The sequence below is a fragment of the Lithobates pipiens genome, unplaced genomic scaffold, assembly GCF_037356315.1.
Source record: "Lithobates pipiens isolate NorthernLeopardFrog02 unplaced genomic scaffold, aLitPip1_a1.2 Scaffold_3, whole genome shotgun sequence".
Classification (NCBI taxonomy): domain Eukaryota; kingdom Metazoa; phylum Chordata; class Amphibia; order Anura; family Ranidae; genus Lithobates; species Lithobates pipiens.
Window position 1 is genome coordinate 250,460,155 of NW_027507790.1, and position 72,089 is coordinate 250,532,243.

General features: G+C 48.4%; 1 protein-coding gene across 1 annotated transcript; it reads left to right on the forward strand.

The window, feature by feature from the left end:
- Positions 1-3,310: 3,310 nt before the first annotated feature.
- LOC143941085 (acyl-coenzyme A amino acid N-acyltransferase 1-like) lies at positions 3,311-47,867 on the forward strand. Its single transcript, XM_077463025.1, has 3 exons — positions 3,311-3,889; positions 8,064-8,266; positions 47,237-47,867. The coding sequence occupies exons 1-3, from the start codon at positions 3,427-3,429 to the stop codon at positions 47,831-47,833; spliced, it is 1,263 nt and encodes a 420-aa protein (XP_077319151.1). The 5' UTR covers positions 3,311-3,426; the 3' UTR covers positions 47,834-47,867.
- The last annotated feature ends 24,222 nt before the right edge of the window (positions 47,868-72,089 follow it).

The following is a 72,089-nucleotide window of genomic DNA, read 5'->3' on the forward strand; positions in this document are numbered from 1 at the left end:
TACAGGAGATGGTCAGAGACTGTGCCGACAGTGATACAGGAGTTTTATTATGGTAATGACAAGCAAACTCTTACCTGGCTAACACGGTATGAAAAGTTGGAGCCACAGACAGGGTGCTGAAAGACAATTACACCACAAAGATGCAGGTGATGGTCAGAGACTGTGCGGAAAATGATACAGGATATGGTCAGAGACTGTGCAGACAATGGTACAGGAGACGGTCAGAGACTGTGCGGACAATGATACAGGAGACGGTCAGAGACTGTGTGGCCATGATACAGGGATAATCAGAGACTGTGCGACCATGATATAGGAGATGGTCAAAGACTGTGCAGACAATGATACAGGAGATGGTCAGAGACTGTGCGGACAATGATACAGGAAATGGTCAGAGATTGTGTGGACAATGATACAGGAAATGGTCAGAGATTGTGTGGACAATGATACAGGAGACGGTCAGAGACTGCGCAGCCATGATAACAACATAATTAGCATAATTGATAACTGTCTAATGCTTCTTCATCGTCAGCGGGTTTATGGAGAGGGTAACACTGCTGTATTACTTAACTGTAATAGAGAAGGTGGTACTGTCACACCATTCTGGGTGTACTGTCTGGCAGAGGAATATGAATCACAAAAATATCTGCACAGAATTATATATCTTTTGGTAGAGGAAACATTTCACATATGTGTGTGAATAGATATTTGCCTGGCGTTAATTTTGAAAGCAGAATGAGCAAGATAAGTAGCAATATAAATAATTAAAATAAAATTAAAAATAAAATAAGCCCTCCAGTTTGAACAACAGCCAGCCTCATTAAATGGCATTCAACTGGAATGTACATGCCCTCAGCCTGTCATTCAACAAGTAAGGAGAAGGGCACAATGATGATCCCATCCAGTGGTGGCTGGCGCTCAAAATTTTTGGGGGGTGCAAACAAACTGTGCCATCAAACGCAGCCACTGTGCCCATCAAACGCAGCCACTGTGCCCATCAAACGCAGCCACTGTGCCCATCAAACGCAGCCACTGTGCCCATCAAACGCAGCCACTGTGCCCATCAAACGCAGCCACTGTGCCCATCAAACGCAGCCACTGTGCCCATCAAACGCAGCCACTGTGCCCATCAAACGCAGCCACTGTGCCCATCAAACGCAGCCACTGTGCCCATCAAAAGCTACTAAGGTCCAAAGAGAATAAGAGAACCAACCTTCAGTATGGTGGAACTATTTTAATCCTATTGATCCAGGCAAACCAAAACCTCAGTAAAGCAGATGACAAGTTATTTTTACAATATGGGAAAATAAAACTGTACATGATACATGAACTATTATTCATTTGAGAAAAGAAGCATTTTGCCATGAATGAAGAAGCTACTCCAAAAATTGATAATATGACCTAAAGCCCATGCAGAGATAATATAGTCTTTGACTTGGGGGTGCATTGTTGTAGTTATATATATATATATATATATGCACTATAATATATATATATATATTATAGTGCATATATATATATATAAAATATAGTGCATATATATATATAAAATATAGTGCATATATATATATATATATATATATATATATATATATATATATATATATATATATGCACTATATAATATATATATATATATATATGCACTATATAATATATATATATATATATATATATATATATATATTATAGTGCATAATATAATATATATATATATATATATATATATATATATATATATATATGCACTATAATATATATATATAAAATATTGTGCTTTCGGCTAAGTCAATGCTGTATTCTAACTTGACATTACATTGGAGCAAGTACAATTTACATTATATATATATATATATATATATATATATATATTACAGTTATAGACACTACCTACCCCTGCTCCTCGCCTTGCTGACTAAAGGTGGCAGGATTTAGAGAAGCAACACACAATGCTCTCTCTGTGCCCTGCAGTGCAATCTGGGAGTTGTAGTCTCTGCAGAGCACAGGCACCAGACAGCCATGTTGAAGACTGTGTGCCTGTGCTCTGTGGGAGAACTACAATTCCCGCCATGCACTGGGGCCGCCGTTGGTGACTTTAGGGGAAGGGCTAGGACACGGAGGACGGCGCTGCAGCAGTGGAGCCTGCTATTGGACGCAGGCAGACTGACCATGCCCACACCATGTCGAGTGACTGTGGACATTAGTGTTATCCCCCCCCTCATCCACCAACGCGGAGCGCGGCGATGGATCAGCTCACTCTGCACCACAGCTGTGTGCAGCGTGCCCGCCGCCCACTCCACCTGCCGCTTGCAAATCCCAGTCCCAGTGTCCCACACTGAGACACAACAGCAGCACAACACCTGAAAGGCAAATTAGGCAATTGCGCGACGGCGAGGCCCTTTCTGTAGGCGAGGCCTAAGGCAATCGCCTAATTTGCCTAATTAAAGAGCCGCCTCTGATATCAAGTATATATGGTATGCAGACACATGTTTCGGAAGATTGTAACCCTCAGTCCCAAATCTTATTATATTTGGATGGGCATCCCCTATGAATGTATAAGATTTTCTTAAGAAAAGGTATTTATTTTACTCATGCAGGTGCAAAACTCATGAGGTGAAGCCCTCATCTATTGTTTGACTATCACTTTTCTGGCTCTGAAAAGTGAATAATGGCTGTGAATAGTGTTTTATTGATGAATCTATCTAGATTTGAGTCAGGGAATATTCCTAATTGGCATTGCTTAGGGGGTAATGTTAATGGGGAGCCCATGGTGTTATGAAGGAATGTCCAGAAACCCTACATAATTGAACAACTCCAGAGCAAGTGGTACCAGTAGTACAGTTACACATCAGACACAGCGTACTTTGCTCACTTTTATAACGGACCAATCTAAGAGGAGTAAGATAGGAGTGATGTAGTGTATATATAATTGGGTAAGGCGGTATGATAACTTGGGCGACACTTTGTTACAGGTGTCCAGAGCATCACTCCATTCATCATCCTTTGTAACCATGTCATTCTCCCACCTTGTCTTAGTACCGTAAGATATTTGGGATGAGGGAAGGAGCAACATACCATAAAATATAGAGGTCAAATTATGGGGTTCTGTACCTTTAACCACTTCCATTAATGGAAGTGACTATGGGAATTCTTATGAAAACTGCCTTTGCATGGCATGGTGAACCTTTTAAAAACCTGAAGAACATATAATTAGTAGTATGAAGTCCTCCCTGGGTCTTAAAATATTTATTTTTAATATACTTACGACTACTTTTTGAGCCTGGCATCTTTGATATCCCATATGTATTAACACTTTTTTTACTCTATTAAATAGGTAATCGAAGCGTTCTTCCCTGTACCTTTATAATTAAGATTTTTAGTTTTTGGCAATCTGTGTCCATTCTCTTTAAAATCTGCTGCATTTTTACTATGGTGCATCTCACGGTCACACCAGAGTCTGCCTTAGCAGTTGAACCAGTGAAGATCAAAGCTTGGGGCCTTCCTCCACATCAGATTGTTACCATTAGGGCATGGCTGAAAGATGACAGAGGAGAGATGTTTTACTCCAGAGCTTTCTACAAAAGTGACAATGAAGGAAAAGTGGATCTTCAGCAATCCCCAGCCACTGGTGGAGACTATCATGGGGTTCATCCAATGGGACTTTTCTGGTCTCTGAAGCCAGTTACTCCACACTTAAGGTTGATTAAGCGGGATGTGATGGGGAGTCCCTTGGAGATTCACCTGGAACTCTACAGTCAGTTGGAACTTAAAGCGATGCCAGAATGTTCTCCTAATGCTACTGCGTGTCTGAGAAGATGGTATGTAGCTCCTGGGGTCCAAAGATTGCAAGTCCGAGAAGGGCGACTTCGGGGAGCTCTCTTCATTCCTCCAGGTAAGAAACTCTTGCTGTGCTTTCTTTCAAAACAAATCTGCAATTTAATATGAAAAAATCACTTGCTATTTTCTGAACATATAATAAGATTGTGTAGATGAATCATAACAATTGGACTCTATCTACAGTATCTCACAAAAGTGAGTACACCCCTCACATTTTTGTAAATATTTAATTTTATTATATCTTTTTATGTGACAACACTGAAGAAATTACACTTTGCTACAATGTAAAGTAGTGAGTGTACGGCTTGTATAACAGTGTCACTTTGCCTGTCCCCTCAAAATAACTCAATACACAGCCATTTATGTCTAAACCGCTGGCAACAAGAGTACACTCCAAATGCCCAAATTGGGCCCAAAGTGTCAATATTCTGTGTGGCCACTATTATTTTCCAGCACTGCCTTTAGACCCCATTCACACCTGAGCGTTTTGTAGCTTGAAGCCTGAAGCTACAAAACGCTAGAGGGGAAAAAATCTATTATTCTCAATGGAGATGGTTCACATCTCCACTTCATGTCGCCTGAAGCCGAACGCCTGAAGCTCAAACAAGTTCCGGACCCTTTTTTGTCGCTCAAATTGACCAGATTTGGGCGTTTTTCTTCTTTTAACATTGGTGACCTTTTGCCCTGCACAAAAACGCAGCGAATCACAGTAAAAAACACAGCAAAAAAGCCGCAAAATCGCTGTAAAGTTGCGCGATTTTCTGCTTGAAAACGCTACGCTCAGGAGTTCACCAGAGCTTCACAGGTCACCACTGGAGTCCTCTTCCACTCCTCCACTTTGCTGGTGGATGTTAGAGACCTTGCACTCCTCCACCTTCTGTTTGAGGATGCCCCACAGATGCTCAATAGGGTTTAGGTCTGGAGACATGCTTGACCAGTCCATCCCCTTTATCCTTAGCTTCTTTAGCAAGGCAGTGGTCTTGGAGGTGTGTTTGGGGTCATTATCATGTTGGAATACTGCCCTGCAGCCCAGTCTCTGCTTCAGTATGTCACAATACATGTTGGCATTCATGGTTCCCTCAATAAACTGTAACACCCCAGTACAGGCAGCACTCATGCAGCCCAGACTATGACACTCCTACCACCATGACTGTAGGCAAGACACACTTGTCTTTGTAAGTGGAGTTGCCGCCACACACGCTTGACACCATCTGAACCAAATAAGTTTATCTTGGTCTCAACAGACCACAGGACATGGTTCCAGTAATCTATGTCCTTAGGCCGCGTACACACGGGCGGACTGTTCGCCCAACCTTGTCCGCTGAACAGTGTTTGGGCGGACAGTCCGCTCGTGTGTGGGGCTTCAGCGGACAGTTTCAGCGGACAGTTGGACGAACAAGGTCTTACGGAAATTCCGAAAAACTGTCCGCTGAAACAAGGTTTCAGCGGACTGTTCGCTCGTGTGTAGGCTTGTTCGGCCAACTAAGTCTCGCGCATGCTCAGAAAGGATTTCCACGTCGGAAGGTTGCATTGCAGTGTATTGGACGTCGAAATTTTCGATCCGTCGTGCGTGCCGAAACGTCATCGCGCACGGTTTCAGCAAACTGTTCGTCCGTCGTGTGTGACCATGTCCGTCCATGCTAAGTTTGAGCGGACTGTTTGCCGAAACTGTTGGACGGACAAAGTTGGGCGAACAGTCCGCGCGTGTGTACGCGGCCTTAGTCTGCTTGTCTTCAGCAAACTGCTGGCAGGCTTTAAAAGAGGCTTCATTCTGGGACGACAGCCATGCAGACCAATTTGATGCAGCGTATGGTCTGAGCACTGACAGGCTGACCCCCCACCCAGGGCCACTGTTAGAAATCATGGGGCGTACCTGACGGGGCCCCTTGACCCCGCCCACACCCCCACCCTGGCTCCGCCCACAACCCCACCCCTCATTCCACCCCTGCCTCCACGCTGTCAGGGTGGGGGGGGTCTCTGGAGGCAGGAGCTGGAACATGTAACATTTATAGCGCCCCACCATTTATAACTGCATCTGAATGGGAGAGATGTCAGTGTTTCAGTTTGTGTCTTCATACACCACCGACTTGTGTCCATTTACATCAGGCTACCTCTGATCTGTCACATTTAGGTCTGGAAAAATAGAAAAGGATATTCTCTTCCAATTTTTTTTTTTCCCTACCTGAATGGACACGGAGGAAGGTGGATCTACATGCACACAAGTCAGTTCATACCTGTAAACCTACATGGAGCTTTCAATCAGGCTGCATGAAAAAGGACCTAATTGAAAAGCTTGGGTAAAAGGTTATCAAAGGGGAGTGGTTTGGGGGTGGTAGAAATGCAGCTTGGCTGTGTTTTTACTGCCCCTACCCCCCATCACATCTGTAAAAGTAGCATCTCACTATGTGCTGATGATGTATGGCTCTGTCAGTGTAACATGACTGTGTGGTGCTGACTTTGTTATGGCTGTGCTGAGTTATAGTCTGTAACACACAGTACAGCCATATATCAGGAAAGTCAGCACCACACAGTCATGTGCCCTGATCATCATAATGATAATGACCATGAGCACACAGAGTCTGGGGACTGCACATTATACAATAGTGTGACCTGTCAGTGTGTGTGTGTGCAGGGGACTGCTTGCCTGTGTACCACTGCCGTTGTCCAGATTATTCCTGCTGCTCTGTCTGTCTCAGCTGCCTCAGTGATAAGTCCCTCAAGCTGCAGCACTTACTGAATGAAGGGAGCCGTATAACAATAATATCCATCCGCCGGAGAGGCATACAGTGAGCAGGAAGAACTTTAGTTTGTGCAGGTATACTGAGAACAGCATGCAATTGTATCCATGCACCCGAAAATGGAAAAAGTCCCTCTTCTGCTTTCACCTCCTGGGCCCCTCTGGTAACCTGATGGGGCCCAGGAAATCAATATATATTCCTTATATACCTTAGTAATCAAGTGGGTGCGGGTTAATATAGTTATTTAGCTTTTTTTTTTTTTTTTTTTTTTTTTTAGAGGTTAAAAGCTGCTCGGGCCCCCCCTGCTGGCCAGGCCCGGTACAACAGGGCTGGTTGTACTGCCCTATTAGCGGCCCTGCCCCCACCCCTTCAGAAAAAAACCCTAATTGAAAAGGATATCAGTACCCCCCGGTGGGACTTTTAAGGCGAACAAGATTTATTTAATGTAAAAAATGTTTATTCAAAACATATTTTTTATAAAAAATAAGACTACATAGACATAAAAATCCATATACAGTGTCAACACATGGATATATATATATATATATATATATAACTTTGAACAGAATAAATGATATAATCATATACATAAACTCCAAAAGCCTGACATGTTTCAGGAAGAAATTCCCTTCAGAGGCATATTTGTAGGAGAACAGATATAAATACAATCAATTTGATTCTGTACAAAAATGCTTTTGTGAGATACTGTATATCGGCAAAAAATATTTCCCATGCAGCCTGGTGTGTCACAGTGAGTGATGCTATTTGCAGGGTTGTGGGCAAACGAGCAGGAAACCCAAGAAACAGCCGCTCCTTCAGGGGTACAATTCATCTTCTTCTGTGCAGCTGAGGCTACAGAGAAAGGAATTGAAGAATCTGTGTCCTCAGTCCCTTTCTCTCTCTCAAACAAGAGATGTTGTAGAGAATTTTATTTATTTTTTTTAATTAAAAATAAGTGCAGTTTGTGCTGCTTCAGACACGTATCATTCTATAAGGATATGGGGATGCAGCAGCTGTATGAACACAGCTGCAGGTCCTAATTTGATAGGTGTGTGGGCGAGTGGCCCCGAATGCACACTATCTGTTTTTGGGGCTGCACACTTGCATCCACCCGCCTGTCAAATTAGGACCTGAGGCTATGTTCATACAGCTGCTGCATCCCCATAGCGTAACATGGGCTGCCTGCACACAGCAACAGCCACATAAAAAAAAAAAAACATTTCAGTGAAAATATTGTTTTGATATTTTCAGGAAGGGGGACCCTCTTAGGTAGGTTGTATGCCTGTGATTTCTAAAGGCAACCCCGATAGAAATACAAATGCTTTGGCACATAAAACCGCTACCATAGATGTATTGCAACTATGTACAATATATAGCTGTTTTCCTGTAGTTCAGATTGGCCTTAACCATAACTCCCTATAATGTATACTGCTTATCCTGTGAGTAATATATTGTAAGCCTATAGAAGTAAACTGTCTGCTCTCCATCCAGGTGAGGGCCCATTCCAAGGAGTCATTGATCTATTCGGGGGTACTGGTGGCCTCATAGAGTATCGAAGCAGCCTTCTGGCTAGTTGTGGCTTTGCCACACTTGCTTTGGCTTATTTTGGTTATGAGGATTTGCCAAAGACCTTCGACTATCTGGATCTAAAATACTTTGAAGAAGCTGCTCAGTTTCTAAGCAGTCATCCAAAAGTAAGTCTAAATATTACTAGTAGATTACATTTTTGCTCTAAATGAATGTCCATATCCAGCCTCATGAAAAAAATAGAGAGGTTAAGAAATGCGAAACTCCTGATAATTCCACTGACAATCTATAAGTAACAAACGAGCAGTTGTTACATGACTAGTGTATAACATATATGCATTTGCTACCAACCTATACTCCACTTACCTCCCCATTATATAATAAATAAGACCATACCACTTTTGGAGTAAAATAGGCCGTAGCAGCCATTTATTAAAAAAACTGTATAAAAGATCCAAAATTATATAACTCTTTAACCACTTGCTTACTGGGCACTTAAACCCCCCTCAGTCCCAGACCAATTTTCAGCTTTCAGCGCTGATGCACTTTGAGTGACAATTACGCGGTCATACAACACTGTACCCAAATGAAATTTTTATCATTTTTTTACCACAAATAGAGCTTTCTTTTGGTGGTATTTAGTTACAGCTCGGAGTTTTATTTTTTGCTAAACAAACAAAAAAAGATGCAAAAAAAAAAAAAAAAAAATCATGTTTTAATAGTTTGTTATAAAATTTTGCAAACGGGTCATTTTTCTCCTTCATTGAAGTGCGCTGATTAGGCGGCACTGATAGGCTGCATTGGTGGGCACTGATGGGCTGCATTGGTGGGCACTGATGGGCTGCATTGGTGGGCACTGATAGGCTGCACTGGTGGGCACTGATAGGCATAGTTAAGGCGGCACTAATAGGCACAGATAAGGCGGCACCGATGGGCACAGATAAGGCGGCACTGATGGGCAAAGATGGGCACAGATAAGATGGCACGGATGGGTGGCACGGATAAGTGGCACGGATGGGTGGCACGGATGGGCACTGATAGGTACCACAGATAGATGGGACTGATGGGCACTGATAGGTGGCACTGATAGGTGGCTCTGATAGGTGGCACTGCTGGGCACTGATGGGCGGCACTGCTGGGCACTGATGGGCGGCACTGCTGGGCACTGATGGGCGGCACTGGGGTGCAGCACCTGAGGCAGATTTTGGGTGGCACTGTGGGTGGCACTGCTGGGTGGCACTGTGGGTGGCACTGTGGGCACTGCTGGGTGGCACTGTGGGCACTGCTGGGTGGCACTGTGGGCACTATGGGCACTGCTGGGTGGCACTGACAGGGGGGCACTTACTTTATTTCAGGATGGCACTGCGGGTGGCAGGTGGGCACTGGCAGGGGGCAGGTGTCCTTTTAAATTGCTGGCCGTGATCGGGACTGATGTCCCGAACACGGCCGCCGGCGATCGGCTTTTTTTTTTTCTCCTCGCGCTGTCAGCGCGAGGAGGAATACTAGCCGATTACCGGCTCCGTTTTATCACATGATCAGCTGTCATTGGCTGACAGCTGATCACGTGATAAGGGGTCGGGATCGACCCCTTACACGGATCGGTGATCAGGCGAGTCTCACGGACTCGCCGATCACAGAGCGCGCCGCGCGCGCCCCTCAGGGGGCGCGCAGGCCGCTCGTAACCGGGACTACGTCAATAGACGTAGTCCCGAAAATGTGGGTCCGCGCTATTGCCGTCATTTTGCAATAGCGCGGATCCCAAGTGGTTAAATAACATAAACCATAATAAAAACAGTAACAAAACAATAACATCAGTTAATGACAAAAACATCAGCTCCCCCTAGTGTTGGTCTTTACAGGTACACCAATAACACTCAGGTTATATCCAAAAATTTACACTGCGGTCCTTCTGACGTGGGTTATTGGGCCTCAAGCCAACAGGCTGACTCAGAGACACCCACCTACCGCAATTCCCCCATAACCAATTACCAGATAACCTCAGTTAACTGGAGTACCACCCACAGGACCCGTACCACCGACAGATCCTGACTCTTCATTCAGAACTCTTTCTCACCCACAAAGACCAAACACCAGCCACTGCCACGACAGTCCATGTTCTAGTCCTGAAAGAGAAAAAAACAAACACACAACACAGAAAAACACCCCTCGACAAATACAACCCCAAGCTTAGGGAGGGAGGGTGGGAAACTTTCCTCCTGAATGCTGCCTCATGGAGGGGGCAGGATCAGCTTCCCTGCACTGAATAGAAATTGACTTCCTTTTTTTCCCACAAATAGAGCTTTCTTTTGATGGTATTTGATCACCTCTGCGTTTTTTTTTTTTTGCGCTATAAACAAAAAAGAGCAACAATTTTGAATAAATTTTTTTTTGTTATAATAAATATTCCCTAAAAATGTATAACATTTTTTTTTCCTCAGTTTAGCCCAATACGTATTCGTCTACATATTTTTGGTTAAAAAAATTGCAATAAGCATTTATTTATTGGTTTGCGCAAAAGTTATAGCATTTACAAAATAGGGGATAGTCTTTTACTAGTAATGGCGGCGATCTGCGATTTTTATCGTGACTGCGACATTATGGCAGACACATCGGACATGTTTTACACATTTTTGGGACCATTGTCATTTATACAGCAATCAATGCTATACAAATGCACTGATTCCTGTGTAAATGATACTGGTAGTGAAGGGGTTAACCACTAGGGGGCAGGGTAAGGGTTAAGTGTGCCCTGGGGAGTGTTTCTAACGGTGGAGGGCGTGGCTGTGTGTGACACATCACTGATCTCTGCTCCCGATGAATGGGAGCAGAGATCAGTGAAACTGTCACTAGGCAGCACGGGTAGATGCTTATTTACATTAGCATCTCCCCGTTCTTCCTCTCCATGAGGCGATCGCGGGTATCCCTGCTGTGATCGAGTCCACGGGACCAGCAACCCGACTCACGGAGGTCCTGGGCCGGCACACACGCAAAGGCACGGTGGCAAATTTAAAGGGACGTATAAGGACGCCCATTTGCCTGTTCGTGCCATTCTGTCGATGTACTTCGGCGTGCGCCGGTCGGGAAGTGGTTAACTGTCTCCAACTGAAATCCAGAGACTTCATAGCTACAATGGTGATAAGTGAAGCCGGATTGTCCCAAATTTAAGTCCGAAATCCTTATAATGCAGCAAATGCCCTCTGATCCAAAAACCAAGGTATGTTGTTTTGTTTTTTTTAAGTTTGCTACCTACCACCAAGAAACCACATTGCTTTTTGTTTTATTGTGCAGATTATTGAAATTATGCACTGAAAGCTTCTTGGATACAACAAACCACTTTACATTTATGAAGGATGAGCAATGCAGGTCTTACAGCATTAGAAACCTAAACGGGAACAAGGAGCATACAACTACAGTACATCAGTGTTGCCAACCTACCAGACTAAAATTCACTGACACGAAACTCAAAATTTACTGGCACAGCCAAGTTTTTACTGGCATTTTATAAAAGTTACAAAATTATGGTTTTCAGTGCAATTGTCAGTACTTGAGCTACAAACAATTACAATAAGTAGTTAGCAATGTAGTTTAAGATGGATATTTAAGGTAAAGAAAAAAAAATTCTTATGTAATTTTTGATATAGTAAGGGTGGGTTGTTATAACCCATCAGATTTTGTCACGCATGTCCAACTGGAGAGATTTCCCCTTAATTTCTGTTCCATAGCCACCACAGAAAGTGAGCAGAAATCCCAGGTAGCCACCAGGATCACCAGAATTAATGTCCCCAATTCTATAGACCTCCCGTCTCCATCCCTCCTTACCCTGCCGTCTCCATCCCTCCTTACCCTGCCGTCTCCATCCCTCCTTCCCCTCCCGTCTCCATCCCTCCTTCCCTTCCCCTCCCGTCTCCTACCCTCCTTCCCTTCCCCTCCCGTCTCCTACCCTCCTTCCCTTCCCCTCCCGTCTCCTACCCTCTACCCTTCCCATCTCCATCATACTATTCATCTAACAATCCATGTGAAACTCCTGATAATTCCACTGACAATCTATATGCAACAAACGAGCAGTTGTTACAATACACATGTAAAAAACAAGCAATAATTGCAATACATGGCAACAAATGTGGTTTAAGATGGATATTAAAGTGGTTGTAAACCCTTACAAACCACTTTGACCTACAGGTAAGCCTAGATTTAGGCCGCGTACACACGCGGGGACTGTTCGCTCAACTTTGTCCGCTGAACAGTGTTTCGGCGGACAGTCCGCTCGTGTGTGGGCTTCAGCGGACAGTTTCAGCGGACAGTCTGACGAACAAAGTTTTTCGGAAATTTCGTAAAACTGTCCGCTGAAACTTGGTTTGAGCGGACAGTCCGCCCGTGTGTAGGCTTGTTCGTCAAACTAAGTTCCGCGCATGCTCAGAAAGGATTTACACGGCGAAGTTTGCATTGCAGTGTATAGGACGTCGTATTTCTAGTCCCGTCGTACGTGCCGTTCACGTCATCGCGCAAGTTTCAGCGGACTGTTCGTTCGTCGTGTGTGGCCAAGTCCGTCCATGCTAATTTTGAGCGGACTGTCCGCTCAAACTGTTTGACGAACAAAGTTGGGCGAACAGTCCCCGCGTGTGTACGCGGCCTAAGGCTTACCTGTAGGTCCAAGAAATATCTCCTAAACCTGTACGGTTTAGGAGATATTTACCTGAACACAGCCACCGCTGTCTACGGCGCATGCGCCGTAGACAGCGGCGTGCAGGCGCACTGGGCAAGCCGCAGATCGTGGTGGTATGCCGCGAGTGTCGGCTTCCATGCGCATGCGGGAGTGACTTCATCGCTGCTCCGGCGAATCACAGCGCCGGAGCAGCGAGACACGAGCACTGAGAGACACACAGCACTGACAACAGCACTGAGAGACAGCACTGAGAGAGACACAGCACTGACACCAGCACTGAGAGAGACACAGCACTGACACCAGCACTGAGAGAGACACAGCACTGACACCAGCACTGAGAGAGACACAGCACTGACACCAGCACTGAGAGAGACACAGCACTGACACCAGCACTGAGAGAGACACAGCACTGACACCAGCACTAGCAGAGTATACACTGACACCAGCACTAGCAGAGTATACACTGACACCAGCACTAGCAGAGTATACACTGACACCAGCACTAGCAGAGTATACACTGACACCAGCACTAGCAGAGTATACACTGACACCAGCACTAGCAGAGTATACACTGACACCAGCACTGAAAGAGACAGAAAACTGACACCAGCACTGAGAGAGACAGAACACTGACATCAGCACTGAGAGAGACAGAACACTGACATCAGCACTGAGACAGCACTGACATCAGCACTGAGAGAGACAGAACACTGACATCAGCACTGAGAGAGACAGAACACTGACATCAGCACTGAGACAGCACTGACATCAGCACTGAGAGAGACAGCACTGACATCAGCACTGAGAGAGACAGCACTGACATCAGCACTGAGAGAGACAGCACTGACATCAGCACTGAGAGAGACAGAACACTGACACCAGTACTGAGAGCGACAGAGCACTGACACCAGCACTGAGAGAGAGTCAGTGCTCTGTCTCTCTCAGTGCTGGTGTCAGTGTACACTCTGCTAGTACTGGTGTCAGTGTTCTGTCTCTCTCATCATCCCTGTTGGGAAGCAGTAGGTCCCCTCGGACTCCTCATAGTGGAAGAGCTCCTGGTGGGAGATAGCCACAGAGAAGCCGATCATGAGCAGTGCCAGCGCAGAATGAAGAGCGCCTTGCCCACCATGGTTGTGGATCACACTGGACTGAGCTGGGACCTCCCGACCACCGCAGTGGAGCCCTGGATGGCTGGAGATGAGGGTGGGGTGGGAGGACCCGGGTTGTCAATCACAGGCAGGCACATTGGGACACTGGCAGAGGACTGAGCAGACCTGACTGTAAACCCCAGTCACATGTACCCCCCCCCCCCCCAAACACATACGCACCTCCCATTGCATGCTCACCCCCCTGTCTCATGTACCCCCCCCAGTGGGATGCACACCCCCCAGTCACATTCACACACCCCTCAGTCACATGTTCACCCCCCCTAGTGACATGCACACCCCCCCCCATTCACATGCACACCCTCCCCCATTCACATGCACACACCCTCCCCCATTCACATGCACACACCCTCCCCCATTCACATGCACACCCTCCCATTCACATGCACACACCCTCCCATTCACATGCACACACCCTCCCCCATTCACATGCACACCCTCCCATTCACATGCACACACCCTCCCAGTCACATGCACACACCCTCCCAGTCACATGCACACACCCTCCCAGTCACATGCACACACCCTCCCAGTCACATGCACACACCCTCCCAGTCACATGTTCACCCCCCTAGTGACATGCACACACCCCCCTAGTCACATGTTCACCCCCATAGTGACATGCACACCCCCCAGTCACATGGTCACCCCCCTAGTGACATGCACACACCCCCCCAGTCACATGCGCACACCCCCCCAGTCACATGCGCACACCCCCCCAGTCACATGCGCACACCCCCCCAGTCACATGCGCACACCCCCCCAGTCACATGCGCACACCCCGCCAGTCACATGCGCACACCCCGCCAGTCACATGCGCACACCCCGCCAGTCACATGCGCACACCCCGCCAGTCACATGCGCACACCCCGCCAGTCACATGCGCACACCCCGCCAGTCACATGCGCACACCCCGCCAGTCACATGCGCACACCCCGCCAGTCACATGCGCACACCCTGCCAGTCACATGCGCACACCCCCCTAGTCACATGCACACACCCTGCCAGTCACATGCACACACCCCCCTAGTGACATGCACACACCCCCCTAGTGACATGCACACACCCCCCTAGTGACATGCACACACCCCCCTAGTGACATGCACACACCCCCCTAGTGACATGCACACACCCCCCTAGTGACATGCACACACCCGCCCAGTCACATGCACACACCCCCTAGTGACATGCACACACCCCAGTCACATGGTCACCCCCCTAGTGACATGCACACCCCCCAGTCACATGGTCACCCCCCTAGTGACATGCACACCTCCAGTCACATGGTCACCCCCCTAGTGACATGCACACCCCCAGTCACATGCACACACCCCCAATCACATGGTCACCCCCCTAGTGACATGCACACACACCCAATCACATGGTCACCCCCCTAGTGACATGCACACACACCCAATCACATGGTCACCCCCCTAGTGACATGCACACACCCCCAATCACATTGTCACCCGTCACATGCACACCCCCCCAGTCATATGTACCTCACACATAGATGCTCTGTCCCCTCACAGCTCAGTCAGCACATCCTCAGCTCACTGAGCTCAGTAGTCGGCTGCACACAGACAGGCTACAGCGAGAGAACTGGAATTGGCTCCGCCTCCACCACAGAAGCTCCGCCCTGGAAGGAGGGTGGACTCGCAATCCTGCTGAGGTGCTAGCTGTGCCCAGCCTTTGCACAAGGTATGAGCTCAAGGGATGGACAGCATTTGCTGGCGGGGCTGTGAGGGGTGGGGCAGTTGTCAGTCTCTGCCGGCTGTTCCAATGGAGACTGGGCAGTCATCTCATGGGGCGTGGTGTAACAGAGCAGAGAGGAGGAGGACTGTTTGTAAACTGAACGAGGTGGGCACAAAGCTCCTCTGCGCTGACTGTACTAGAATGGATGCAGGATGATAGTAGAGGAAGCTCTTTAGGCAAACTAGGCGGTGGCGAGGACCCTGAGAGGGCGAGGCCTTAGGCCATCGCCTAATTTGCCTAATTAGAGAGCCGCCTCTGTGTCTGTGGGTTAGGGATGCAAATTACCTGTCTTGCCTTGGGTGCTGACAACCCACGCTACGAAAATAATTTTATGGTTAGGGGTCCCCACAACTTGGGAAATTTTATCAAGGGGTCACGGCACTAGAGAGGTTGAGAACCACTGCTCTATCCTAAAGTAATGCCACCTCTACCTTCCATGACAGTCCTGTAAGGTGCCCTGTAGGTTACAGAGTTGAAAATAAGACTACTTGAGATACGCCCAGGAGGAGAACTGATTGTACAGGAAATTATCAACACACAAGATTTTTGGCAGGATCAGCCAGTATTTTATTTGCATACATCAAACAGGTAAAACAAAAACATTTTCAAAGCCTCGTGCACATTGGACGTTAAGATAACGTTATAAAAATGGCAGTAGCTTTGCAGCTTTTTTTTAACGTTTTTGCAATAGCATTTTCTAGCATTTTTCCTTGTTAGCGCTTTTTAGCATTTTTTTTTTCTTTTGAAGAAAAATATTTTTTTTTCTTCATGGATCAAAAACGTTAAACGCTGGTGAGCAAAGTTTTTGAGCGTTTATCGACGTTTATCAGGGTTTAACCACTTAAGGACCGCCGTATTGCCATTATACGTCATCACAATGGCACAGGCAGGCACAAGCACGTAGATGTACGTGCCTGCCTTCCAGCGGGTGGGGGGTCCGATCGGACCCCCTCCCGATGGATACAGCGGTCCGGTTCGCTCCAGAAGCGATCCGTGATGAGGGGATGGCCGTTGGTTTCTGGCCACCCCCTCTGGATCGCTCCTGGCCAATGACGAACTTCCTCCCACTGTGTATTGTTTACACAGGAAGGAGGAAGTGATGTCATTCTCCTCGGGGCGGTCTTTTTGACCGGACTACGAGGAGAAGACTAAAAGTGTGCACCAACACTACACTGACATGTAGGTACAGACAGGCACACAACCCCCCCCCCCCCCCCGATGCCCCCCCTCCCCCCCCAGTCACAGTGTCACTGATTGCATTGATCATTTCTTTACTGATCAATGCATTCAGTGTCAGTAACAGTTAAAACTGTCAGGGCAGTTAGTGTTAGGTCCAGGGTAGCCCCCTATCACCCCCCAATAAAGATTTAACACCCTGATTGCCCCTAGAGTTAACCCTTTCACCCCCTTTTGCCAGTGTCACTAAGCGATCATTTTTCTGATCGCTGCATCAGTGTCGCTAGTGTCGCTAGGTAGCTAGTTAATTTTTTTAGGTTCACCGCCAGGTTTTTATATCGCTAGGTACCCCGATATACTACCCAATAATGGTTTTAACCCCCTGATTGCCCCTAGTTAACCCTTTCACCCCCTTTTGCCAGTGTCACTAAGTGATCATTTTTCTGATCGCTGCATTAGTGTCGCTACTGTCGCTAGGTAGCTAGTTATTTTTTTAGGTTCACCGCCAGGTTTTTATAGCGCTAGGTACCCCGATATACTACCCAATAATGGTTTTAACCCCCTGATTGCCCCTAGTTAACCCTTTCACCTCCTTTTGCCACTGTCACCAAGCGATCATTTTTCTGATCGCTGCATCAGTGTCGCTAGTGTCGCTAGGTAGCTAGTTATTTTTTTAGGTTCACCGCCAGGTTTTTATAGCACTGGGTACCCCAATATACTACCCAATAAAGTTTTAACCCCCTGATTGCCCCTAGTTAACCCTTTCACCCCCTTTTGCCAGTGTCACTAAGCGATCGTTTTTCTGATCGCTGCATTAGTGTCACTAGTGTCGTTAAGTAGCTAGTTATTTTTTTAGGTTCACCGCCAGGTTTTTATAGCGTTAGACACCCCCATATACTACCCAATAATGGTTTTAACCCCCTGATTGCCCCTAGTTAACCCTTTCACCAGCGATCACAGTATAAGTGTCACTGGTGACGCTGGTTAGCCAGTTAGTTATTTAGGTTCCCCATCAGGTTTTTATATAGCGCCAGGGACCCCCATATACTACCTAATAAAAATTTGAACCCCCTGATTGCCCCTAGTTAACCCTTTCACCACTGATCACCGTATAAGTTTTACGGGTGACTCTGGTTAGTTTGCTTTTTATAGCATCAGGGCACCCACCATTTATTACCCAATAAAGGTTTAACCCCCTGATCATCCGGCGGGTGATATCAATTAGGTTTTAGGGTCAGGGTCTGCGTCGCCCCAGGCAGCGCTAGGTTAGTGCCAGTACCGCTAACACCCACACGCAAAGCATAAACCTCCTGTAGTGGTATAGAATCTGAACAGATCAATATCTGATCTGATCAGATCTATACTAGCGTCCCCAGCAGTTCAGGGTTCCAAAAAAAACGCATTGTTAGCGGGATCAGCCCAGATACCTGCTGGCACCTGCGTTTTGCCCCTCTGCCCAGCCCACCCAAGTGCAGTATCGATCGATCACTGTCACTTACAAAACACTAAACACATAACTGCAGCGATCGCAGAGTCAGGCCTGATCCCTGCGATCGCTAACAGTTTTTTTGGTAGCATTTTATATTTAAATCCGGAAGGCAGTGCTTGGTTTTCGGAGTCCCGTACGTGGCTAGGCTCCCAAAAAGTCCCCCACATGTGGTATCCCCGTACTCGGGAGAAGCAGCAGAATTTATTTTGGGGTGTAATTTGACTTATGCCCATAGCATGTGTGAGCAATTTTTATTTTTTTTTTGTCATTATTCAATCCCTTGGGACAAAAAAAAAAAATATTCAATGGATTCAATATGGCCCTCAGCAAATAGCTTGGGGTGTCTACTTTCCAAAATGGGGTCATTTGGGGGGGTTTTGTGCCATCTTGGCATTTTATGGCCTTCAAAACTGTGATAGGTAGTGAGGAGTAAAATAAAAAATGGATGCCCTTAGAAATCCTGAAGGCGGTGCTTGGATTTCGGGGTCCCGTACGCGGCTAGGCTCCCAAAAAGTCCCACACATGTGGTATCCCTGTACTCAGGAGAAGCAGCAGAATGTATTTTGGGGTGTCATTTCACATATGCCCATAGCATGTGTGAGCAATATATCATTTAGTGACAACTTTGTGCAAAAAAAAAAAAAGTTTGTAATATTCCCGCAACTTGTGGCAAAATATAAAATATTCCATGGACTCAACATGCCTCTCAGTAAATAGCTTGGGGTGTCTACTTTCCAAAATGGGGTCATTTTGGGGGGTTTTGTGCTATTTTGGCATTTTATGGCCTTCGAAACTGTGATAGGTAGTGAGGAGTGAAATAAAAAATTTGCACCCTTAGAAATCCTGAAGGTGGTGATTGGATTTCGGGGTGCCGTGCACGACTAGACTCCCAAAAAGTCCCACACATGTGGTATCCCCATACTCAGGAGAAGTAGTGAAATATATTTTGGGGTGCAATTCCACATATAACCATGGCATGTGTGAGCAATATATCATTTAGTGACAACTTTTTGTAAAAATTTTTATTTTTATTTTTTTTTGTCATTATTCAATCCCTTAGGACAAAAAAAATATTTAATGAGCTCAACATACCCATCAGCAATTTCCTTGGGGTGTCTACTTTCCAAAATGGGGTCATTTGGGGGGGGTTTGTACTGCCCTGCCATTTTAGCACCTCAAGAAATGAGATAGGCAGTCATAAATTAAAAGCTGTGTAAATTCCAGAAAATGTACTCTAGTTTGTAGACGCTATAACTTTTGCGCAAACCAAAAAATATACGCTTATTGACATTTTTTTTACTAAAGACATGTGGCTGAATAAATTTTGCCCTCAATGTATGACTAAAATTTAGTTTATTCGATTTTTCTTATAACAAAAAGAAGAAAATATCTTTTTTTTTCCAAATTTTCGCTCTTTTTCCAATTATATCGCAAAAAATAAAAATCACAGAGGCAATCAAATACCATCAAAAGAAAGCTCTATTTGTGGGAAGAAAAGGACGCAAATTTTGTTTGGGTGCAATATTGCATGACCGCGCAATTACCAGTTAAAGCAGCGCGAAATTGGAAAAAGACCTCTGGTCCTTAAGGTGTTTATTGGTCCGGGGCTGTAGTGGTTAAGCATTTTTACAGCTGAAAAATGTCTCTCAGAACCCACTAGTTTTTTTTTTTTTTTACTGCTCAAAAACACATAGGATAACCTGATGGAGAGTTTAATCACTGTAGAAAAAAACGTCTACTGCCAAAAACAGCTAAAAAAAGTCCAATGTGCATGAAGCCTCAGTGTTAAACAGGCCAAAACTGGAGCAAATAAGAGAAGTTCATTGTTAGGCCTCATGCCCATGGATGTTTTTACAGGCACTTTTTTTAGCGCTTTTTGCAGCTTAAAAACGCCTCTCCATGTTAGTCTATGGTCTCACGCCCACCATGGCGTTTTTAAGCTCCAAAAAAGCCTCATGACCAGTGCGTTCTGAGACTCCAGCGCTAGAGCTGTAAAAAACGCCAGACGCCGGTAAAAGGTGTTAAACACGATTTAACGGGGCTTATCGCTGTATACACAGCGTTAAGCACCATCCCGCGTTTCTCTGTATTCAAAGTCAATGGTTCCCTATGGGAGCCGATTGATTTGAATAGAAGTTTCACCAGAAGTCGAATCAAGATGATGCGACTTGTGTTTTGAGAATCTTGAAGGGGAACCCCAACAAAATTTTGCGCTAGCTGCCCCCCCCCCCCCTCCAAGATCCAGATTACACACTAGATGTATGATTATCTGGTTTGCTAACCTACAGGCCTATATGACTCGAGAGGCGTAAGCCTTCCTCTGAGTCCATGTCATTTGGTAAGCCTCCTCTCCCCTTCTTTATCATGGTGGTGGTGGTATTATTCTACACATCAGAAGTTGAATTTCACCTTTTTTACGTCACCTCAAGTTTGGAATTGTGATTGATAATACACATTTCAAGGACTGTTAGACGTTCACTTGATGGACTATATATGTTAAATTAATTTTATTTACGTTAACCTTTTGTGTGCATGAGGACTTTAATATTCTTTTAAATATCCTTTAAAAATTCCTTTAAATATCGTACCTGGGGGTGTCTATAGTATGCCTGTAAAGTGGTGCATGTTGGGGGCGTGTCCAAGATGGCGACCTGAGAGGTTGTGGTTGCCAGAGCTCTGCTGACCTTTCTTATCCGGCCACAAATTTCTGCACTTTGAACCCACCTGGTACCTGCATCCCTGAGCTCCGGATGTCAGGCAGGACGAAACGCAAGGGGAAAAAGCATTCCTACCCAGACCCAGCCCCGGCTCTGGCCCTGCAGGCGGCGGCTCCCCTCGTGCAGGCGCGCAATATGGCGTCCCAAACAGAGATGGAGGACCGGGAGGTGGACGCCGAGATTGGATTCCGGGAGGTCATGGCGGCTATTGCCTCTTGTCAGGCAGCGCTGACTAACAAAATTGAGGCTGTGCAACTGGATGTTGGCCTGGTCCGTCAGGACCTGGACAAGCTGAGGTCGCGGGTGGCGGAGACGGAGCAGCGAGTGAGCAGAGTGGAGGACCTTGCCTCGGAGCACGTGGAGTCCATACGCACCCTCCACACGCGAGTGCGGGCCCTGGAGTATAAAGCTGAGGACGCAGAGAACAGGAACCGGCGGAACAATCTCCGTATCGTCGGCCTGCCTGAGGGAGTTGAGGGAAGGAACCCCACCGTATTCGTGGAGGAGTTGCTGCGAGGCCTTCTTCCTGAGGCGCATTTCTAGTCCTACTTCACAGTTGAGAGGGCGCATCGGGTTCCCCCCACCCGGGTCCTCCGGGTGCGCGGCCGCGCACACTCATCTTCCGGCTCCTGCATTTTCGGGATCGAGACGAAGCACTCAGGGCGGCCCGTCGGACGGGAGATCTCAAATACCAGAATGCTACCTTAATGCTGTTCCCGGATTACTCCCTGGAGACACAGAAGCTGCGAAGGTCGTTCGATCATGTGAAGGCTGGTCTGCGCGCTCTAAATATTAAATACAGCGTTCTCTTCCCGGCCCGGCTGCGGGTGCAAGATGGAGAGGCCACCAGATTTTTTACTGACCCGCGTGAGGCTGCAGCCTGGCTGGACTCCCTCCCTCCGCGTCGGTGAGCTTCGGTGGTAGAGGTATACGTTTGATGTCATCCCTGTCCTTGTTTACCTGTACTCTTCTCTCCCCGGCCTCTCTTACTTACCTCATGTGTGAGACTCTCCTGTTAGTCGAGAGTTCCGAAGGGATTTATTATTCTTCGTATTCGTGACTTGCCCACTGTACGCATGGATATCTGCTTCAACGAACGTTTTGGAAGCGAACGCCTATACCTATATCGTCCGTTGCTGGCTCGGACGGTTGATGTTCATACCCACTGCAGTTGCCGCGGGCCCCCTATCGGATCGTAGCCTGTGATGGTTTGCCTCCGCGGGATTTGTTGGAGCCTGTCTGCACGGTCTGGACTTAGTGGCGGTGCTTCGGGGACATGGACCCCTGGACGATATGCGTTGCTATGGCGGGGAGTAATCCATGAGAAGTACTTTCTTTATTGTCCTGGACTTGTGGCCGCTCGGAGCCCGGGGGTATAATGTTTTTATTGCATGTTTTGCTATTAAACTGTTTACTTTCTCCCCCGTAGGTATCCCGCTCGGGGAGGTTATTTCGGGACTATCTGTTGCAACGAAAGTTTGGAACCCCACCGGGTGGTGGGAGATTTGCTATACTTGGTCAGCATCTCTATGGCCCACTGGTGCCTTTGCGCAGAACCTCACGCTATGTTTCTGTGCCCTCCATAGCAGATGCTCTGGTTACTGGTTTGGGGGATTAAGGTGCCCCCGGGTTTGGGGGGGGGTGCGGGGAGGGGGGGACTGTTTATATCTGCCGTTGCAGATGGGGTTGTGTTTTTTCTTTTTTCTTTCTTTCTTTTTGTTGTTTTCCTTAATGTTGGAGTGTCTTTGTGGCTCAAGGGGACATGCTCACTTTTCTATATAGCCTGGTATGGATATGTTCAACTTGCACTGTTCTTTGGGGGGCTGCTGGGGGGGGTTTGGGGTGGGGGGGATCCTGTGGATTGTGACACTTTATATGCTTTCCTGGCCTGATGGGTGAGATCTCGCTTATCTCTTGGAATGTCCGAGGCCTCAACTCGGCGACCAAACGTTCTTTAGTGTTCAAATTTTTGCAGAGATTTAACCCCCACATTTGTGTACTTCAAGAAACACACCTGCTTGGCTCGCGGATACTTGGGGTCCGCAGGGCCTGGGTGGGCACTCATTACCACGCAACATATTCCAACTACGCCAGAGGTGTCAGTGTCCTGATCCACAGGTCCCTCCCGGTTCAGGTCAAGGAGGTGCGGACGGACCCTGGGGGCCGGTTTGTGCTTCTACATTTGTCTGTATATGATAAAGATATGGTGTTGGTGGGCCTCTACCTCCCCCCCCCCGGCAAATGGGCAGTTGTTATATGATATTATGCATTTGGCCTTGGGGTTTCACACCTCGGAGATTCTCTTGGTTGGGGATTTTAACTTGGTGCCTCAGCAGGACCTGGACAGACTGCGCTCTACCTCCCGGGCTAGTGGGGAACTTCAGAGTTGGGCTGACACCTTCTCTCTCACTGACCTCTGGCGCCACTTTCATCCCAGTGACCGTGAATTCACTTGCCACTCTGCTACTCACCGGGCAATGTCTCGCATAGACCTGGCTTATGCCTCTCCTGGGGCCCTGAGATGGACCAGGTCTGTGCGACACCTGCCTAGGGGGATCTCTGATCATGCCCCACTCATGCTTACCTTGTCATTGTCCCGCCCGCCTAATTCGAGGGTGTGGCGTCTGTCCGGGTTCTGGGCCACTGATGAGCGGTTGCGGGAGAGTACCGAAGAGGCTGTCAGTAATTTCTGGCAGCACAATGCTGACTTTGAGAAAGGTTCTATTGTGTGGGACTCATTTAAAGCTGTGCTCCGGGGACATTACATCTCCAATATTGCCTCATTGCGCAAGGAAGCGTCTAGATCCCTTACAGACCTGGAGGGGCGGTGTGGGAGGCGGAGTATGTTCGCACGGGAGGGGAGGAGGCCTATAGGAAGTGGCAGGAGGCAGTCCGGGATGTTTCCCTACTGGCTGTTTCTCAGACCCAGGATTCGCTGCTACACTCTAAGCAGAGGATCTTTGAACATGGCAATAAAAACGGTAGGCTGTTGGCATGGCTGGCGAGGGTTCGCTCGGCTTCCACACACATTGCCAGTATTCGAGATGCTCAGGGATGGGAGCTCACTTCCCCTGAAGACATCAATAATAGGTTTTACAAATTTTTTAAAGGGGTGTATGAGTCTAGGCGAGGTTATTCGGATGCCGCACTGACGGGCTATCTGGCGGGCATCCCCTTTCCGGTGTTGTCTGCAGAGCAGAGGACGATGCTGGACGGGGCGATTACGCTGGAGGAGATCCAGTTGGCGATTGGAGGCCTTCAAGCGGGCAAGGCTCCGGGCGCTGATGGTCTGCCGGCGGAGTTTTACTCCCAACATAGCGATATGCTGGCTCCTAAATTTAAGTGCCTCCTTGATGGGCTTGGAGATGAGGACTCCCTCCCGAACTCTATGGGGGAGATGCTATCATTGTCCTCATTCCAAAACCGGGCAAGGACCCTCGGGATTGTGGGGCTTACCGTCCAATTTCTCTCTTGAATGTGGATGCCAAGCTGTTAGCGAAGATTCTGGCCACTAGATTGAATTCGGTGATTTCGACCCTTAACCTCTCTATAGTTCATGAGACACCGGTGTCCCGTGCAATTGCCTCTCTCGATGCCGAGAAGGCATTTGACTCGGTGGAGTGGGGTTTCCTCTGGGGGGTGCTCGGTTGCTTCGGGTTCGGCCCTGTATTTACGAGATGGCTCAGATTGCTTTACAGGGCTCCCAGGGCCAGGGTGCGCACTAACGCTTGGCTATCGGAACCCCTCTCTCTTCAGAGGGGTACCCGGCAGGGGTGCCCTCTATCGCCGGGGTTGTTTGCCCTGGCCCTGGAACCCCTGGCAATCCTCATTAGAGAGTCGTCGGTCATTAGGGGTTTTCGGAAGGGGGACCTGGAAGAACGGATTTCCCTGTACGCCGACGATGCCCTTCTCTATTTAAACGATACGGGTCCGTTGCTATCGGAGGCTCTCGAGATTTTTAACAAATTTGGTTCCTTTTCGGGAATTTGTATAAATTGGTCCAAATCAATCTTGTTCCCTGTGGATGACCGGGCGTCCGCGCCGGCCGGTGGTATCCCATTGCAGAGGGCTACCGAGTTCAGGTATCTTGGGGTGACGGTGACTAGGGATCCTGCCCGGTATTGTGCTCTAAATGTGCTCCCTCTTCTCCGCACCCTGCGGGAGAGGTGCCAATCCTGGTCCGGACTCCCATTGAATCTCATAGGGCGCATAAATATTTTGAAAATGGTACTCCTCCCTAAATTTAATTATATTTTTCGTAATTGTCCTAGCTGGATTCCGGGGTCTTTTTTCAGGGAGGCGGATAAGCTCATTGGGTCTTTTATATGGAACGGATCGTCCCCCAGACTGGCTAGGTCTGTTTTACAGTCTCCAACGAGTGTGGGTGGCCTCTCTCTCCCTAACTTAAGGGCCTACTACTGGTCGGCGATACTGGTTACGGTTTCGTGGTGGTTTGCGGCGTCGAGGTCGAACGGGGCTGTGAGACTGGAGGCGGCTGTTGTGGGCTCGCTTACGGACTTGCAGGGGCTGGTTTACAGGGGGTGGCGGTAAACACGGCGCTCCCCGGCCCGACGAGGACGACGCTCAGGGTCTGGCGAGTAGTGGGGCGAAGGTTTGCGAGACCGAACTGCTGGTCTCTGGCCCAGCCACTGTGGGACAACCCAACCCTGCCGCACTTTAGGTCAATCCCGGATCCGCAGGTCTGGGTGCGATTCGGAATCACTACGCTGGGGGATATCCTGTCGTCGGGAGGGTTGTTTCCTTTTGCTCGTCTGGCAGAATCGCACACTATGCCTGGTTGGATGTATTTCAGATACCTCCAGCTGCGTCATGCGGTTAGAGCTCAATTTTCTGTATCCCCGACCCTACAATCCACTCCACTTGAGGAATTATTCACGGGGGAGGGCCCTAAAAAACCTCTCTCGGATCTGTACCGGGTGGTCTTCCCGGCTGAACCGGCGAGGCTGAATCTGCTTTGGACTAAGTGGCAAGCTGATATCCCTGCTCTGGAGAGGGAGGACTGGGAGGAATGCCTGGAGAGGGGTACTAAACTGGCCATATCAGCGAGTGATAAACTCATCCAGACGAAATTTCTCCATCGGGTGTATCTCACTCCAGTACGTTTGTCAAGGATATATCCCACTAGAGACCCCTATTGCCCCAGGTGTCGAACTGAGGTTGGAACGTACCTACATATGTTCTGGGAGTGTCGGCGGCTGGAGGACTTCTGGTTGGGCGTTTTTGATCACTTGAATATCTGGCTGGGGTTAGGGGTCCCTCGGACCCCTGCACTAGCCTTATTGGGCATTCATCCAGATGAACTCACGCCATACTACTCTAAGCTATTGACCTCCTATCTCCTCTTCTATGTGAAGAAGGCGATTTTGTGTAAGTGGCTCTCGGAGCGCCCCCCAAGTGTAGCCCGATGGGAACGTACAGTTGATGCTGCCCTCCCATTATACAAGCTAACGTACCTTAATCGGGGTTGTCCGTGGAAGTTTGACAAGATCTGGCTCCCGTGGACCTCCGGGACAGCCACATGAGGATGGAGTTGGGATCTTGGATTGCCTGCCCTTTAGTTTCCTGGGGTCTGCTTCCCCCCCCCCCTCTCCCCTCCTCCCCCTCGGTGGGTCCCCCCCCTTCCCCCCCCCGCCCCCTCGGGTTCCCCCTCCGTTGCTCCTTCCCCCCCCCTCCCCTCCCCATCTCCCCTCCACTGATGACTACTGGGTCGACCTAAACTTATATATTTGGGTATATCTCCTGTATTGCGTTTGTTGACGGATGATCTGTTCTAGGCCTCATTGTAGGGGTATTCGAATATCCTTCTTCTATTGTATGACACTCTGAACTACCATACTAATCTGTAACTGCTTGTCTGTACGATTGAGTTGTTCCTTTGCCTTATGTTGTTTTATATTCTGTTGTGATATCTTTGAAATAAAGCACTCCTGTTTTAAAAAAAAAAAAAAAAAGTGGTGCATGTTTCCCGTTCTTAGAACAGTCCCTGCACAAAATTAAATTTCTAAAGGAATCAAAGTAATTTAAAACTGCTAGCGGCTGTAATGTAAGTGCTTGCATAGCCCCTTGAACACCTACAGAGCACCGCTGGTTCCAAGGACAAATCTATAGAGGAAGAGACCGTGGAGGAAGAAAAAGAGGAGGGGGTGGAGGAGAGATGTGTGTCCGAATCACCACTAGTAGCATTTTAGAGGCGTGGTGGCAGAACAAGCTCCAACAATACTGCACCCTATTATGCATCCTTCCCAGCTGCCAGCATGGTCACCCAGTGCACCGTGAAAGATAGGTAATGTCCCTATCCTTGCCTGCTGGACCATGAGTCAGTGGTAATATGCACTTTACCGCTAACTGCCCAGTTCAGTGAGGCCGAGACATTGCCTTCCACATGCCGGTAGATAGCCAGAATGGCCTTCCGTGAAAAAAGTGGCGTTTGGGAACCTGCCACTGAGGTACTGCACATTCCACAAATTCACAAAAGGGGGCAGAGTCTACCAGCTGAAAAGGCAGCAGTTAGAGTGCTAGCAATTTAGCCAAGCTAGCATTCAGCCGCTGGGCATGTGGATGGCTAGGACCGAATTTCTTTCGCCGGTTTAGCAACTGGGGTAGGGAAATTTGCCTGCTACAATCTGACGTAGGTGTAGCAATAGCAGATTGCCTGCAAGTACTTGGCACACCTAATTCTACACCTTCATTCCTCTCAGTGCAAATTTCTGAGAGAGCTGAAGGTATAGTGGGGATGGAGATCTCAGCTGATGAGGAGCAAGAAGAGGTCCGCCTTGTTCTTTGGTGTGGGTCTTTTAAGTACGCTTACCAATGGACTGTATGGGAGTTTGACATGTCTGGACAAGCATGTGGTGCCCAAGCAGCTGCAGTACTCAATACTCAGTACTCAACAGCATACAGTACTCAATATATACTGCAGCTAACTGAATGAACTACCTGCCTGTAGTATATTAGGAACAGAACAGGAATGGTCTGCAGTGAGATCTAGCTGCACAGGATACAGTACTGAATATACTGCAGCTAACTGAATGAACTGCCTGCCTGTAGTATATTAGGAACAGGACAACAGGAACGGTCTGCAGCGAGATCTAGCTGTACAGAATACAGTACTGAATATACTGCAGCTAACTGAACTGCCTGCCTGTAGTATATTAGGAACAGGACAACAGGAACGATCTTCAGCGAGATCTAGCTGTACAGCATACAGTACTGAATATACTGCAGCTAACTGAATGAACTGCCTGCCTGTATTAGGAACAGAACAACAGGAACGGTCTGCAGCGAGATCTAGCTAAACTGGATAAAGTATGCTGAATATGCTGCAGCTAACTGAATGAACTGCCTGCCTATAGTATATTAGGAACAGAACAGCAGGAACGGTCTGCAGCGAGATCTAGGTGCACAGGATACAGTACTGAATATACATAGCTCCCAACTGTCCCTGATTACGAGGAACTGTCCCTGATTTGGAGCAATGTCCCTCTGTCCCCATTCCTCCTCATTTGTCCCTCATTTTGGTCTGATCCATATAGTGGTATATAAAATGCACTTTTTATTTTTATAAAAGTGTTTCCCAGTGCTAAACCTTTCATCTGATTTCTAAATTGCTGCATTTGTACATTTTAAAAGCTAATATAAAGGAATAGTAGTGGTAAAAAAAAGTCCTTGTGGATTTAATTAACCTTTTTTTGTTCTCCTTTAAGGGGGTGTGGCATGGGGCGTGTCCTATGCCTACATACATTGGCTAATAGGTATCCCTCATTCCCATCCTAAAATATTGGGAGGTGTGAATATACTGCAGCTAACTGAATGAACTGCCTGCCTGTAGTATATTAGGAACAGAACAGGAGCTGTCTGCAGCGAGATCTAGCTAAACTGGATCAACTGCCTGCCTGAAGTAGATTACAAATAGTACAGCATGAACGGTCTACAGTGAGATCTAGCTAAACTGGATCAAATGCCTGCCTGAAGTAGATTAGAAATAGTACAGCAGGAACGGCCTGCAGTGAGATCTAGCTAAACTGGATCAACTGCCTGCCTGAAGTATATTAGAAACAGTATAGCATGAACAGTCTGCAGTGAGATCTAGCTAAACTGGATCAAATGCCTGCCTGAAGTAGATTAGAAATAGTACAGCAGCAATGGTCTGCAGTGAGATCTACCTAATAAACTGAATAAGCTCCCTGCTCAAAGTAAATTAAATGACACACACACTCTCTCTCTATCTATCTCTCTATAATGCCAGCAACACACTACACAGGGCCAACGTGCAGACGGCCTTATGGGCGTCCGCAGAACTTTTTCCAAGGGGGGGCACCATTTTAAGGCCACTCATGCTCCGCCCCTTTTCGACAATCTCATGAAAATCTTTCCACTGGTAATACATATGTGTTATATAACAGATAATTCCTCTTCACTTTGTATTGGAAGTTACTCTGGCGGCTGTGTTCCATGCCCATATAGCCTAGAGAATGTACATCTTTTTACATTGCAATACATCTGTTGTGGCCATATTTTGATCTCATACTGTAACTGTATAGGCTGTTTTCATAAAGATAAAAATATGGCAACAACAGATGTATTGCAATGTAAAAAGATGTTGTCATGGTTATGCAGTGATCTTCCTGTTTGCTTACCTCCCCTCATGTGTTCAGACTAAGAGGCCAGCCACTTCCACCTGGTTTTTATAACCTCTTCTCTAAGCATGGCTCCACCCCAGGCCCTATCAGGGAACCTTATATTAACCTGTGCACTGCAAGCCAACAGTGCTGATCAACCATTGTGTATTCAGCTTCCTGTTACCTGCCATGTGCTCTTCTGTTGTTCCGTTACTGACTTTGGCGTGTCTTTGACTATCCCTGTTTGCCTGTGATCCTGACCTTTTGGCGTGTCCCTGACTATTCCTGCCTGCTTGTGGCCCCGACCTTGGCTTTGTCCCTCACCATCCCTATCCTCCTGTTGCCTACTGTGGGTGTGAGCTGGGGGACCCTGGGGGTCGTGACCTGGAGCCAGTTGCAGCCAAGTCCATCCTCACCACTCGAGGCTCTGGTGAACACCTGCTGGCTCTTAGACTCCACGCCCCAGGGAATCTTACAATCTAACCCCGGTGGGACCTGTCTCCCGTCCGCAGCAGTCAGCCGTAGGGTCCACAACCTTGCGGTGCACTCCTGATCCCTACGGTGTGCACCTGTCACCTCGCCTCAAGGTGACCCGACAGTTTGATCAGCCATGGACCCGGCTGACATGCCGCTTCCTGCAGATGATCCATTGCAGAGCTTGGTTCGCAGACTTGAGCCCCAAGAATCACATCAGACCCAGGTGATGTGATTCCTTCAGGATTTGGCATCCCGTGTTGAACAGGTTCAGGCCTCATTAGGACCCCCGGTTCAACAACCTCAACCGCTATCTGCCGCTGCACCTATCGCATCAGTCGCAGCCACACATTCATTACAACTACCAGCTCCGGCCTGTTTCTCTGGGGACTCTAAGGCTTGCAGGGGGTTCCTTAGCCAGTGCACAATTCATTTTGAACTTCAGCCCCAAAACTTCCTGTCCGATCGGGCAAAAGTTGCATATATCATATCCCTCCTGTCCGGCGAGGCGTTAGCTTGGGCTGCCCCTCTGTGGAAACTGAATGATCCAGTGGTTTTTAGCCTCTCTGATTTCTTGAAACTTTTTCGGAATATCTTTGAGGAACCGGGTCGTGTCTCCTCAGCGGCTAGCGCTCTTTTACGTCTCTGTCAAGAGTCCGTGTCTGTGGGACAGTATGCTCTTCAGTTCCGTATCCTCACAGCTGAATTGAGCTGGAATAATGAGGCCCTAGTTGCAACCTTTTTACTTGGCCTCTCTGATAGAGTGAAGGATGAATTAGCAGGAAGATCCCTTCCTGCTGATCTGGACAGTGTCATCACCTTGTGTAACCAGATCGATATTCGCTTTCAGGAGAGGGCCCTGGAAAAAAAGACGCCAGCACTCCCCGTTCTTTAGGCAGCCTGAGCCCCCCAGTCCCTTCTCTTCGATCCAAGGAGTACCCCCTGCCTACCGAGGAACCTATGCAGTTGGGCTGGACTAAGTTATCTCCCGAAGAACATGCTAGGTGCAGAACTCTGGGCCTATGTCTCTATTGTGGGGCCAAAGGTCATTTCCGTGAGACTTGTTCTCTTCGTCCGGAAAAACGCTCAGGGCTAATACATCTGGAAGGTGGAGTATTAGACCCTGAAATATCACCTTCACCTTCTCGTCTTCTCCTTTCTGTGTTGCTTCATGTCGGTGCTTCCTCTCGTTCGGTCTCAGCACATCTGGATTCCGGAGCCGCTGCCAATTTCATGGATTGGGAAACTGCATCCTCCATGAGACTTGCCCTTTTGCCCCTTACAACAGCATTGGTGGTCTTGGCGATTGATGGCACGGTTCTCCCAGGGGGCCCTATCCGCTTTCAGACTCTTCCTGTTAAGATGTCAGTAGGGACACTCCACCAGGAGTTGATATCCTTCCTCGTCTTACCTAAGGCTTCATCTCCTATCATATTAGGTCTTCCTTGGTTACGGCTCCATTCTCCACACGTTGACTGGTCTGCTGGACAGATCCTGGCTTAGGGTTCCTCCTGTTCCTCTTCCTGCCTACTCAAGGGTACCCCAAAGGAGAAACTTCCTGTTACCACCATCCCAGTATCTTCTGCTCTTCCCGCTGTATATAGCGATCTCTGGGATGCGTCCTGCAATAGTCGGACTGATGCACTCTTTAGGTCATGTGGTACTCTGGATGAGGGGCCCACCTATTAACCTGAGTCGATCATTCACTCCAGTTCGCATAACCATTTACCTTTGCCTGTCACTAATCTCCCTTGGACGCACAGCCAGGCTAACTTGTCTGCAAGTTCCACAGTTGCTATGCCCTGTGATGCGATTGAGATGGTTGCTACACCTGACAATACTATTCAGTCGACCTCTGCACCAGTTATGCCAGTCCAGCCCATGCCCAATGAGCTTCCTGCTTCTTGTTCTTGTTCAGCACCTTCGGTCACCTGGCCTCACCCTACTGCTACTATGTCCGTTCAAACCCGTTTAAGAGGCTCAATACATCCTTTGGATAGAATACCTCATTCGGCCAGGAGGGGTTTTCAATCTTTTTTTCAGGGCTCACTGCATTCTGTTGGTGTTGCAGCTATCCAGCTTGACTCTTGAGACATGTCACCTTCTAACCAACCTGACCTCAAGGATCCACTGACCTCTGCCCAGTCTGGTGGTCCTGTTATGGATGCCCAGCTCATCTTTAAGGGTGTGGGGGACCCTGCTCAGACTCCTGATCTTCTCATGCCCTTACCCATTCCTAAAAAGCCTTTAGCCCTCAAGTCCTCTCGTCCTCTCCCTACCTCGGTTTCGGTCTCTGAGGATAATCTAAAATACGAGGTTAGTCAAGTTTTGGATTCCTGGCTCCGTAAAGGCATTCTTTAGTACCTCGTACTTTGGAAAGGGTTGGGCCCTGAGGAGAGGTCTTGGATCACTGCATCTGAGGTCTTTGCTCCTCGTCTGTTGAGGAGGTTCCATCTGGAGTTTCCCTTTAAGCCTGGACCCAGGCGGGGGAGGGGGAGGCCTCGTAAGAGGGAGGGTACTGTCACTGTAACCTGTGCACTGTAAGCCAACAGTGCTGATCAACCATTGTGTATTCCTTTGTGTGTTTAGCTTCCTGTTACCTGCCGTGTGCTCTTCTGTTGTTCCGTTACTGACTTTGGCGTGTCTTTGACTATCCCTGTTTGCCTGTGATCCTGACCGTTTGGCTTGTCCCTGACTATTCCTGCCTGCTTGTGGCCCCGACCTTGGCTTTGTCCCTCACCATCCCTATCCTCCTGTTGCCTACTGTGGGTGTGAGCTGGGGGACCCTGGGGGTCGCGACCTGGAGCCAGTTGCAGCCAAGTCCATCCTCACCACTCAAGGCTCTGGTGAACACCTGCTGGCTCTTAGACTCCACGCCCCAGGGAATCTTACGCTCTAACCCCGGTGGGACCTGTCTCCCGTCCGCAGCAGTCAGCCGTAGGGTCCACAACCTTGCGGTGCACTCCTGATCCCTACGGTGTGCATCTGTCACCTCGCCTCAAGGTGACCTGACAGATGTACATTCTCTAGGCTATATGGGCATGGTACGCAGCCACCTGAATAACCTCGCCGACGCCCATGCTTTAAAAAACCAGCCCTGGAAAAAAATTCATACCAGCCTCACAGCATTATTATACCAGCCCAACAGCATAACGTCATTATTTTCTTGTTCATGAAAGGGAAAACCATACATTTTAAAGCATATTTGATGAAGAGAGTATTAGATATAGATATTAAATCACATATGGCTTTATACATATATATATATATATATATATATATATATATATATATATATATATATATATATATATATATATATATATATATATATATATTGTACAGGACGCCATGGCTGGGTCCTGGAAGGACGCTATATTTCCCCTCTGTTTGGGTTGTGGTCTCTTTAAGGGAATAAAATTGATTAACCCACCTGTTAAGGAAGTGTCTTTAAAAAACAAGACAGGAAGTGGTAGGTGGGTGTGGAGGAGTGGAGAACACATGGTGGATGGTGTTTATTTTGGACTGCAGCAACTGAAGTGGACAGCAGTGTCCTGTTTGGAAGGCTTCTGGCAGGGGAAGCTACCTGCCATCAAGATCAAGCTCTGTTTTGATAAAGACAGCTATTCTGGACTTTGCAAGTCGGTGAGACTATAGACCTTTTTCCTTTTGTTTTTGGCTGCTGTAAAGCTATTTAAGTTTAATAAACCCTTTGCTGTGTGAAAAGTCTGTGTCCTGCGATCTACCTGGTCCCCCCGAACATTACAAGTGGTGCTCGAATGCGGGCAGGACAAAGTAACAGGCGTTTTTCTTGCTATTTTTTATTTTTTTTTGCATTGGATTTAAACTGACATTTAAAGGGACAGTACAGTGAATTTATGTCCTGGGTTAAAGCTGCACAACTGTTGAAAGCTGAAACAATGAAGGAGCTAATTAAACAGCTGTCCTTGGCTAATATACAAGCGCAGACTCGCCATGAGGAAGCTAATCAGCGCTTAGCAACCCAGCTGGAGGTACAAAAAACGCAGCACAACGAGGCGCTGGCTTTGCAGCAAGAAAATACTCGCCTGTTGGTGGCCCAGTTAGCAGCCCAGCAAGCGACCCAACAAGGGGTTATGCAGGCTCAGATGGCTGCCTTAAAAGAAGCAGTGCAACAGCTTTCTCAGGGCCGTGAACAAGTGGCCGTTGCCCCTGGCAACCAGGTGACCGTAAGGGCAAGCCATTTTCTGCAGAAATTGTCCCTGAGCGATGATGTAGAGGCGTTTCTGGCTACGTTTGAGAGGACGGCAGAGAGAGAAGAGTGGCCCCAGGACCAGTGGGCCAGCTTTATTGCTCCTTTCCTCACCGGAGATCCTCAAAAAGCCTATTTTGACCTTCCACCAGAAGACGCTAAAGATTATCAAAAATTAAAGGCAGAAATACTGGCTCGGTTGGGGGTGACTACGGCTGTCCGAGCCCAACGAGTGCACCAATGGAAGTATCTTTCGAACCGGCCACCGCGATCTCAAATGCATGACCTGGTGCAACTAGTAAAAAAATGGCTGCAGCCCGAAGTGTTGTCTGGCCCCCAAATTGTGGAGCGGGTCGTGCTGGACCGATACTTAAGGTCACTGCCAGACGACCTTCAACGGTGGGTCAACCATGGAGACCCCAAAACCGTGAACCGCCTTGTCGAGATGGTGGAATGATATACAGTGGTGGAGGATCTGCTTGGCCCCACCAAGCGTCAAGGACCCAGTCTGCCACGGCCTTTCCGACCAACTGCCGCCCTTCGAAAGGATGTCCCCAGGAGCCCTGGAACCAACACCCCGGAAGGTCAAGAGTCACACCCGTTACCCCCTCAGCGACCTGTTCCTGATCGAAGAGGAGAGGATGTACAATGTTGGCAATGTCATGCCTGGGGCCATACCCGGGCCCACTGCCCATTGCAGGAAGAACCCATGGAATGCGGGGTTCTTCGGAGGGGGTCTTTTTATGCCCATAAAGCGTGTACAACACATCTTGACTAGGGATGAGCTTCGTGTTCGAGTCGAACGTACGTTCGACTAGAACATTGGCTGTTCGGCCGTTCGGCGAATTCCGAACGTTTGGGCCGTTCGCGTCAAAATTCGAGTGGCGCGCGCGCGGACCACAATGCACTGCGGTGGCGCAGTGCATTGCTGCCCCATGATTGGCCAAGCATGCACTGTGACCCCGCATGCTTGGCCAATCGCAGCGCCGGCAGCGAGGAGAGCCATGATTGGCCACAGGCATCCTGCCTGTGGCCAATCATAGCTCATGCTGTGTAGTGCACGCCCCACACTATATAAGGCCGCCTTTGAGGCGGCTTCGTGTAGTTTGTTACTTAGCATCTGAAGCAGTGGGTGTTCTGTGTACCTTCAACACAGTACACACCAATCGTTTTTGGCTGATTTCCTATCTTGCTGCTGTGTAGCGGTTGTTGTCTGTGCCCTGACTGCAGTATACACCACTATATTCACCTCACCTATATAGCTAGTGATCTAGCTTTAACCACTTAACAACTGCCCATTGCCGATTAACGGCTTCAGGGGGGTTGTTTAACTCTGAGAGGCCGTTAATTAATGGCCTCCCAGAATTCTGCTCTCGCGTGCCCCGAGGTGTGCGCACTCGAGAGCATCCGTGACCGCCGGGTCGCATCACGGATCACGGTAAACGGCCGCTCATAGCGGCCGTTTACCACGTGATTGCTCCGTCAAATGACGGAGTGATCACTTGGAAACAAACCGGCATCATGTTATGACGCCTGTTCCTCCCTCCCCTCTCTGTACCGATCGGTACAGTGGAGGGGAAAGAGATCGGTGTCAGCAGCGATGTGGGCTGCATCTGCAGTGCCCACATCGCTGCTCACCGAATTTAACCCCTCAATTCCCTGCCAATACTCTGCAATACCAGTGCATACTCTGCAGTACCCTGCCATTACTCTGCAGTACCCTGCCATTACTCTGCAGTACCCCGCCATTACTCTGCAGTGCAGTACCCTGCCATTACTCTGCAGTAACCCCCATTACTCTGCAGTAACCCCCAATACTCTGCAGTACCCCCCAATACTCTGCAGTACCCGCCATTATTCTGCAGTACCCCCAATACTCTGCAGTACCCTGCCATTACTCTGTAGTACCCCCAATACTCTGCAGTACCCTGCTATTACTCTGTAGTACCCCGCCAATACCCCGCCAATACTCTGTAATACCCTGCCATAAATTGCCATACCCAGCCATACTCAGAGATACCCAGCCATACTCGGTGATACCCTGAAATACCCAGCCATAGACGCCCCCCACCCCTCACCGCCCTCCGGTGCTTCTACCAACTCGCCAGTACGATCAAAGCCAGAATCTTTTTTTTATTTTTTATTTCAGGCTTCCCAGCCTAGAGGTGAGATGTGGGGTCATATTGACCCCCCAGATTTCACTGTAAAGAGGACCTGTCACCCCATATTCCTATTACAAGGGATGTTTACATTTCTTGTAATAGGAATAAAAGTGATCAAAAATATATTTTTGGGGAAAAAAATGTCAAACTAACATAAAGTAAAATGAACAATAAAAAAATAAAATAAAAATTAAAGCGCCCATGTCCCCATGTGCTCGCATGTGCCACACATGTGAGGTATCGCCGAGAATGTTAGAGCGAGAGCAATAATTCTAGTCCTAGACCTCCTCTGCAACTCAAAACATGTAACCAGTAAAAAAAAAATTAAAGCGTCGCCTATGGGGATTTTTTAAGTAGCGACGTTTGGCGCCATTCCACGGGCATGTGCAATTTTGAAGAGTGACATGTTTGATATCTATTTACTCAGCATAACTTCATCTTTCACTTTATGCAAACATTGGGCTAACAAGTGGTTAATAATAGAGCTTGCAGTCAGTAGTGTTAGGAGATAGTGCATGCTGTCTGCGTGCTCTGTACCCAGTACATACCGCTATAATATAGGGCAGGCCCCTACTTTCAAACATCCAACTTACAAACATCTCCTACTTGCAAACGCAAGGAGACAGCAGCAAGTGAGATGAAAAAAGATGGATGACAAAACAAATTATACAGGGGTGATAACCCTTCCCTATGTTTTCCAAAAAGCTTAAAGATAGTTTTTTTGACTGGAGCTACACTTTAAAAATGTACCGGTTGAAAATGACAAACAGATTCAACTTAACACAACAAACCTACACAGTCCCTGTCTTGTTTGCACCGCCTGTATACTGCTGTTCTGAGTATATAGGGCCTGGGGGCCACACGCATTTCCTTTTTTTAATATGGGTACGGGGTTCCCCTTAATATGCGTACAAGACCCAAATAGGCTGGTAATGGGCAGGGAGGGCTACCCATGCCATGTTTCTCAATGATTTTCAACCATATTGCAGGAACCAGATAGAACATTAAAACCGCAAGCAGTTTTAAATGGTGTTATTTCCGTTTAATGTCATTTTGTGCAGGGACTGTTCTAAACACGGGAAACACGTGGCACTTCACAGGCATACTACAGACACCCCCCAGGCACCATATTTAAAGGAATATTTCACTTTTTTTTTTTCACTTTAATCGTCATTAAAATCAGTGCTCCCGCCAAAACGGCAGTTTTTAAAACTTTTTTTTGCAGTGACCCATGTCCCCTGAGGCAGGAGGCAGGTCCCCAAACCCTTTTTAGGACACTATCTTGCATATTAGCCGTTTAAAATTAGCACTTTCCAATTCGAACGTTCGAGTCCCATAGACTTCAATGGGGTTCTAACGTTCGTACCGAACGCGGGGGTCGTTCGCAAGTTCTGGTGCGAACCGAACCGGGGGGTGTTCGGCTCATCCCTAATCTTGACCTTGGAGAGGGGAATTTTGAGTGTGAAGTCCAAGTGAACCAGCACCCTGCATGGGCTTTGCTGGACTCTGGAAGCATGGTAACCCTGGTTCACCCTAGAGTAATTGGGAAGATCGGTCCGGTAAGAAAAATTTTACGGGTTGTGTGCATTCATGGGGACACTAGAGAGTACCCTCTCATCTCGGTGTCCATCTCCACAGCATGTGGCACTGGTACTCAAGAGGTGGGGGTGGTAAAGAACTTGGTACATGATGTTATCATAGGACGAGACTGTCCGTTATTTGCAAAACTTTGGAGACAAGGAGAACTATCTGAAAGGTCCAGAGACTGGGAAGAAACTAGTCCCTCTGTTCCTGTTGTTGAAGGTAATAACCCTGAGATGCCACATATTCGTAATATGGACCCAGTTGATAAAAACGCCAAGACTTTGGTTAATAATGATGAAAATAGTGCTGATACTGTTAAGGATGTCAATATGTGGGGTTCTCAGACCTACCTGAACACTGAGGGGGGGGGGGGAACCTTCCCTGCTTCAGGTAATGCTGGGGGAAGAGGATGAGGAAATGGCCTCTACCCCTGACTTGCCAGATTTGGGTGTTCCCCAGGGGGCATTTGGTACTGCCCAGATGCAGGACCCCACTTTGGCCAGGGCACGGGAACAGGTTGTAGTAATAAATGGGGAGCCCCAAGAGCCAGGTGCTAATGAGCGGTGGCCACATTTTCCAATATGTAATGAATTGCTTTATCGGGTTACTAAAGTGAGAGAAAATGTGGTAGAACAATTATTGGTACCCCAACAGTATAGACGCAAGGTCCTGGACCTAGCCCATGATGATGTTTTAGGGGGACACCTGGGAGTTGAAAAGACGGAGGCACGGATCGCCGACCGGTTTTACTGGCCAGGCTTGAAAGCAGAGGTAAGGAGATACTGTACCTCTTGTCCCACCTGTCAGTTGACCGCTCCGGCGACCCATTTCCGGAGCCCGTTGGTCCCTCTGCCCATAATTGAGGTCCCATTCGAGAGGATAGCCATGGATATAGTGGGTCCCTTGGTAAAGTCGGCTCGAGGTCATTCTTGCATACTGGTGATCCTCGACTATGCCACTCGATATCCTGAGGCGCTACCCCTGTGGAATACCTCCTCTAAGGCTATTGCACGGGAGTTATTCCAGTTGTTTACACGGACAGGTTTTCCCAAGGAAATACTCACAGACCAAGGCACCCCGTTTATGTCGAAGGTTATGGCTGATGTATGCAAACTGTTCCGGATTAAACAGCTGCGCACATCGGTCTACCATCCCCAAACAGATGGATTGGTAGAACGTTTTAATAAGACCCTTAAGTCTATGCTCAAAAGAGTGGTACAAAGGGATAGGAAAGACTGGGACTGCCTGTTACCAGCTCTCCTGTTTGCTATCCGAGAAGTGCCCCAGGCCTCCACTGGGTTTTCGCCCTTTGAATTGGTATATGGGCGGAGACCTCGTGGATTACTGGACTTTGTTAAAGAAGAATGGGAAAGTGAACCAAGTCAGCATAAAAGTGTTCTTGAATATGTCTCTCAAATGCAGGAGAGGATTCGAACTGTGATGCCGCTAGTTAAGGAACATTTACAAAAAGCCCAGGAGGCTCAACGACGGGTCTATAATAGGGCAGCCAAAATTAGGAACTTCCAAGTGGGGGATCGAGTAGCAGTGTTGTTTCCCACTGTGGAAAGTAAATTCTTGGCCAGATGGCAAGGCCCTTTCGAGGTTGTAGAAAAAGTGGGAGAGGTAAATTATAGAGTCCACCAGCCAGGCAAGAGGAAACCCTTCCAGATATATCATGTAAACTTGTTAAAGCCCTGGACAGACAGGGAACCAGTGACCTCCCTGGCTAGTACAAAACTTGAGCCTCGGGTTGGGGTGGAGAGTGTCCAAGTAGCAAATACCCTGTCTAAAACCCAAAGTCAGCAGGCAAAGGAGTTCTTGCAGAGAAATAAAGAAAATTTTTCAGACTTGCCAGGGCTCACTAGTGTCGTAGAGCATGATATTGTCACAGAACCAGGAGTCAAAGTTTTTGTCCGGCCCTACCGCATCCTAGAGGCTCAAAGGAAGGTCGTTTCAGAGGAAGTAAAAAAGATGTTAGACCTAGGGATTATTGAGGAATCGCAGAGTGAGTGGTCGAGCCCGATTGTGTTGGTACCGAAGCCCAACGGGACTCTGCGATTCTGCAATGATTTCCGGAAACTTAATGAAGTTTCCCGGTTTGATGCCTACCCCATGCCCCGGGTAGATGAGCTTATCGAGAGACTAGGTCCAGCCAGGTATATCACTACGTTAGACCTTACCAAGGGGTATTGGCAAATACCGTTAACTAAGGCTGCTAGAGAGAAAACTGCTTTTTCTACCCCAGAGGGGAGTTTTCAGTACAAAAGGATGCCTTTTGGATTGCAAACTGCTCCAGCCACGTTCCAGAGAGCAATGGATAGGATTTTACAACCTCACCGGAAGTATGCCTCAGTATACTTGGACGATATAGTCATTTTTAGCAAAGACTGGGAATCACATTTGCCCAAAGTGCAGGCAGTGCTGGACTCTCTTTGGAAGGAGGGGTTTACAATAAACCCTGAAAAATGTGCTTTGGGAATGGAGGAGGTAAAATACCTGGGTTATATCGTGGGTAGAGGGGTAGTGAAACCGCAGGTCAACAGGATAGAGGCGATACAGAATTGGCCCCACCCCCTCACAAAAAAGTAGGTACGTGCATTCCTGGGCATGGTTGGATACTACAGGAGGTTTGTACCCAACTTTGCCACGTTGGCGGCTCCGTTGACCGATCTGACTAAGGGTCGGAAATCGGTCATGGTGGAGTGGAATGCAGACGCTGAGAAGGCTTTTTTGGAGCTCAAGTCGGCGCTGTGCCAACACCCTGTCCTGGTAGCACCTAATTTTTCAAAAGTTTGTTGTCCAGACTGATGCTTCCGATGTAGGATTGGGAGCGGTGTTGTCACAGGTTATTCATGGCGAGGAACACCCGATAGTCTTCCTCAGCACGAAATTAACACCAGCGGAGAAAAACTATGCCATAATTGAACGAGAGTGTCTGGCCATTAAGTGGGCTCTGGAATCCCTCAGATATTACCTTTTGGGGAGGAAGTTTAGGTTGATTTCTGACCATGCCCCTTTAACATGGCTGAGACAGGGAAAAGGGACTAATGCCAGGGTTACCCGGTGGTTCCTGGCACTCCAGGAATTTAAATTTGTAGTGGAGCATAGGCCCGGGAGACTGCATCAAAATGCAGATGCCCTCTCCCGAGTCCATTGTTTGAGCTCCACTGTTGCCTCCACCTCCTTGGGGTTGGGGCACAGGGGGGGGATATGTACAGGACGCCGTGGCTGGCTCCTGGAAGGACGCTATATTTCCCCTCTGTTTGGGTTGTGGTCTCTTTAAGGGAATAAAATTGATTAACCCACCTGTTAAGGAAGTGTCTTTAAAAAACAAGACAGGAAGTGGTAGATGGGTGTGGAGGAGTGGAGAAGACATTGGTGGATGGTGTTTATTTTGGACTGCAGCAACTGAAGTGGACAGCAGTGTCCTGTTTGGAAGGCTCCTGGCAGGGGAAGCTACCTGCCATCAAGATCAAGCTCTGTTCTGATAAAGACAGCTATTCTGGACTTTGCAAGTCGGTGAGACTATAGACCTTTTTCCTTTTGTTTTTGGCTGCTGTAAAGCTATTTAAAGCGGTTCTTCACCCTAAAGGGGAAGTTCCGCTAGTATTATCCCTCCCCCCTCCGGTGCCACAATCGGCACCTTTCGGGGGGGAGGGGGGTGCAGTTACCTGGATAATCCAGGTAACTGCACCCACTTCCGGCCAGACCGTCGCATGGCTCCGCCCACCGCCGCATGGCTCCGCCCCCCGTTGTGTTCTGGGAAACACACAGTTCCCAGAGACACAGCGGGGAACCAGCGCAGCGCGACTCGCGCATGCGCAGTAGGGAACCGGGCAGTGAAGCCCTCTTGCTTCACTTCCCGATTCCCTGACAGAGGATGGCGGCGGTGGCTGCAGCGAGACGAGCGATCGCTCGTCATCTGCCGCCGACATCGCTGGAACCTGGGACAGGTAAGTGTGATATTATTAAAAGTCAGCAGCTGCAATATTAGTAGCTGCTGGCTTTTAATATTTTTTTTTTTTGTGCAGCTCCTCTTTAAGTTTAATAAACCCTTTGCTGTGTGAAAAGCCTGTGTCCTGCGATCTACCTGGTCCCCCCGAACATTACAAAATATATATATATATATATATATATAATATATATATATATATATTCAAATTCCAGTTAATAGTGGTAAGTGATCAATCAAGGGGGACCCTAGAAACTCAGAACATGGGGGGGGGGCACCTTCTGCAGAAAGAATATTTGATGGTAAGGGGGGTGGGTTACTAATATAAGGAGGAAACCCTTTATATCAGTGCCACTCTCATTATCGTATTCACTCCCCCCTTACATCAGTCACTCCCCGCCCCTGACTGGCCTGGCAGTGCTTTCACTGACCTCCTCTCAGGTGCACTGTGCAGGGCTCAGTCAGTCGGCTTCAGCTTGTTGGCTCTGGTTTTATCCTATAGTCTCCTGTCCACAGTCCACACAAGTCTGACTTCTCCCATGACCCCCATCCCGGCGGTGCTCCCACTCTTGACTCCTCTCCAGACTCCCTCAGAGACTGCAGACATGCTACAGGAGATGGTCAGAGACTGCAGACTTGATGCAAGAGTTCAATACAGCCTCACCAGTGCCCATCAAATTCAGCCTCACTGTGCCCACCAATGCAGCCTCACTGTGCCCACCAATGCAGCCTCACTGTGCCCACCAATGCAGCCTCACTGTGCCCACCAATGCAGCCTCGCTGTGTCCATCAAATGCAGCCTCGCTGTGTCCATCAAATGCAGCCTCGCTGTGTCCATCAAATGCAGCCTCGCTGTGTCCATCAAATGCAGCCTCGCTGTGTCCATCAAATGCAGCCTCGCTGTGTCCATCAAATGCAGTTTTACTGTGCCTATGAATGCAGTCTCACTGTGCCCATGAATGCAGCCCCTCCTGTGCCCCATGTCCCAGTCTGCAGTCCCTGTCTGTGGGAAGGTGTGGTGTTGATGCTCGGTACGGTATCTTGCATGCCAGCAGGATATCCATGACGGCCAGCAGCAGGCAGGGTCTGTTCTCGTTTTGGATGGGGACGGTGCTCCTTCCAGAGGATCTGTCTGCTGTAAGATGGAGTGGTCCCTGGCCACCTGCACCTTCAGCTGTCCTCATTTTCCGGCCCCAGTCAGCCTGCCCTCTGGTCCTGGGGAAGTGGAGAGCACTGGGTGGGAGTTGGAGAGAAGGGGGAGCAAAGAGTACTGGCAGGGTTGGAGAACACATGGGTGGGGGCAAAGAGCGAGGGGGAGTGGAGATAACAAGGGTGGGGAGCGGAGAGCGCTGGGGGGGGGGACTTGAGAGCACTGGGGGGGCCAATAAGAACAGAGGTAGAGAGCACGGTAGTCTGAGAGCTGTGGGGTGGTGAAGAGCACTGGGGGGGCAGAAAAACAGGGGTGGAGAGCATGGGGGCTGGAGAGTACTGGGGGGTACAAAGAGCAGGGGGGAGTGGAGAGCAATGGGGGGGAGCTTGAGAGCACCAGTGGGGCCCAGAAAGAACAGGGGTGGAAAGCACGGGGGACTGGAGAGCACTATGGGGGGTGGAGAGCACATGGGTGGGGGCAAAATGCAGGGGGAGTGGAGAGCACTGGGATCATGCTAACTGATGTTACCTGTGGTTTCTTGCTGTTCTTGTTGTCTAGGCATGCACAGGCACAGCAGGTAGCAGAATATACAGTAACTGGGCTGGGCGGCTCACAGAACGCCAGTGTCAGGCCAGCATATCACTCGGCTCGTCGGCAGCTTGAGTGGGCAGATCCACAACAACACGATGTGAGTGAGAGTGACACACTTACACTACACAGGCAGCCAATCAATGAAGAGGAGGAGTGGAAAGGCTGCCCTGCGGAGCGGTGTACACTGAACAGTGAAAACAGCAGGGAGCAGCCAGCAGAGAAACAGTGACAGATGTAGGAAAAAAGTCAGTGGCGGCCATGATTGCAGTTGCGGCCGCGGTGGACATTAAACACAACACACAGCCAGGTGACACAGCCAAGTAGCCAACAACACCTAATGATTCCGGGGGGGGGGGGCAACTGCCCCACCTTGCCCGTATTTGCGGACGCCCATGGGCCTTATATAGTTTGGGGCATGTACTTAACCCCCTGAGCCATAATTGGCCAGAGGCACTCTTTGGCCAATTATAGGTCTGTTTTCTTATGGTGCTGTGATTGGCCAAAGCATGTGGGTCATAGTGCATGCTTGGCCAATCAGCCAGCAAACCACTGCAATGATGCCATGACTTGCCGCTCGAATTTCGCGCGAACGGCCCATAATGTTCGATCATCGACAAACGACCGAACAGCCGATGTTCGAGTCAAACTTGCGTTCGAGTCAAACTTGAAGCTCATCCCTAGTGATTGTATTCTCATAACCACAGCTGTATTTGAACAGTGGTTGCATGGGTTTGGATGCAACTGCTGTTTGGCTGGCAAGTTTCCGCACAGCTCCTATGACTTTTCAATTGAAGAACATCAAGTAGGAGGTGACCAAGAGAGGGCCACCAGCATGGCACATTTCAGCTGGTTCCTCAAAATTCATTCAGTGTGACAGTATACAGCTTAGGAGAGTGGATGCTGAAGACGATTGAGTTGGTAACATGTGATGTATAGTCATGTCGCATACCTGGTAGGTACTGAATTAATGAGAGAGCTCCCTTGCACCTCTTGTGATGTTTCTCACCTCCAGCAGTCCGGGCCATCTTAATAACATCATGGGCCCCTGGGCATGGTAATGCACTAGGGCCTCTACCAGGGAGATAGTGACCTGTGGCGCGCTATGCGTGTGGTGGCAAGGAGTGGATGTGGATAAATGATGCTACATATTGGGCATGGCTTTTGCGTCAGATTAGAAACAAAAAATACACACAACCAGGGAATTATCCCAAATTAAATTCACCCCTATACACACTGTCCCACCTTCTCTACACACTGCCCCTCCCCCTATATACACTGACCCTCTGTATACACTGACTTTTTCCCTGTACACACTGCTCCCACTCCTTTTTGAAATTACCCCCCTCCCTGTACACACTGCCCCCTGTCATAAATGCCTCTCCCAGCCTGTCAGTGGCCTGTATTTATGTATGACTGTATGCAATATGGGGGGCAGGAGGGCACAATACAGGGGGGTTGGAGGACACAGCAATGGGGAAGTCAGCAGGGTACAGTATAGGGTGTAGTAATGTATAGTGTCAGGTTTAGGTAGTATAGGGTGGAATGGTGGAAGGTTCGGATAGTATAGTGTGGTATAGTGGCAGGTTTGGGTAGTATAGGGTGGTATAGTGGCAGGCTTGGGTAGTATAGGTGGTATAGTGGCAGGTTTGGGTAATATAGGGTATGCTTCAATGATGAATGAACATAGAAGCGATTGGTACTGATCATTTAATGTGTTCATTCAGGAAGGGGCTGGTAAACTGCCCCCTGCCCACTCTCCATCCCGAGCACTGCAATAATCTCCAGCTGCGCGGGGGGGGGGGGGGAGCCAGCCAGCTGCGCTGGGAGTTGGAAGGGGGGGGCAAACAGCAGAGGATCGGTGCTGCTGGAGACTCAAGTACAGGAAGGGGGGGTTGAACAGCAGTGGGGGGCTTTTATTTACTGAGTTTGATGCTCCCGTGGCTCCCCTGCAGCAGCTGTAGGTGGTGTGAGAGAGGTGGAGAAGTCATTAGCAGAAGATCCACAAGGGGATCGGTGCCAGGGAGGGGATATGGGGGGGGCGGCAGTGAAGAGCGGCGGAGGTGGGGGGGGGGGGGGGGGTGAGATATTGGAGAGGGCCAGGAGAGCTGCAAGGAGAGGCAGAGTGGAGGGATGGTGTATCAGCTGGGAGTTGGAGCAGATATGGTTGCTGCTATGGACAGGGTCATCGCAGAACAGCATACTAAAAAGCGTGACTATCCTGGCAAATCAGGGACAGTTGGCAAGTATGGGGAAACTTATGTGTAGCGCTTAGACACTTAGGGTCATGAAAGATACATGCCAAACGAAGTAAGAACAAAACATTTAATTGTGCACAATATTCAATAAAAAGTCCAGTGAACAGTGATAAAGTTAATTCGTTTCTCTATAAGGACTTTGATGCGAATGGGACTGTATCAATAATGTCTCAAAGACGATATATGCAAAGGGATGTGTTACTTGGATCCCGGGGTACTTTAGGCACACAATAGGGTACTCTTACCAACAGTGGTGGACGCACATACCATGCGGCAGTGAGTTAAATGCACTTATGGTTCTCCCGTTGGATATGGAAGTGCGGTCCTGATCCAAAGGGTATGTGCGTCCACCATTGTTGGTAGGAGTACCCTATTGTGTGCCTATAGTACCCTGGGATCCAAGCAACACATCCGTTTGCATATATTGTCTTTGAGACATTATTGATACATTCCCATTCACATCCGAGTCCTTAAAGAGAGACTTTCACAAATTAAGTTTATCACTGTTCACTGGACAGTGAACAATTGTGCACAATTACATGTTTTGTTCTTACTTCATTTGGCATGCGTCTTTCATGACCCTAAGTGTCTAAGCGCTACAAATATGTTTCCCCAAATTTATTTGACTTTGAGTGTTAGCAGCTACAGAAAGTAATTTTTTCTATTTCTTATTCGTTTTGGTTTAGCGCAGTATTATTCCCTCTTTTTTTTGCACATCTAGTTGGCAAGTATGCAAGTCCAGTGTTCCACCGCAGCAGATGGACTTGTAGTTCTTAGTGAGATACAAGTATGGTAATCAGCGCGCACACAGTCCTTTGAAACTCCCTGCAGCTCTCCAACTGAAAGCCCATACCTTGGAATGGCAGGGAGGTAGGGAACCTAGAGGAAGAGTTTGCAGGAACCTGACATTGCATCCACGATCCTCTGATTTATTCAATCTACTGCAAAAATTTTGCTTTTATCTTCATTACAGAAAATGGGGTCACCCCCCCTCCATCTGAATCAGAAGAATATCTGGATAGAATCAGAAGTCTTTTGGCAGATAGGACAGCTCATATATGTATAGTTCATGTGCATTTAGCTGTTGGTTAAGCTTTAACAGACATTAACCTTTGTTACTAAATGTCATTCAGGTGTGCGGAAGTGGAGTTGGAGTCGTAGGTTTGAGCAAAGGAGCTGAGATTGCTCTAGCCATGGCATCTTATATACCACAGATTGCTGCTACAGTCTGCATCAATGGAACCGTAGCAATTTGCGGCAGCACCTTCAGTTACGGGGACCTTGTGCTGCCTGGAACTCCATACCAAAGAGAGAGGACACTTATAACACCCTCTGAAGCTCATATTATATCTCCCACATTCGAAGACCCGACAAAACCAGAAAACCAAGCCAGTGTACTTCCAGTGGAAAAGGCCAAAGGTCCCATCCTCTTCCTGGTGGGAGAAAATGATCAGACCTGTGAAAGCTTACATTTTGCTAGATTTTCATCAGCCAGAGCAAAAAAGTGGGGCAAGATGGACGTGTACATAGAGAGTTATCCCGGAGCCGGACACCTCCTAGAACCTCCGTGTTTTGCTTTCTGTCCTGTTTCAAAAGTAGCTACATTACCAAATCTGATGGTGTGGGGAGGAGAGCTTGTCCCACACTGCCAGGCTCAGGATATCAGCTGGTCAATAATGCAGGACTTCTTACGTAAAAATATTCCATGTTCTAAGAAGAGTAAATTGTAAAAAATGGTAATGAAAATAAAAAAATAAAGAAATACTTTGCATGTTTTTATACTTTCCTCAACAGTTATTGATTGGCAGCTGTGGGGCATTAGACCAACTGAAATATAATGCTGGTCATTGCTGCATTATATCTTAATGAACAAATGGTATTGGTGATTAGGGATGAGCTTCGTGTTCGAGTCGAACATACGTTCGACTCGAACATCGGCTGTTCGCTCGTTCGGCGAATTCCGAACATTATGGGCCGTTCGCGCCAAATTCATGTGGCGCTCACGGCCCACAATGCACTGCGTCATCGCAGTGCATTGCGGGCTCATGATTGGCCAAGCATGCACTGTGATCCCGCATGCTTGGCCAATCACAGCGCCAGCAGCGAGGAGAGTCATGATTGGCCACAGGCAGGATGCCTGTGGCCAATCATAGCTCAGGCTGTGTAGTACACGCCCCACACTATATAAGGCCCGCCAGCGCGGCGGCCTTGTGTAGTGTGTTGGCGTCTGAAGCAGTTAGTGGGTGTTCTGTGTACCTTCAACACAGTATACACCGATCGTTATCAGCCGATTTTCGATCTTGCTCTTCTGTAGTGGTTGTTGTCTGCGTGCCCTGACTGCAGTATACACCGCTATATTCACCTCACCTATATAGCTAGTGATCTATCTTTTATAATAGAGATTGCAGTCAGTAGTGTTAGGAGCTTGTGCGTGCTGTCTGCGTGCTCTGTACCCAGTACACACCGCTATATCCACCTACATAGCTCTTCTCTATTTGAGCCATCTGCAGGAGTTATTGGAAGTTGTGTGTGCCGCCAGCACAGCACAGTATACATCTGTATATACCCCTTTATCTCTGGTGTTCTATAATAAAGGCATCTGCAGGAGTTAGTGGGTGTTGTGTGCCTCCAGCACAATATACACCTGTATCTACCCTTTATTGCAGTTCTCTAATAGAGCCATCTGCAGGGCTTAGTGGGTGTTGTGTGACTCCATTACAGTATACCCCTTTATCTCTGGTGTTCTATAATAAAGGCATCTGCAGGAGTTAGTGGGTGTTGTGTGCCTCCAGCACAATATACACCTGTATCTACCCTTTATTGCTGTTCTCTAATAGAGCCATCTGCAGGGCTTAGTGGGTGTTGTGTGACTCCATTACAATATACCCCTTTATCTCTGGTGTTCTATAATAAAGGTATCTGCAGGAGTTAGTGGGTGTTGTGTGCCTCCAGCACAATATACACTACCCAACTCCCTTCAGGCCATTACCATGTCTGGAAGGCCAGCAAGGAGAGGCAGACAGGCGCGAGCCGATAAAAGAGGGCAAGCAGACTCTGTGTCTAGAGACAACAGTGCTGGTCGTGGATGCGGTGCATTGTCATCAGCACGTGGCCATGGGACACGCTTGTCCTTCTTTTCGGCAGCTGGACATGTTGAACCGCAACATGCCAACGACTTGGTATAGTGGATGACCAAGCCCTCTTCATCCTCCTCATCCTCTCTCACCTAGTCTCAGGGTACTAGCAAAGCAGCTGCCAACGCATCGTCTTCCCTCGTCTCAATGTCATCATCAGTGACTCCTTCCCTAGACCCACCACGTCCTCCTGAGGAGTCTCCTGAACTCTTTGAGCACAGTGTTGGGTACATGCTCCAGGAGGATGCCCAGTGTTTTGTATGCTCTGATGATGACACTCAGCTAGAGGAAGGCAGTAGCGTGAATGCAGAGAGGGGATGCTCAAGAAGGACAGCAATCTGGCAGTCATGTTCCACAAGCTGCAGCATATTGCCAGGTTTGCTACAGCGATGAAGAGGGAGGGGATGATGAGGGCACTGACTCCACGTGGGTGCCTGGTAGGAGAGAGGAGGAGGAGGAGGAGGCACATGTCCAACGAGGCAGGATGCCCTCCGGGGGCCAGCTTAGGTGCAGAACACCGACTGAATCACACCGCAGAGCTCCGCCTGTGCAGGGTGCTGCCTCTGAACGTTATTCTAAAAGTTCTTTGGTGTGGGCCTTTTTTGAGACGAGTGCATCAGATTGCACCGCTGCTATTTGCAACATATGTCTCAAGCGTATCTCGCGTGGCCAAAACATCAGCCGCTTGGGCACCACATGCTTGACCAGACATATGTTGACCTGCCATGCAGCTCGTTGGCAAGCGTACCTCAAAGACCCACACCAAAGAACAAAGTGGACCTCTCCTTGCTCCTCATCAGCTGGCATCTCCAACCCCACTAGACCTTCAGTCCTCTCTGAAACCTGCTCTGAGAGAAATGAAGGTGTAGAATTAGGTGTGTCACAGCCAAGTGCTTCCAGGCACTCTGCTAGCAGTACACCCACGTCCGATTATAGCAGGCCAATGTCCCTGCCCCAGCTGCTGGACCGGCGAAAGAAGTTCACTCCCAGCCATCCACATGCCCAGCGGTTGAATGCTAGCTTGGCTAAATTGCTAGCACTTCAACTGCTGCCTTTTCAGTTGGTAGACTCGGCCCCCTTCCGTGAGTTTGTACAATGTGTGGTTCCTCAGTGGCAAGTCCCCAAACGCCACTTTTTCTCACGGAAGGCGATTCCGGCTCTCTACCAGCATGTGGAAGGCAATGTCCTTGCCTCGCTGGACAGGGCGGTCAGCGGTAAGGTGCATATTACCGCTGACTCATAGTCCAGCAGGCATGGACAGGGACGTTACCTGTTTTTCACGGCCCATTGGGTCACTCTTCTGGCAGCTGGGAAGGATGCAGGACAAGGTGCAGTAGTGTTGGAGGTTGTTCCGCCACCACGCCTCCAAAATGCTACTATTGGTTGTGACACACCTCTCTCCACCCCCTCCTCTTCTTCCTCCATGGCCTCTTCCAGTGCTCTGTCCTCAGAACCAGCGGTGCTCCGTAGGCGTTCCAGGGGCTACGCAAGTACGCAGGCAAAACGATGCCATGCCGTGCTTGCACTGGTTTGTTTGGGGGACAGGAGCCACACTGGGGCGGATGTTTTGTCAGCTCTGCAGGGGCAGGCCGAGAGGTGGTTGACGCCATGCCAGCTTAAGCCAGGAATGGTGGTTTACGACAATGGCACCAACCTCCTCTCCGCCCTCCGACAGGGACAACTGACCCATGTGCCCTGTGTAGCTCACGTCCTTAACCTAGTGGTGCAGCGGTTCTTGGGCAGGTACCTGGGCTTACAGGATGTCCTGAAGCAGGCCAGGAAAGTCTGTGTGCATTTCCACCGATCATTTAATGCCTGTGCTCGGCTGGCTGAGCTCCAAAAGGAGTTGAACCTGCCCAAGAACCGCCTTATATGTGACATGCCCACCAGGTGGAACTCAACGTTGGCCATGCTGCAGTGGCTGCACACACAGCAGAGGGCCATCAATGAGTACCTGTGCGACTACGGCACCAGGACAGGGTCAGGGGAGCTCGGTTTTTTCTCACCACGCCAGTGGGGCATGATCAGGGATGCATGCACTGTCCTGTCACCGTTTGAGGAGGCCACAAGGATGGTGAGCAGTGACAGTGCATGCATCAGTGACACTGTACCTCTTGTCCACCTCCATTATTCCACACAGCATACGCTGCGTGGAATAATGGACAGGGCACTTGAGGCAGAACAGAGGCAGGAAGAGGAGGACTTCCTTGCCTCTCAAGGCCCCCTTTATCCAGACAGTGTTCCTGCTGTGCCACCCATCACACTGGAAGAGGATGAGGAGGAGGAAGAGGAGGAGGAGGATGATTGTGTCAGCATGGAGGTGGAGGCTGGCACTCAGCATCAGCAGTCTTGTAGGGATGATTTACCGTCCCAAGAAACACGTGGACTTGTACGTGGCTGGGAGGAGGTAGCTGCGGATCATGTCCTTAGTGACCCAGAGGACTCCGGACCGAATGCCTCAGCTAACCTACGCTGCATGGCCTCCCTGATCCTGCAAAGCCTGCGGAAGGATCCTCGTATTCTTCGGATCAAGGAGAGGGACCATTACTGGCTGGCCACTCTCCTTGATCCGTGGTACAAGGGTAAGGTTGCCGACCTTATCTTGCCATTGCAGAGGGAGCAGAGGATGAGACATCTCCAGGAGGCCTTGCAGAAAGGTCTGTGCAACCCGTTCCCAGAGACTGGGAGGTTACAAACTCCTGGTCCTGGACAACGTGTTGCTGAGGCATCGGTCAGAAGGAGCGGTGGAGAAGGTGGCCGTCTGATGCTTTCAGACAATTTTTTAGTCTGCATCCCCAAGGTATGATCGGTTCCAGCAACCATCGCCAGCGTCTTTTACATGGTGCAGGAATACCTAGGGGCAAGGTCAGACTTGGACACCTTTCCCACCGAAAATCCTCTGGCTTACTGGGTCTTGAGGATGGATCACTGGCCAGAGCTTGCACAGTATGTAATTGAGCTACTGGCCGGTCCTGCATCCAGCGTTCTTTCGGAACGCACCTTCAGTGCTGCTGGTGGCTTTGTTACCGATCAGAGGGTGCGTCTGTCCACCGAATCAGTTTATCGACTGACCTTCATCAAGATGAATCAGTCTTGGATCACCCACAGCTTCCAAGCACCTGAAGCTGATGTAACCGAATCATTTTTTTTGAAATATCACATCCCTTCAAGACTGTCTATGCTGATGCTGAGTGACTGTCCTGTTATGTTGATTGTCTATCCTCTTCCTTCTCCGCTGATATGTTGGAAGAACATTTCTGGTTCGGGTGATGCCATCAGCCCAATTTTTCTGCCCCTGTTTAACAGGGGCGTTTAATTACAATTTTTGATGCAATGCTTTGCAGCAGGGCTAATTCCTGCAATAAAACTAGAGTATATGGGAGAGGTTGCAGTGTCGTGGCACCAGTGCCTAAGGCCCAATTTTTCTGCCCCTGTTTAACAGAGACATGTAATTACAATTCTTGATATAATATTTCACAGGAGGGCCCGTTCCTGTGCCCACCCAGAGTAACTGTGAGGACTTATAGTGTTGTGGCACCAGCACCACAACCACCAAAGTTCAGTTTTTCTACCACTGTTCAACAATGGCATGTAATTACAATTCTTGATATAATCGTTCACAGCAGGGCGCTCCAGCGCCCACCAAGAGTCACTTTCAGGGCTTACAATGTTGTGGCAAAACCAACACCTTGTTCTGCCATTTCTGCAGAGCATATAGGGCAGGTCCCTACTTTCAAACATCCAACTTACAAACATCTCCTACTTGCAAACTGAAGGAGACAACAGCAAGTGAGATGAAAAAAGATGGACGACAAAACAAATTATACAGGGGTGATAACCCTTCCCTATGTTTTCCAAAAAGCTTAAAAATAGTTTTTTTGACTGGAGCTACACTTTAAAAATGTACCAGTTGAAAATTACAAACAGATTCAACTTAACACAACAAACCTACACAGTCCCTGTCTTGTTTGCACCGCCTGTATACTGCTGTTCTGAGTATATAGGGCCTGGGGGCCACACGCATTTCCTTTTTTTAATATGGGTACTGGGTTCCCCTTAATATGCGTACAAGACCCAAAGGGGCTGGTAATGGGCAGGGAGGGCTACCCATGCCATTTTTCTCAATGATTTTCAACCATATTGCAGGAACCAGATATAACATTAAAACCGCAAGCAGTTTTAAATGTTATTTCCGTTTAATGTCATTTTGTGCAGGGACTGTTCTAAACACGGGAAACATGTGGCACTTCACAGGCATACTACAGACAACCCCCAGGCACCATATTTAAAGGAATATTTCACTTTTTTTTCACTTTAATCGTCATTAAAATCAGTGCTCCCGCCAAAACGGCCATTTTTAAAAACATTTTAGGCATTGACCCATGTCCCCTGGGGCAGGAGCCAGGTCCCCAAACCCTTTTTAGGACAGTATCTTGCATATTAGCCATTAAAATTAGCACTTTTAATTTCGAATGTTCGAGTCCCATAGACTTCAATGGGGTTCTAAAGTTCGTACGAATTTGGGGTCCGTTCGAAAGTTCTGGTGCGAACCGAACCGGGGGGTGTTCGGCTCATCCCTATTGGTGATGTTTTCAGTGTCCGTACTCCCAACAGGAAGTTTGGGGAAATGGCACTTTTGAACAAAGAGCAAGCAGCTTAAAGGCATTGAAAAGATGAGAAACTGATGTATTTTTAACACAGAAAAAAGCAATTAGCCCTCATACACACTTGAAAGCTAAAAACTACTGTAAAAACGTCAGATAAAAAATTCTAATGTTTTAGCATTTTTTGTCAGCATTTAGGCTAGTGTGTAAGCTATGTTTAGTAGCTGCAGCGTTAAGGAGCAGGGCTGCCGGTGTCCTTAACCAGTGAATAGCTGGTTGTTAAGGAGTAAACCAGGAAGCCGGCCACTGTGTCGTCCTGAACCATACCAGGTCACATGCCCGCAACATGGGGGGGCTCTGCCCAGTGGCGTAACTAGAACCTTCAGGGCCCCGATGCAGGAAACCATGGCGGGCCCCCCCCCCCCCCCCGACCTCCGGACAGGGCTCTTTTCTCTGAGCCCGATGGTGGAACACCAGGGCCCAGTCCCAAGTGGGTGGCCGCATATAAAGGAACCGATTTAAAAAACATCAATTACAGCCGCTGTGCCCATCAAATGTCACTACTGTGCCCATCAAACTCTGCCGCTGTGCCCATCAAATGCCGCCACTGTGCCCATCAAATGCTGCCACTGTAAATCCCCACCGCCCGCTCGCTGTCTGCCCGCCACTTACCCTGTCTTGGTGGGGCAGCGGGTAACGGCCATGAGCGGGGTCCTCCATGCATCTCCTGCCATCCTCATCTCCCGTCCTCTCCTCCTGATGGGCGTCCAATAGCTGTGTCTATCGTTTCAGCCAATCGGGTGATGGGTAACAGACCCGCACACCTGATTGGTGGAGAGGCGGTTCAGTGTTAGGAAAGTGAATATTAATTCACTTTTCTAACACACCTGGGTGGACTGTGAGCGTCAAGCATGGTGCTCGCAGTTCACCTATTTTGAAGCCTATTAGAGCCCATGGCTTTAATCAGGTGCTGCAAAAACACCCCCCCGCCGCTCTAATTCAGGCACCCAGCACCCGAAAAGGGGCCAGACACCTAAGGGGGTGACAGCGGTGGCCATGGATAGATTCATGCTATGCATGAATCTATCCATTGGTCATAGAGGGGGTGGAACCTGTGCACCCTTTTGGATGCACCGCCACTGATAAACACATGCACACGCACATACAAGCATGCTCACACTCACACACGCACATACAAGCATGCTCAGACACACACGCACACACATACAAGCATGCTCACACACACACACGCACATACAAGCATGCTCACACTCACACACGCACATACAAGCATGCTCAGACACACACGCACACACATACAAGCATGCTCACACACACACACGCACATACAAGCATGTTCACACACACGCACATACATGCACAAGCATGTTCACACACACACACGCACATACAAGCATGTTCACACACGCACATACAAGCATGTTCACACACACACACGCACATACAAGCATGCTCACACACACACACGCACATACAAGCATGCTCACACACACGCACATACAAGCATGCTCACACACACCCACATACAAGCATGCTCACACACACGCACATACAAGCATGCTCACATACACGCACATACAAGCATGCTCACACACACGCACATACAAGCATGCTCACACACACGCACATACAAGCATGCTCACACACACGCACATACAAGCATGTTCACACACACGCACATACAAGCATGCTCACACACACAAGCATGTTCACACACACACACACGCACATACAAGCATGTTCACACACACACACACAGGCACATACAAGCATGTTCACACACACACACACACACGCACATACAAGCATGCTCACACACACGCACATACAAGCATGCTCACACACACGCACATACAAGCATGCTCACACACACACACACACACACACAAGCATGCTCACACACACGCACATACAAGCATGTTCACACACACGCACATACAAGCATGTTCACACACACGCACATACAAGCATGCTCACACACACGCACATACAAGCATGCTCACACACACGCACATACAAGCATGCTCACACACACGCACATACAAGCATGCTCACACACACACACACGCACATACAAGCATGTTCACACACACACACACACACACGCACATACAAGCATGCTCACACACACGCACATACAAGCATGTTCACACACACGCACATACAAGCATGCTCACACACACGCACATACAAGCATGCTCACACACACGCACATACAAGCATGCTCACACACACGCACATACAAGCATGCTCACACACACGCACATACAAGCATGCTCACACACACGCACATACAAGCATGCTCACACACACGCACATACAAGCATGCTCACACACACGCACATACAAGCATGCTCACACACACGCACATACAAGCATGTTCACACACACGCACATACAAGCATGTTCACACACGCGCACATACAAGCATGTTCACACACACGCACATACAAGCATGCTCACACACACGCACATACATGCACAAGCATGTTCACACACGCACATACAAGCATGTTCACACACACACACGCACATACAAGCATGTTCACACACGCACATACAAGCATGCTCACACACACACACACGCACATACAAGCATGCTCACACACACGCACATACAAGCATGTTCACACACACGCACATACAAGCATGCTCACACACACGCACATACAAGCATGCTCACACACACGCACATACAAGCATGCTCACACACACGCACATACAAGCATGTTCACACACACAAGCATGTTCACACACACACACACACGCACATACAAGCATGTTCACACACACACACACGCACATACAAGCATGCTCACACACACGCACATACAAGCATGCTCACACACACGCACATACAAGCATGCTCACACACACGCACATACAAGCATGCTCACACACACACACACACGCACATACAAGCATGCTCACACACACACACACGCACATACAAGCATGCTCACACACACACACATACAAGCATGTTCACACACACGCACATACAAGCATGCTCACACACACGCACATACAAGCATGCTCACACACACGCACATACAAGCATGCTCACACACACAAGCATGTTCACACACACACACACGCACATACAAGCATGTTCACACACACACACACACACACACACACACACACAAGCATGTTCACACACACACACACACACACACACACACACGCATGTTCACACACACGCACATACAAGCATGCTCACACACACACACACACACACACACACACACACACAAGCACATACAAGCATGTTCACACACACACGCACATACAAGCATGTTCACACACACAAGCATGCTCAGACACACACATGCACATACAAGCATGCTCAGACACACACGCACACACATACAAGCATGCTCACACACATATACAAATACAGTAGCTAGTGGGCTGGTGGCACTGGAGGGGGGTGGCACAGTCTGGAGGGGGGCTGGTGGAACTGGAGGGTTTGTGGTGGCACTGGAGGGGGGCACAATCTGGAGGGGGGTGGTGACTTACCGCCAATCAATCCAGGATCGATCAATTCCCCCTCCTCAGAATCCTGCAGATGCAAAGTTCCTCCACAAAGCGTGCCTCCTCCAGGAATGCCTTGCTTCAGAGAGCTCCTCCCCCGCCTTCACTGAATTGGCTGAAGTTTTTTCTGTGTCCGCCCCGCCTCCCTTACAGTTGCTCTGGATAGGCGGGGGCGGAGCCCACAAAGCACTTCTCTCACGCTGGTCTCTCCACTGTAGTGGGTGAAAGGAAGCCACCCCTCCTCCCCACGGCATGAACCCGCAGCAACAGTGAATCACACCGGGTCCGTCACCACACACCCCCGGCCGGACAGTCAGGTGGGCCCCTCGGGCGGCGGGCGGGCGGGCTGCCGGTGGGCCCCCTGAAGTGGCAGAGAATTACAGGGCCCAGTCGCAATTGCGACTGTTGCGACCCTGATAATTCCGCCACTGGCTCTGCCGAGTAAATACATACCCAACGTGTCAATACTTTAACAGCCCCATCAGTTTAGAGCAGTGGTTCTCAACCTCAGTCCTCAAGTACCCCCAACGGGCCATGTTTTGGGAGCTTCTCTTAGATAAAATAGCTCTTATCAATACCATGATATTGATTTAAGGCAGCTGTGCAAAGTAAAGGAAGGAGTAAAGGAGGTTGAGAACCACTGGTTTAGAGTTTTCTGTGAATAATGGGCCTTGAATTATTGATCTCTGCCTGGCATGTGTGGTGATATGTAACATGTGTAGCACAATCAAAGTTTTTACATGTGGGTTATACGAAATGTGAATGTACATTTTTTTCACATCAGGGACAAAAACAAACCCCTATGTCATTTTTTTGGCAACAGTTTCTTTTTAATTATGTATCTGGGGTCTAAAGGACCCTTGATAATTTACTTGTCCTCCAATTAATCTAATGGAGTGCAGATCACACTAGTTTAGTGCATAACTCATGGTAGTTGTGGGAGTCTGTACTTGGGTATGGTTATTGCAGGTCAGGCTGGATAGCTCTACAGGGCAGGTCTCTAGTGCCTACCCCTGGATCTAGAGGCTTGGAGAAGCTTCCGTAAGTTAGTGGGTGGAGGCCAAGAGGTCCAGATTTGCATACTTGAGGGAATCTGGCCAATCCCCAGGCAGAAGGTCCTGGCAGGGTGGCTGAGTCAGCACTTAAATATGGGGAGACTGACCAGCAGGGAGGGGGTTGAAGATTAGGGATGAGCTCGGTGTTCGAGTCGAACGCATGTTCGACTCGAACATCAGCCGTTCGTCTGTTCGGTGAAATCAGAACTTTGTGGACCATTCGCACCATATTCATGTGGCGTGAATGGCCCACAATGCACTACACCATCGCAGTGCATCGCTGGCTCATGCCTGTGGCCAATTATAGCTCAGGGGGTTTAATACACACTAAGCGGCGGCCTTGTGTAGTGTGTTCCGGCGTGCAGGGAGAGAGCAGCATAGGCAAGGACAGGGTGTTCTTTTCTTGTGAATCTGCAGCAGTTAAAGTGGGTGTTGTGTGCCTCTAGCACAGTATGCACCTGTAGCTACCCTTTATTGCGGGTGTTCTCTAATACAGGCATCTGCAGGAGTTAAGGTGGGTGTTGTGTGCCTCCAGCACAGTATACACCTGTAGCTACCCTTTATTGCTGGTGTTCTCTAATACAGACTTCCGCAGGAGTTAAAGAGGAAGTAAACCCTGATGGGTTTACTTCGTCTTTCATTCCCTGCAAAGGTAAAGCATAATGGACTACTATGCATCGCATAGTAGTCCATTGTGTGTCACTTGCCTGACAGAGGAGCCAGCGATGTCACTGCTGTCCCCTGCAGTCTGGCGCATCCATCTTCTCGGTGGGTCTTGCCGCCCCGCCGCTGTCATTCGGCGAAGCCGTGATGACGTCACTCCCGCGCATGCGCACGGGAGCCGCCACGCGCGGCATATTCGCCGTTGACGGTGCCGCACTCAGTGCGCCTGCGCGACGCTGCCTACGGCACATGCGCCTGCGCGACGCTGCCTACGGCACATGCGCCGTAGACAGCAGTGCCTGTCTTTTGGCAAATATCTCCTAAACCTTTTAGGTTTAGGAGATATTTCTTGGACCTACAGGTAGCCTTATCTAGGCTTACCTGTAGGTCAAAGTGTGTTGTGTTATGCTACCCTTTATTTCTTGTTTTCTCTAATACAGGCATCTGCAGAAGTTAAAGTGGGTGTTGTGTGCCTCCAGCACAGTATGCACCTGAAGATACCCCCTATTGCTGGTGTTCTGTAATACAGGCATCTGCAGCGTTTACAGTGGGTGTTGTGTGCCTCCTGCACAGTATACACCTGAAGCTACCCCTTATTGCTGGTGTTCTGTTTCTGTAACACAGGTAAGCAGCTGCAGTAATTAGTCGTTGTACTGTGTCATCTGCTCAGTGTGCACCTAAAGTTACCCAATTGCTGGTTTTCCCATCTCCCTGCAGGCCATTACTATGTCTGGAAGACCAACAAGGAGAGGCAGACTGTCACGAGCCAATAAAAGAGGACAAGCAGGCTATGTGTCTAGAGACAACAGTGCTGGTCGTGGATGCGGTGCATCGTCATCAGCACGTGGCCATGGGACACGCTTGTCCTTATTTTCGGCAGCTGGATGTCTTGAGCCGCATCATGCCGAAGACCAAGCCCTCCTCATCCTCCTCATCCTCTCTCACCCAGGCTCAGGGTACTTGCAAAGCAGCAGCCAACGCGTCCTCTTCCCTCGTCTCAATGTCATCAGTCACTCCTTCCCTAGACCCACCATGTCCTCCTGAGTAGTCCCCCGAACTGTTTGAGCACAGTGCTGGGTACATGCTCCAGGAGGATGCCCAGCGTTTTGAAAGCTCTGATGATGATACCCAGCTAGATGAAGGCATTAGCGTAAGCACAGAGAGAGGGAATGCTCAAGAAGCACAGCAATCTGGCAGTCATGTTCCAACAGCTGCAGCATACTGCCAGGTTTGTTCCAGTGATGAAGAGGGAGGGGATGATGAGGTCACTGACTCCACATGGGTGCCTGATAGGAGAGAGGAGGAGGAGGAGGCACATCTCGAATGAGGCAGGATGCCCCCCGGGTGCCAGCTTAGGGGCCACACACTGACTGAATCACACCACAGAGCTCCGCCTGTGAAGGGCTCTGCCTCTGCGCGTTATTCCAAAAGTTCTTTGGTGTGGGCCTTTTTTGAGACGAGTGCATCAGATTGCACCGCCGCTATTTGCAACATATGTCTCAAGCGTATCTCGCGTGGCCAAAACAGCAGCCGCTTGGGCACCACATGCTTGACCAGACATATGTTGACCTGCCATGCAGCTCGTTGGCAAGCATACCTTAAAGACCCACGTCAAAGAACAAAGCAGACCTCTCCTTGCTCCTCATCAGCTGGGATCTCCAACCCCACTAGACCTTCAGCCCTCTCTGAAAACCTGCACTGAGAGGAATGAAGGTGTAGAATTAGGTGTGTCACCGCCAAGTACTTGAGGGCACTCTGCTAGCAGGACAACCACGTCCGATTGTAGAAGGCAAATTTCCCTGCCCCAGCAGCTGGACCATCAAAAGAAGTTCACTCCCAGCCATCCACATGCCCAGCGGTTGAATGCTACCTTATCGGCTAAATTGCTATAATTTCAACTGCTGCCTTTTCAGTTGGTAGACTCGGCCCCCTTACGGGAGTTTGTGTAATGTACACTTCCTCAGTGGCAGGTCCCCAAACGCCACTTTTTCTCATGGAAGGCGATTCCGCCATATGGAAGGCAATGTCCATGCCTCGCTGGACAGGGCGGTCAGGTGCATATTACCGCTGACAGATGGTCCAGCAGGCATGGACAGGGACGTTACCTATCCTTCACGGCCCATTGGGTCACTATTCTGGCAGCTTGGAAGATTGCAGGACAAGGTGCAGTAGTGTTGGAGGTTGTTCCGTCACCACGCCTCCAAAATGCTACTACTGGTTGTGACACACCTCTTTCCTCCACCCCCTACTCTTCTTCCTCCATGGCCTCTTACAGTGCTTTGTCCTCGGAACCAGCGGTGCTCTGTAGGCGTTCAAGGGGCTACGCAAGTACGCAGGCAAAAAGATGCCATGCCGTGCTTGCGCTGGTTTGTTTTGGGGGACAGGAGCCACACTGGGGCAGATATTTTATTAGCTCTGCAGGGGCAGGCCGAGAGGTGGTTGACGCCATGCCAGCTTAAGCCAGGATTGGTGGTTTGCGACAATGGGACCAACCTCCCCTCCCCCCTCCTACAGGGACAACTGACCCATGTGCCCTGTGTGGCTCTCGTCCTTAACCTGGTGGTGCAGCGGTTCTTAGGCAGGTACCCAGGCTTACAGGATGTCCTGAGGCAGGCCAGAAAAGTCTGTGTGCATTTCTGCCGATCATTTAATTCCAGTGCTCGGCTGACTGAGCTCCAAAAGGAGTTGAACCTGCCCAAGAACTACCTTATATGTGACATGCCCACCAGGTGGAACTCAACGTTGGCCATGCTGCAGGGGCTGCACATGCAGCAGAGGGCCATCAATGAGTACCTTTGTGACTACGGCACCAGGACAGGGTCAGGGGAGCTAATTTTTTTCTCACCACGCCAGTGGGGCATGATCAGGGATGCATGCACTGTCCTGTCACCATTTGAGGAGGCCACGAGGATGGTGAGCAGTGACAGTGCATGCATCAGTGACACTGTACCTCTTGTCCACCTGTTGGAGCACACGCTGCATGGAATAATGTACAGGGCACTTGAAGTAGAACAGAGGCAGGAAGAGGAGGACCTTGTCTCTCAAGGCCCCCTTTATCCAGAGAGTGTTCCTGCTGTCCCACCCATCACACAAGAAGAGGATGAGGAGGAGGAGGCTTGTGTCAGCATGGAGGTGGAGGCTGGCACTCAGCATCAGCAGCAGCAGTCTTTTAGGGATGATTTACAGTCCCAAGAAACCCGTGGACTTGTACGTGACTGGGAGGAGGTGGCTGCGGATCATGTTGTCCTTAGTGACCCAGAGGACTCCAGATAGCTAACTTACGCTGCATGGCCTCCCTGATCCTGCAAAGCCTGCGGAAGGATCCTCGTATTCTTCGGATCAAGGAGAGGGACCATTACTGGCTGGACACTCTCCTTGATCCACGGTACAAGGGTAAGGTTGTGGACCTTATCTTGCCTTCGCAGAGGGAGCAGAGGATGAGACATCTCGGGAGGCCTTCCAGAAAGGTCTGTGCAATGCATTCCCAGAGACTAGGAGGTTACAAACTCCTGGTCATGGACAACGTGTTGCTGAGGCTTCGGTCAGTCACAGAAGGAGCGGTGGAGAAGGTGGCCGTCTGACCAATGCGTTCAGACAATTTTTTTCTCTGCAGCCCCAAGGTATGATCGGTTCTAGCAACCATCGCTAGCGTCTGATTTACATGGTGCAGGAATACCTAGAGGCAAGCTCAGACTTGGACACCTTTCCCACCGAAAATCCTCTGGCTTACTGGGTCTTGAGGATGGATCACTGGCCAGAGCTTGCACAGTATGCAATTGAGCTACTGGCCTGTCCTGCATCCAGAGTTCTTTCGGATTGCACCTTCAGTGCTGCTGGAGGCTTTGTAACCGATCACAGGGTGCGCCTGTCCACCGACTCGGTTGATCAACTGACCTTCATAAAGATGAATCAGTCTTGGATCACCACCAGCTACCAAGCACCTGAAGCTGATGTAACCGAATATTTTTTTTGAAATGTCACATTGCTTTAAGACTGCCTATGCTGATGCTGAGTGGCTGTCCTGTTATGTTGACTGACTATCCTCTTCCTCAATGATCCTGCTGATAGCTTGGAAGAACATTTTTGGTTCTGGGTGACGCCACCAGCCCAATTTTTCAGTCCCTGTTTAACAGTGGCATGTAATTAAAATTTTGGATGCAAAATTTTGCAGCAGGGCTCATTCCTGCACTCCAACTAGAGCATATGGGAGAGGTTGCAGTGTCGTGGCACCAGCACCAGTGCCACCAGCCCAATTTTTCAGCCCTTGTTTAACAGGGACATGTATTTAAAATTTTTAAAGCAATGCTTTGCAGCAGGGCTCATTCCTGCACTACAACTAGAGTGTCTGGGAGAGGTTGCAGTGTCGTGGCACAAATTTTTCAGCCCCTTTTTACAGGGGCATGTAATTACAATTCTTGATATAATATTTCAGAGCAGGGCCCGTTCCTGCGCCCACCGAGAGTAACTGTGAGGACTTTAGAGGGGGGATAACCCTTCCCTATGTTTTCCAAAAAGCTTAAAAATAGATTTTTTGACTGGAGCTACACTTTAAAAATGTACCAGTTCAAAATTACAAACAGATTATACTTAACACAACAAACCTACACAGTCCCTGTCTTGTTTGCACCGCCTGTATACTGCTGTTCTGAGTATATAGGGCTTGGGGGCCCCACGCCTTTCCTTTTTTAAATTTTGGTACTTAATATCCATACAAGACCCAAAGGGGCTGGTAATGGACAGGGGGGGCTACCCATGCCATTTATTTCTCAATGATTTTCATCTGTATTGCTGGAACCAGACTTGACATTAAAACCGCAAGCAGTTTTAAATGACTTTTTTTCCGTTAAATGTCATTTTGTGCAGGGACTGTTCTAAACACGGGAAAAATGTGCCACTTCACAGGCATTATTTCACTTTAATCGTCATTAAAATCAGTGCTCCCGAAAAAAACATCAATTTTTAAAAAAAAATTTGGCATTGACCCATGTCCCCTGGGGCAGGAGCTGGGTCCCCAAACCCTTTTTAGGACAATATCTTGCATATTAGCCATTAAAATTAGCACTTTTTATTTCGAACGTTCGAGTCCCATAGACTTCAATGGGGTTCTAAAGTTCGCACAAATTTTTGGTCTGTTCTGGTGCGAACTGAACCGGGGGGTGTTCGGCTCATCCCTATTGAAGATGGAGTGCTGAGATTGCGGTCATGAGGCCTGGGGGAGGACCATGGAGCTGGGGGGCTCTGCCTCCAGGCTGGGAGCTAAGGAAAGCAAGAATGCCTAAGAGAGGAACCTTTACCTTTGGGTCTTGTGCAGAAGACATCCGGGCTGGCAGGGCAAGATCTGGACAGTTTAGGGCCAGAACAGAAGCCTTGCCTAGTGCAGCAGGGAACAAAGAACGGTGTGAGTACCTCAGCATACCCAGGGGCATACAAGGGGAACAGCGTTGTGCTAAATTCCTTACCCTGGGGTGTTCTTCAGAGTGGCCAGGTGGGCTGGTAATATCTGCAAGTGTCAGAACTGTGTGAGGTTTTATTAATGCCAACAATGCATGTCCACAATGAGAAAATACACAAAGTATTTTTTTTGGGGGGGGGGGGGGGTTTGGAACACACCTGGCTGTGTGCACAGATGGCTGCTGGTTCTATCCACCCTCCTATGTAGTGATACCCCCACAGGAGCCACTGTTTGTTGGGTCCAATGTTCTTACTGTAGTGCTTCCCCCGCAGGAGCCACTGGTATCTTCCCCCACTTATTGCTCCGCAGCCAGCCACATGGTATTTTTCCACAGCCAGAGGCACATACACTTTTGCTTGTTACTCCAATAACCAGTCTAGGGGCTTTGTTTTGTTCTTCTATTGGAAAACTTGGATAGTAGGTAAGGTTGAAAAAAGACTGAAAAAAAGTCCATCAAGTCCAACCTGTGTGTGTGATTATATGTCAGTGTTACATTGTATATCCCTGTATGTTGCGGTCATTCAGGTGCTTATCTAATAGTTTCTTGAAACTATCAATGCCCCTCACTGAGACCACCTGTCTCGCTCTCTCTCTCTCTCTCTCTATGGAGCCAGTTCACACATCTCCAGAGCGGCTCTGGTGCGAACTGCACAGGAGTCCTGTGCGTCTTTTGGTCTGTTTTCAGGTCTGAATTCAGCCCCAAAATTCAGACCCAGCCTTAAGTCTGGTACATACGATACGAAAATCAGATGGAAAAATTTGTACGACAAGCTGTTTGAAGATTTTCGGATCGTTAGTACGGTGCTTCCGACAGCCGAATTGAGCTTTTTCATCAAACAAAAGCTTGATGTTCAGACTATAAAATTTCTGTTGGATGTGAACTCAACGTCTGATTTTCGTTTCATTAGTACAAAGAAAATCATAAGAGCAAGCTCAGAAATGAAAGAATACATACAAAACGATTCAACACATTATGTCACTTCTGAAGTATTCTGTCGTATGAAAAATGAGACTAGCATGCCACAAAAAACTGACATTTGGTCGTCCGAAAATCTAAGCGCGTTTACCAGGCTTTAGTCTACTGATGTAGAGTATTTCTTAAGAAATGATGGGCTCTATTCATGAAGCAATATCTACCGGTTTAAAATCAGCAGTAAAATACCTTATAGTTTAAAAAAAAATAAAAAATTGCAATTCACTAAAAAATGCTTCTAACATAAGATGTGTTCATTTATCAAAATGTTACGGTATTTTTCTCATGAAACCAATCAGTATTTTATAGCACAATGTCATATGCAGTGGAATAGATACAGCGGAGAGGGATGTCAGTTTTTATTTTTCTCTGTGTCCCTGATAGGGAGATTCACCCACTCTTTCTAAGGTTCCTCCTTATTATTGAAAGGGAAATAAAATCCCACATTTAGGTTGTCATCTAAAAACGAATTTAGAGGAAATCTCCCTAGTGGGACACGGATGACAAAAAAATGATGGGGTTTCTAACCTCCCCCCCCCCCCCTTACTATAGTCAAAGTAAAAAAAAAAAAAAAAACGTTTTCCCTATAGTTACACTTTAAAGTCATTTTTGCTGTGATATTTTGTGAATTTATTGCTAGATCTTTGGACATGTCTATTTTGTCCTGCTAAAGAATAGTAATTGGTGGAGATTTACTAATACTGGAGCCCACAGAATCTGGTGCAGCTGTTCATACTGACCAATCTGCTTCTAAATTCAGCTTGTTTAATGAAGCTTTGACAATAACATCTAGAAGCTGATTGGTTACTAGGCACAGCTGCACAAGATTCTGTATGCACCAGTTTTAGTACATCTCCCCCATTGCCATTCTCTGATATTCTTCAAGGTCTTATTCTGGCAGTGGCGGCTGGCGCTCAAAATTTTTGGGGGGACGCAAACAAATTAAAAAGAAAAACATCAGTTGCAGCCACTGTGCCATCAAAAATAGCCACTGTACTCCAAGACCTGGTCACTCTGGAATGTGTTTGTTTTCTCTGACAAAGGTAGAGCCCTGACCCATGCATCCGGGAGTTCATCCCTTTTCTGGAAACCCCCTTTTTTACCCCCTTTTAACCCCCCTTTTACTTATTCCTTCCCCCTTTTGACCTTTAACCTTTTCCACTCAAGCCTCCCTCAAATAAATAGATCAAACCGGAGTTTGGAGTGTAAATGGCCATAGCAGCCTTTATTTAAAAAATCTTCAAACCAAAGCTTAAATAAATAACTTTATTACTATATATAAAAACACTATATTGCAACGGCAATTTAAAACTCCCATTGAGTTGGTCTTTGACGGTACCTAGGTTTCCTTCTTTAAACTTTACACTTTACACTAATACACTGCGGGACCAAATTTTACCATACCAGGCCTCCGGACGTTTATCAGCCCGGAGACAACCCCCTTTCCCGCAGTGCCACCAATCCCGTATCCTAGCCTACCCCTCCGCAGGGATACACCAAAAGGGGGCACATACCACCTATGAGCCCCCCACACTTCCATCACATCAGTTTCTTTACCCCGTCAAAGACCAAAGACACCGCCGTTACAGCTGCTATGACGACCCGCATCACCGAACCCTGCAAGAAAAGGAAACCCAGACAAAACAACCAGAAAAAACACCAACAATAAAATACAGTGCTAATCCACACACACGTGGTGGGCAACTTCTCCCGTGTTGTGACCCACGCTTGCCTCCCAACTCCTCCCCTTCTTTATATATAACTCTACCCCCTCCCTTTCTTCCTCCATTGCTCCCCCTTCTCCTCTCCTATACTTTTTTAACCCTGCAGTTGCTTCCCCAAGCCTCAGTCATGCCCAGCCCTTCACCTCCGTCCTTGCCTTCATTTCCTGGCCTCCCTTCCTTGACTGCGACCCTGCAGATTAAATACGCAATATCTGGACATTCACCCTGTTGAATACTCTGGTGCTTTGGAAGTGTCGCTCAGGCAGGCTCGTCAATCAACCCTGTATTCTGGGAGGTCACACTGAGAACCGTTCCATTCCTTACCTACCCTTCCCCCCCCTCCCCTTACCCTGTTCATCGATCTTATCCTTCTATAACCTAATACTTTCTTTTCTTCTTCTACGCTACTTCTTGTCCTCTCTCTTTCCTGTTTTTAATATTTTGTTTTTGATTCTAAGGACAGGTTGTCCTTCAAACTTTATTCTATTTTCTACTTGTAGCGCCGGCTCCTGAAGAGCACGCACTATATGTTTTTCTTTATTTAGAATTCCTAAAGCCATAGTTGGGTTTTAGGGTTAATTATTCTAAATTATGATTTCAGTACCAGTCTAGTTGGATTGCACTGGGTTCTGCTTGGCCACAGGTGTTGCTATCACCACTGGCAAGTGTGAGAAAACGCAGTCTAGCTGCACGTATTGAGTGCCATTCTTTCTCAGAGCCAGCCCAGTGGGAGTGTCATCTTGCTGTGCATTCTGGGAGAGGGTACTTAAGGTACTGAGATCACGTGCTTCTGGGTTTTTGCTCCAGAAGAGCTTTTTGTCTGTTTGGTCCTGGTCCTCCTGACCAGCCCCCATGGCTCTCATGGCCTGGGGTGCCGATCCATCCAATTTCAGGTCTCGGGGCTGGCTAGCCAGAGGCAAAGTAACTGGGAGGAGGATTCAAAGGTGGTCCAGTGCCGTCTCATCTGTGGAGAGGCCCAGCAACTGGAGAAGCAACCAGGGAAGGACTCTTCGGGAGAAGGCCACGCATAAGGCTGGCTTCTCAGAAGGAGCCTGGAGGCTTAGTTGAAAGACACTAAGTGAATCTACACTCGTACGTTATTGCCGGACCGGCTGCAAGATACTGGTACCGTATGATAGCTCTCTAAATTTATCTACGTCCCTCAGTTACATTCAAGTCTGTGGCAAAGACTTTTGTTCAAGTGTTCTACATTCAAGTCTGTGGCAGAGAGTTTTATTCACAAGTGTTCTACATCTGAGTCTGTGGCAGGGACTTTGCTTTACTTAAACACTCTGTCGGCTGCTAGGCCTAGTGAGAGAAGGTCTATCTGGTAGCTGTGAGAATCCAGTGGATTTCTATAATGAGAGACTTCTTATCTATTGCAGTTCCAATTCCAGTTCCCTTCTTTGAGAGACTTTTTTGTCTACTTGTTTTTTTGCAAATAAATATCCCAGAAGTGAATCCAGTGTCAGTTTATGCAATTCTTTGGGTCATCTACCTGGGGAAACTCCTAGATGCACACGAGGTCAAGAAGGTAACTGTAAGTCCAATAAATCAAGCCGCTCCTTCGGGGGTCAGTGCTACATATTACTTGTTTATAATTGTAGCGCACTACTCCCTTGGGAGTTGCCGGTGTAGTTCATTACAGTACTGCTGGCTTAACCCCCACTCTTCCACCCCACACAAGTAACAACAGACACATTCAAAAAGTTGAGCAGTGAACATTTATTTTCTTGCTGCGGTCCATGGTGTTTTCAGTAGTGCAAGGAAGTATTGAGTAGCTAAGACCCTTTCCCTTAGCGAACTGGCCGATGCCCCTCTGAAAGACACCTTGATAAATTGGAATGCCGTAAGTCCCAGGCCTCACCTGCCTCTCTCGCCTACTGCAAATCCTCCCCAGGCCAGTTCAGGAAAGTCCAGGCACTCCCGGTCTACTCTGTCCGATTGGCAGCTACTTCCCGGTCAGTGTGCAATGGTCCATCCCAGCCGGGATGCCTGGTTTCTTTTCCCAGGGTTTCTGGTGCAGATTGTAGGCTTGAACCATCCAGCTCTGAGGTCTCTGAACCCTCAGGCCTTCTGGTTAGGTTCCTGCTCTCCGGCGCTGGGGCCTCTGAACCTGCTTCTGAAGGTCACATTGTGAAGCTTCTCTGGACCTAGTCTCTTCCCATCTCCCCCAGGAGTATGTGACCTCAGTATATATATATATGTTTCGCCCCTGCCCATACAAATTAATGATTGGGCCAGAGCCATATACACTGCCTGCTCTTCAGTCCTTGCCCCACCTTCTTTCCAGAACATTACCCTGGAGAAGAAGGGAGGTCTTCCAGGTTGAAGAACAGGTGGTCACACCCCCCTCTATTCTACTGCTCCTCCCAAACCCAGATCGACCCACCAGGCCTAAACAAAGAAACAGTAAGGCACTGGCAATTTCTCCTAACTCTAACCTGTTAGCACCCACCTAAAGGTAGTGGGCGCTACATAATATAATATAAATTGATCTGGGCTTGTTGTGGGGGTGCACTCTAGCAGAGTGCATTTGGGCAATGTCACACATGTATAATCTGAAGTTGATAAGACCCTTCAGGTAGCCATTATATGCAATGCCATCTTTAATATATGACGCCTCTTTCCAGGTAATATTTGTTTATGTTGTTGTATGGTGTGCCAAGATTGTACATTTTCTGTTGTGTCCTTGTACCATGCCTTTTGACTAAATAAAAAATAAAAAAAAGCAGCCACTGTGCCCATCAATTGCTGACACTGTGCACATCAATTTCTGCCAGTGTGCCCATCAATTTCCGCTACTATGCCCCATCAGATGCTGCCAGTGTGCCCATCAATTGCCGCTACTGTGTCCCATCAGATGCTGTTAGTGTGCCCCATCAGATGTTGCCCGGCACTTACCTGTCTCCAGAGGCATATCTAGTGAAAATGGTGCCTATGGCAAACACTGAAACTGTGGCCTCCTGTGGCCTGTGCCTCCTCTCTGCACCATTGCGCCGCTGTGGCACTGCTGAGAACGAGTGCCTTCCATTTAAAAATGGCACCAGGTGGTGACATTACGTTACTGCACATGCGCTGCCCTGTCAAGCCCTGCAGGCTTTGGAACAGTTGCATGGCCGGCCCATGGCTATCACTGCCCGTAACAGGCTTTTACGGCAGAAGGGACCATACCTACCAACTTTTGAACTTTAGAATGAGGGGCACTTGAGGGAGGAAGCATCCAATGGCATGCTACGTGCACTGTGGCAAAAGTGGATGTGGTCAAACTCTCAACAGGGGGGGGGAGCTTAATGGGCCTGGCTAAACAAAACTCAGGTTTGCTTGTACCTCTAAAATATGCTTTGATTGCTGTGCCACAAGATAAAGTCTCATGGACACATGCAAACCCCAGCACTATAATAAAAAAAAAAAAAGGAACCCCCCTAGTGTTAACCCTTTCCCTGCCAGTGACATTTTTACAGTCATCTGTGGATTTTTATAGCACTGATCGCTGTATAAATGACAATGGTTCCAAAAATCTGCCCGCCATAATGTCGCAGTCCCAATAAAAAATAAATAAAAAATTGCTGATTGCCGTCATTTCTAGTAAAAAAAATAAAAATATATATAAAAATGCTATAAATCGATCCCCTATTTTGTATACGCTATTGCTTTGGCACAAACCAATCAATATACGCTTATTGCGTTTTTTGTTTTGTTTTTCAAAAAAATGTGATTATGCATAAACCTATATGAAACTTTCAAATATTCAGATGGAAACTTCATCAATAATATCTCATCCTAATTTGGGAACAGGAAGAATTCTGTTCTGCCTATGACAGAGACTATTTTAAGTCTTTTAAGGCTTTAAGAAGGCTTTTAGTGATATTGTCCTTTTAATAGAAATACATGTACATAAGACAAACATGCCCAAGCTAAAGTGCAGTTATTTTTTTTAAGTTATTTTTTGATGTGGAGCGTCTGCAGGTTTTAATAATTTAATAGTGACTAAAGAATGAAGGGAAGTGTAAAGAGAAACAAGTCCTATTTGCCAACAAGTTGCTGTATCACATTATAGAGCTGGTCGTGATATTTGCTGCCAGCCTGCCACAACAAACGCATACCTGGAAGTTTTGCTGGCAGCTTGGAGTTGGGTCGTGGCCCTCGTGGGCGGGAGAAGGCTCAGGAGGAGAACTGGAGAAGTCGGGCTGCTGGCTGGCAATGTGCTGCTGCAGGCAGCGGCTGTGGAAGTAATTGGCGGCGGCCCCCGGGACTGGCACTGGGCACAGGCTGGATCCTGCCTTACCAGCAGTGCCACTATTAGTCAGAAGACTCAGGAGGAAGAGATCCGATATACTGGTGGCTGCTCTCTGCTGCTGCGGCCAGAGGTGGAGAAGGAGAGGAGGTGGATGGAGTGGACTCGGAGGCCTGCTGCTTAGCCATAGGGTGACTGCCCACGTGTCAGCCGGCGTCACTGGTTGCTAGACGAGGGGCGGTCCTAGCAACCATACAGTTCAGCAAATGTTTATCAGGGTGGCGGACTGGCGGTCACAGGTGGTGTGTTTTGTTTTTTTCATTCCGGGAGTCTGGGACACTGTATTGTCCCGGAATGAAGGTGCCCGGGACACGGGACAAAAATATTAATTAAGGGACAATCCCGGGCAATCCGAGACAAGTGGGTACCCTAGCCGGGGCCCGCTGAGGAGTCTGGGAAGGGGTACTTAAGAGGTGTGGGTCACGTGTTCAGGAAGAGGAGTTCATGAGACCCGTGGGGTCAGTTCTGGTTCCAGGACCGGGGTAGACCCGTGAGGGGTCCCGGTCACGGGTGTTCGACACCCCGC

Bases quoted from the DNA above. Each gene is read 5' to 3' on its own strand.
- LOC143941085 (XM_077463025.1), top strand. From the start codon at position 3,427: ATGGTGCATCTCACGGTCACACCAGAGTCTGCCTTAGCAGTTGAACCA. The intron at 3,890-8,063 runs GTAAGAAACTCT...CTCTCCATCCAG, and splicing joins AGCTCTCTTCATTCCTCCAG to GTGAGGGCCCATTCCAAGGA. The intron at 8,267-47,236 runs GTAAGTCTAAAT...AATGTCATTCAG, and splicing joins TTCTAAGCAGTCATCCAAAA to GTGTGCGGAAGTGGAGTTGG.